Source organism: Trichosurus vulpecula, chromosome 2 (genome assembly GCF_011100635.1).
Source record: "Trichosurus vulpecula isolate mTriVul1 chromosome 2, mTriVul1.pri, whole genome shotgun sequence".
NCBI classification, from domain to species: Eukaryota; Metazoa; Chordata; class Mammalia; order Diprotodontia; family Phalangeridae; genus Trichosurus; species Trichosurus vulpecula.
Genome location: NC_050574.1, coordinates 243,691,124 through 243,763,212, shown reverse-complemented (window position 1 = coordinate 243,763,212; position 72,089 = coordinate 243,691,124). Strand labels below are relative to the sequence as shown.

Below are 72,089 nucleotides of genomic sequence, written 5' to 3'. Positions count from 1 at the left end.
ATATATATATATACATATATATATATATATATATACATATATATACACATACATATATACATACATACACATTCACTTATTATATATGCATATTCCCTTCAGCTACCCTAATACTGAGGTCTCATGAATCATACACATCATCTTTCCAAGTAGGAATGTAAACAAAACAGTTCAACTTTAGTTAAGTCCCTTGCAATTTCTTTTACTTGTTCTTTTTCTTAATTACTTTTTCATGCTTCTCTTGATTCTTGTGTTTGAAAGTCAAATTTTCTATTCTGCTCTGGTCTTTTCACTGAGAAAGCTTGAAAGTCCTCTATTTTATTGAAAATCCATATTTTGCCTTGGAGCATGATACTCAATTTTACTGGGTAGGTGATTCTAGGTTTTAATCCTAGCTCCATTGACCTCCGGAATATCGTATTCCGAGCCCTTCGATCTCTTAATGTAGAAGCTGCCAGATCTTGGATTATTCTGATTGTGTTTCCACAATACTCAAATTGTTTCTTTCTGGCTGCTTGTAATATTTTCTCCTTGATCTGGGAGCTCTGGAATTTGGCAACAATATTCCTAGGAGATTTCTTTTTGGGATCTATTTGAGGAGGTGATCGATGGATTCTTTCAATTTCTATTTTACCCTGTGGCTCTAGAATATCAGGGCAGTTCTCCTTGATTATTTCTTGAAAGATGATATCTAGGCTCTTTTTTTTCATAATGGCTTTCAGGTAGTCTCTCCTGGGTCTATTTTCCAGGTCAGTGGTTTTTCTAATGAGATATTTCACATTGTCTTCCATTTTTTCATTCCTTTGGTTCTGTTTTATAATATCTTGATTTCTCATAAAGTTGCTAGCTTCCACTTGCTCCAATCTAATTTTTAAGGTAGTATTTTCTTCAGTAGTCTGTTGGACCTCCTTTTCCATTTGGCTAATTCTGCCTTTCAGCGCATTCTTCTCCTCATTGGCTTTTTGGAGCTCTTTTGCCATTTGAGTTAGTCTATTTTTTAAGGTGTTATTTTCTTCAGTGTATTTTTCAGTATTTTTTAGAGTCTCCTTTAGCAAGTCATTGAATTGTTTTTCATGGTTTTCTCGCATCCTTCTCATTTCTCTTCCCAATTTTTCCTCTACTTCTCTAACCTGCTTTTCCAAATTCTTTTTGTGCTCTTCTATGGCCTGGGACCAGTTCATGTTTTTCTTGGAGGCTTTTGGTGTAGGCTTTTGCACTTGGCTGACTTCTTTAGGCTGTATGTTTTAGTCTTCTTTGTCACCAAAGAAAGAATCCAAAGTCTGAGACTGAATCTGGGTGTGTTTTCACTGCCTGGCCATATTCCCAGCCAACTAACTTGACCCTTGAGTTTTTCAGTGGGGTATGACTGCTTGTAGACTAACGAGTTCTATGTTCCATGTTTGGGGGGGAGGTGCCAGTTCTGCCACACCAGCACTACTACTTCCCCAAGAACCCCCAACCCGGACTGGGCTTAAATCTTCAGCAGGCTGTGCACTCCTGCTCTGATCTGCCACTTAATTCCTCCCACCAGTTGGGCCTGAGGCTGGAAGCAACTGCAGCTGTAGCTGCCCTGCCTCCACTGCCCCCAGGACCAGTACCCGAGCCGCCAACTCCTTCCACTCCCGCAGCTTTTCCCACTAACCTTCTCTGCTGTCTTTGGTGTTTGTGGGTTGAGAGGTCTGGTAACTGCCACAGCTCACTGTTTCAGGGTGCTAGGGCATGCTCCATCCGGCTCCTGATCTGATTAGTCCGCTCAGCTCACGCTGGGCTCTGCTCAGCTCCGTTCCCAGCTCCCAGCTCCCAGCTCCCAGCTCCAGGATAGACCTCACCCAGAGACCATCCAGGCTGTCCTGCCCTGGAGCCCTGCTTCCCTCTGCTGTTTTTGTTGGTTCTGCAGGTCTAGAATTGTTTCATAGTCATTCTTTATGGGTTTTTGGAGGGACTCAGCGGGGAGTTCATGCTAGTCTCTGGTTTCCTGATGCCATCTTGGCTCCGCCCCCTAAAGGGAACATTTCTTAAAATAAGAAGCAGTATGTGTCTAAAACCATCAGCAAACATTGTCTGTAATGGGAATGAACTAGAAACCTTCCCAAAAAGATAAGGGGTGAAGCAAGGATGCCCATTATCACCAGTATTATTCAATATAGTACTAGAGGTTCTCAATCTCTGAAGGTCAGACTCATTTTCTTTTTTACACCAATATAGTACTAGAAATGTTAGCTATAGCAAGAAGAAAAAGAAACCAAAGAAATTTAAAGAGAAAATGAAGACACATAATTATCACTCTTTGCAGATGACATGATGGTATATGTAGAGAAGCCTAGAGAATCAACTGAAAAATAAACTACTTGAAGTAATTAACATCTTCAGCAAAGTTGCAGGATATAAGATAAACCTACATAAATCATCAACATTTCTATATACTACCAACAAAATCCAGCAGCAAGAGATAGAAAGAGAAGTTCTGATTAAAATAACTGTAAACAATATGTCATTATTGGCAGTCAACCTACCAAGGCAAACCCAGGAACTATATGAACATAATTATAAAACAATTTTCACAAAAGTAAAGACATATCTAAACAATAGGGAAATATCTTTTGCTCATGCATAGGCTAAACTAATATAGAAAAAAATAACAATTCTGCCTAAACTAATTTACTTATTCAGTGCCATACCAATCAAACTACCAAAATATTATTTTATAGAGCTAGAAAAAATAATAGAAAAATTCACCTGGAAGAACAAAAGTTCAAGAATATCAAGGGAATTATTTTTAAAAAAAATACAAAAGAAGGTGGTTTAGCAATTCCAGATCTGAAACTACAATATATAAAGCAGTGATCATCAAGACTATCTGGTATTGGCTAAGAAATAGAGTGGTGGAGCAGTGGAATAGATGAGGCATATACGACACAATAGTCAATAAACATAGTAGCCTAGTGTTTGATAAATCCAGAGACAATAGCCTTTGGTCTACGTACTCACTATTTGACAAAAACTGCTGGGAAAATGGGAAAACAGGCGTTAGATCAACATCTCACACCATATAACAAGATAAAGTCAAAATGGGTACAAGCTTTAATCACAAAGGGTGATAACATAAGCCAATTAGAAGAGTAAGTCTACCTGTCTGATCTATGGATTCATGATCAAAGAAAAGATAGAGGGCATTATGAAATGTAAACCAGATAGTTTCGATTACATTAAAATAAAAACATAAAAAAAAAAAACTTTTGTACAAACAAAACCATTGCCACCAAAATTAGAAAAAAAGCAGAAACTTGGGGAACAATCTTATAGCAAGTACCTGATAAAAGCATCATTTCTCATATAGAGTAATGAGTCAAATTTTTAAAGAAGACTAGTCATTCTCCAATTGGTAAATGTTCAAAGTATATGAAAGGCCATTTTCAGATGATGAAATTAAAGCTATCTATAGTCACATGAAAAAATGTTCTAAATCACTATTGATAGAGAAATTCAAATTAAAACAACTCTCAGGTACTGCTTCACACCTATCAGATTGGCTAATATGACAATAAAGCAAAATTATAAATATTAGAGAAGATGTGGGAAAATTAGAACACCAATGCATTGTTGGTGGAGTTGTGAACTGGTCCAACCATTCTGGAGAACACTTTGGATCTATGCTGAAATGGCTACACTCTTTGACCCAGCAATAAAATTACTAGGTCTATATCCCAAAGAGATTATAAAAAAAGGAAACGGACCCACTTCTTAAAAAAAAAAATATATATATATATATATATATATATATAGTAGCCCTTTCAGTGGTGACAAAGAATTGGAAACTGCGGGGATGCCCACGAATTAGGGAATGGCTGAGTAAGTTGTGGTATATGAAGGTAATGGAATACCATTGTGCTCTAAGAGATGATCAGCAGGACAATTTCAGAAAGAAAAAAAAAACCTGGAAAGGCTTATATGAACTGATACCGAGTGAAGTGAGCAGAACCAGGAGGACACTGTATACAGTAACAGCAACATTGTGCAGTGAACAATTTTGATAGACTTAGTTCTTCTCAGCACTACAATGATCTAAGACAATTCCAAAAGACTCACTACGGAAAATGCTTATGACACCCAGAGAAAGAATTATGTAGCCTGAATGCAAATGGAAGCATTCTCTTTTCTCTCTTTTCTTTCTTTCTCACAGTTTTTCCCTTTTGTTATGATTCTTCTTTCCAGCATGACTAAGGTGGAAATATGTTTAATATGATTGTTCGTGTATAGCCTATATCAGATTGCTTGCCTTCTTGAAGAGTTGCGAGGGTAGAAAGGGATGGAGAAAAAATTTGGAACTCAAAATCTTATAAAAGTGAATGTTGAAAACTATCTTTACATGTAACTGGAAAAATAAAATACTACTAAGTGGGGGAGGGGGGGAAGAAATGATGATCAGGCAGATTTCAGAAAAAACAAAACAAAACATGGAAAGACTTGTCCGACCCAAAGCAATGTTAAATGAACAGAATGAGGAAAACATTGTACATAGTGTTAGCAACATTGTGTGATGATCAACTATGAATGACTCAGCTCTTCTCAGTAACTCAATGATCCAAGACAAGTACACAGGATTCACCAAGGAAAATGCTATCTACAACCAGATAGGGAACTGATGGATTCTGAATGCAGATCAAAGCATACTTTTTTCACTTTATTCTCTTTTTCCTTTTTTCTTTCCCTTTGATCCACTGCTTCTTTCACAACTGTGACTAATATGGAAATGTTTTACATGGTAGCACATGTTTATTCTATATTAATTTGCCTACCATTTTCAGAAGAGAGGAGAGGAGAAGGGACAGAGAAAAATTTGGAACTCAAAACCTTATAAAAAGTTATGCTAAAATTTGTCTTGACATGCAATTGGGAAAAATAAAATACTATTTAAAAAAAAAAGTAAATTAGCCCATACTTTTGTACTCAATGACTTCAGTTCAAAGACAGACATAGCTAGGGCTTTACATGTTTAATGCATAAGAAATGATAAAGGTGACTTGTAACCCTCAAATTGAACTTATCAAGGATATACATCATGAATACATTCTTGTAGAAAATAACCAGAAGGCATTCTACATGACAGGTACTAAATAATACCAACAAAATAAAATTCATTATATATTAATAGACAAGAAATTAAGCATAAATTATGTGGGAGACTTTCCTTAATTATATGTGTGTAATTAGATCATTAACTTCTTGGAGCAAAAAATGAATACAGTAGAATGAAGAATAAAATGGTGGGGAAAACTAAAGTATACAATTAAAATAATTTTAACCTGATCCATTAAAAAAGTAAGTGGCAAATTATTGGTTGTTGTTGTGGTGGTGGTGGTGGTTGAGTCATTTCATTTTTGTCTGACTCTTCACAATTCCATTTGGGCTCTTCTTGGCAAAGATACTTGAGTGGTTTGACATTTCCTTCTCCTGGTCCTTTCATAGATGAGGAAACTGAGGCAATCAGTGTCAAGTGGTTTGCCCAAGACACAGAGCTCATAAGTGTCTAAGGCTGGCTTTAAACTCAGATCTTCCTGACTCCAAGCCTGGCACTCTATCCACTGTATCACTTAGGTGTTGGAGAAAAGGATATTGGTTATAACAATTTCATCCAGAATTTTAATTGTCATAAATCAATTGCCATAACAAGGAGACTACAACGGCCTAAAAACCAGATTACCGAGTAAATGATTGATATAATTGACAAGTAGAAAATACAGACAAATATGTTGCACAAAGAAATACTGATTTAGAATATAAACTCATAAAGCCCCACAAGAAAATATCATGAAATAATAAGAAGCATTATCTCAGAAAAAAGTCTGAGAAGGATTGGAAATAATAAGTATTTTAAAGAAAACTGGATAAAAGATCTAAACAAGAAAAGTCATGAATAAGGCATTTAGAATTGAAACTGAAACAATGTTTGACAGGAAAAAAACATGGAAAAGGTGTTATTTTTATGGTAGATAACAAATTCTTGTCATCATCAAGGCAGTAGAATAAATCTATTTGGTCTCTACCATTATAATCCTAGATGGGGGCCATCTACTGTCATCTTGATCTATATCTTGCAACTGCAACCAGATGGCTCCAGAGGAGAAAGTTAAGCTGGTGACCTTGTACATCCCTCCCTTACTTAAATCCAATTCATTTGCAAGTAATGCCATCATCTTCCTAATGCCATTATCCTCTTTGAGAAGGAAGGACAAACAACAACAATGACAACAATATAATCCTGGATGTTCTTTGAGGACATAGAAATAGTAATGAACAAAACAAAGATGAGAAAAGAAGCTTGTAAATTTCTTAAAGAAAACTTTAAAGGGAAAGCAAAAGCTTAAAAGAGAAGTTAGAAACAACTACTAGATGATCAATGAGAACATACAAATTTAAATGTACAAAAATACTAGAATTCATTCAGAATACTGAGAAATCAAGGAAAGACATTATCTACTATTAAAAAAATTAACCTAAAATAGGACAAGATAAAGTAATTTAAGAAATTATGGTTTAAAAATCCCTGCATACCTAATTTCAATACATTATCCAGGAATGTATCTCTGCATATGTGTGTATTTATCCTCAATTTACAAATATATACATATGTAGCTATCAGAACACTCATCTTGTTCAATGGAGTTCAGATGAAATTACAACACGGGACAAGTCACTAAGTTATTATACTTTTATATATAATGTGCTTCTGATTATTATTATATTATATACAATTATATATTATATAATTTTATATATAATATTCTTTTTATTATTACAAAAATAGGCAAAATAAATATTCTTTTAGTTGTACAAACAATCTTATGTATACTTGGTGAAATAATCCTTGATATAACTTCAAAGGAAGAAAGTAAGATGCAAATGCTCCATGCTTCATCCTGTTTCCAAGTAATTTTGGTTTCTTCTTCCATTTCTCTTTATTTTGTATATTTCTCATCCCATGTAGTTCATAGATTATGGGTATTTGACATGGCAGTATATTTTAAGGACAATTCTTAACATTTTCATGGATCAATTTTATATCCAGGCAATTATAATCACTAGTTTGGCTGTGGTAATGGTTCTGTCCCAGCTCAGTTTGCACAGTAAGTTCTTAGGATATTTTTAACTCTGCATTCGTAGTATGTGCATTTGTCATCTGTCAGTCAGTGAAAGGCAGAAAATTTCTGATAAATAATTTTAGCCACTAGGTTATAGCTAGCTATATCTTCTAGGTGATAAGTTTTTAGAGCCTCCAGTAACATATTGCACTGTTCACCATTTCCTTGTATAAAATATTTTGATTACTAAGTCTGGACTCCTTAAGGGTAATTATTCTATAATTTCTTGTTTAGGTACCTGGTCCTGAATATCCAACATCTATCTTTCCATTACCATAAATAAATATATATGACTGAACCTTTTTTTATACTTGTTCCCTAACATTTTATTGCCTGTACTCATGTAGATGCTACCCAGGGAGGGCCTTTATGTTCCATTGTTGGACCTTGGTTATCATATAGATACTATTTAGAGGTCAAATTATTTAGCATATATAAAATGCTATGCAAAACTTAAAGCCCTATGTTCATGCTAGCTATTATTGTTATCATTATTAATGTAGCAAAGTTTTACTTGACAAATCCAAGTGCAGTAGTGAACCTGTTATCACCTTTCTTCATAAATTAAAGTGATATTTATTTTTTCCAAAAGTATTAATGTATGTTTTTCTTACCTATTTATTATGTGTTCAGATGACGTTTATCAATATTTTCACTTCCTTTTGGCAAAGAAATAATCATTCTATAGCTTCCTTTGAATGATGTGCTGTGGGTTTGTCATAATACTTTTTAAATACATTTTAGTTAATTATAAAGTTTCTCAAAATTTACATTCAGACTGGTGTTACATAATTATTAATTGTCTTAAAAAATTTTCTTCACATTAAGCTTAGATTTCTATATTAATATTCTACTACCAATACTCATATTACTACTAATAATACTATATTTTCTGATCAATCATGGTTTATAGCCCAGGGTGCTGCTTTTGTTGGGTGCTCCTAAAGTGACATTAAGTAGCTAATAGACAGATCCAAAATCATGAAAACTTAATTCTCTAAGCCCCATAGGCAACATTATTTTCATTTTATCATTCCAGGAACAATTTCACATTTTATAGGACATTGTAAAATTTTAAGTAACAAATTTCTACATTGCTTCCTCCAGACAGATTTTTTCCCTGAAATTTATAGAAATAAATAACTTGAAATGCAATTGCAATGTAGTTCTTGAGATAAGACATGTAAGTTTTATTTTTGTTTTATTTTGGCTCCCCTCCCCCACCCAATCCTGAACCTGAATCCTGAATCTTGTGATTGTATAAGTGTAGGGAATTCCATGTGATGAACATTCTTTACCAATATTTTCCTGTGGCCTTTGGGGTCCTGAAGGGCAGGAAGAAGGGAAATGATTTTCCCAGGGTCACAAGTTGTTATATAGCAGAAGTACTCAAACATAAGTGGTTTTTTTTAACCCAAGACCAGCTCTCTATCTGCTATTCCACAGTGAGTCTAAACTAATGTTTCCCATCTCAATTTAAGACAAAATAATTTCTTTTGGCTTCAGACCCTGTGTGGTTATTATTATAATGTTCTGCTTCCTAAAAGATAAGATGTGTAATGGATGACTGAAGTCAAATATAGAATGTAATGTGTCATAAGAGTGGTGCAAACAATGCATCAAGATTCCTAAGAAAGGACTCATGACATCTTCCTGGGGGAGTAGCAAACTCTTCACAGAGTGGAAGACATTTGAATTGAGCCTCAAAGAGTATATGCAGTAGCATCCTGATAAAGAGGAATTGTGTATGGATGGGGTAGGGAGAAGGATACAATCCAGGAAGTGAGAACTATAAAAGTGAAGATACAAAGAACAGTATAGGGCATTTTTGAGGTATAGTGAATATACAGTTTGGCTGGAACATAAGATGTATTCAGGGGTGCAGCGCAAGAGAAAATTATGCAAAGAGAGTGAACAAAGTAAAAGATCACTCTAGCATTTTGAGATTTGGTAATTTGGTAGGCATTATAATGGCACTAAGAGAAATAGGGAATCCCCAATAAATATTCCAATTTCCTACCTTCCACCCCAGAGAAGATGAAGAGTTGATAGTCTCATTTTGGAACATTTTGATTTTCAATGACTACTAAGATATCATGCCAAAATGTCCAGTTGGGCATTTAAAAAATGAGACTGGAACTTAGAGGGTGGTTGGAGTCAGTAAAATATGTTTGGAAGCAATTTATAGAGAAGTGATCAAGGAAGATATGGTTCCAATGGGAATAGAGAACAAGAAAGGTATAGTGAGTTAACATTGAAAAGTTCTTATGCTCAGAGTATAGGAGGAAGAAATGCAAGGAAAAAGAATAGTGGTTAGTATAGTACATAGAGTCTCTGAGATTGTAGAGAAGTTTAGTAGATTGAATACTGTGAGACTGCCATAAGTTTAGTCAAAAGCCTCTCTGGCATTATGGAGAACAGTTGCATTTTAGTGATTAATTCAGAATCCAAAATGCAAAGTGTTAAGCTGTGGAGAAGAGAGTGGGGGAGAAGTGGAGACACTATGTGAAAGAGAAATATATTTAAAGAAGATTGATGGTGAAAGGAAGGAGAGCAGTAGTATTTAATGGGGGATATTTTTCACTGATATTATGCTAAGCTTGTCTCATAGGATCCTTAAGATTCATAACCTGATTGCCTCTCCATCCTGTCCCAATCTCTTCTTATGTAGTATATAAATAGAAATGATGAGTTCAAATTACTATTCCTTATTTTATTCAGGAATTTCTCTCACTGCACCCCCCATCCTTTTGAGATTCCTGGCATAGAAGCACACAAAATTATATATCTGATAAGTGAAGTAAAAATGGCAAAAACAACAAGCCTAGAAAATCTCACCATTTCTTTGTCATTTAGCACTTGAAGTTAATGAAAACCAGCTCTTTAGTATAGGAATAGAAAAGATCCTTGACACAAAGAGAGATGCCATTGATTTCTACCTAATCAATAAACATTATTAGCTGTTACTTTAACATCAAGCAGTTGGCCAAAATGCTGATCACAAATCATTCTAGACAAAAAAGGAAAACAATCACTCATATTTTCAAAACTAACAAAAATGAATTCATATCATTTGGAGGCAATGATTTTCTATTCAACAAACTGAGAGGATAAAGCACCATTTCTCATCAAACTTCTAAGAGGTAGAAACCACCTAAAATGGATTCATCTTGTACTGAATTTCAAGAACAGCATAATGCAGAGTACCCATTAATACAATGTTCCTGGTGTAATGATGAAATTCTGCATTCCATAGGTATAGTATGTTTTAAATATGGTTTTATAAAAGTGATTTATATCAATAGGATTAAAGAGTTATACAATCTAGCTAAATCATGTCCCCTTCTCCACACCGAGTAGGAGACAATTAGACTCCAGCTAGGGTGAAAGATAGAACCATGAATGTATTTTGCCTACCCACACAATTCCACTGGTAGAGAAAATCCTATGTGTTTCCTTATCTAGCTGATCAAGATAAATATAGTGGAAAGGTGCCTAGGGTCTTTGAGTTCATTTGAAAAAAGGTTTCACCTCTTTTCAATTCAATTCAACTCAAATTGCATTTGCAAACCTCCTGCTGTCAGCAAGACACTGCTTTTATCCTTTAGAGTATAAAATGGTGCCAGTTAATTTCTGTTGTCCATTGGACTCTAGCTTGTAATTCTAAAGAGTGAAAACTGCTTAGAACTCATGTGCGCTGTTTTGTCTCTTCAGGATCAGAATAGACAGCTGAGGATTGGTTGTCTAGTCAACCTGATTGGCTCATATATTTCTTTTATCCTTTTTCTGCATACTTGTGATTCATATCAAAATGGCACACACACAGTGAGCACTTTATCACTCTTTCTCTTTCTTTGTCTCCCTACTGCCACCACTCCTCCACCTCTCTAAGAGTAAGTTTTAGGCCACTGTGTGACTGTGTTCTTCAGTCGTGGTCTTTATAGCTGGATATACATGCATATATGTATACATGCACTTAATGTGCATATGCATATATACACGCATGTATATATATATATTCATATACACACATATGTATTATATATGTGTTTACGTGTGTGTGTGTGTGTACACACACATGTATATTTCTGTAGTTATGATATTATGTTCTAGGATTGATGAACCTGGAGTCATGGGACATATGTTTCAATCTTGACTCTGACACTTACACTACTTGTGTTATTTAGTCGAAATCACAACCTCTCTGGGTCTTGGTTTCCTTATTTGTAAAATTAGGAAGTTGAATTAGATGGCTTCTGTGGCCCTTTCCAGCTCTAGATATTTGAATATGACTTAGAGTCAGGATAATTGACTTGACTTGTCCTTAGAACATACATGATAGATTTTCATTTCTCTTTTGTTTCGTTCCCCTTTTCTGACATACATCCCATATGAGGGAGACACTTAGCTAGGGGATAGGGTAGAAATCTGTGACTATGGAACAGATAGCTGAATTATACACATAAAGCTCACAACCCTGGTATCATTAGTAGCATTCTCTAACAAACTGAATTAAATTATCACTTATGGAGCTGGTATTTTTTAATTCCAACTCCAAACCATCTGACTTCTGTTAGGAAATTCTGTGAGTATGGTTAATATGTGAGCTAGGTGTTAAAACTGAGGTTCTTACCCTATTTTTGTGTCATGGATACATTTGGCTGTCTGATGAAGCCTATGGATCACTTCCAAAAACATTTTTAAATTCATAATTTCTTTTAAAAAAGCTTGAGTTTTATGTAGGAAACCAATTATATTGAAACAATTATCAAAATTACAAAAAAAGTTCATTATTTCCAGGGTAATAACCAAAAGGATGTGAGAGCATAGATGTATTGTAAAGTACTGTTCCTTTGACAACATAAGCTCTTGCATTCAAGTTATTGCTTTGTTATTGTCCCAACAGTATGTCATTTTGTTCTCTGCCTCTGCTCCCCCTGGGCACATGAGGATTTTGACCCACTGTATCATATGACCCTCTGGCTTGACTTCCTTCTACAAATATTTTTGTACATATGGGTCCTTTTTGCACTTGTGTGATCTATTTTGGATATGGCCCTAGAAGTGGTATTGCTGGGTCAAGGGGTATGAACATTTTTATAGCCTTTTGGGCATAGTTCCAAATTGCTCTCCAGTATGGCTACCTCAGTTCAGAACTCCACCAGCAATGTAACAATGTTCCAGTTTTCCCACATCCTCTCCAGCATTTATCATTTTCCTGTTTTGTTATTTTAGCCAATCTGACAGGAGACATGTAGTACTTATGAGTTCTTTTGAATGGCATTTCTCTAATCAGTAGTGATTTAGAGCATTTTCATATGTCTATCGATATCTTTAATTTCTTCCTCTGAAAACTGCCTGTTTATGTCCTTTGGCCATTTCTCAATTGGGGAATGACTTGTATTCCTATAAATTTGGCTATATTCTCTGCATGTTTTAGAGATGAAGCCTTTATCAGAGACACTAGTTGTAAAGATTTTCTCCCAATTTTCTGCTTCCCTACGAATCTTTGTTGCATTGGCTTTTTTAATACAAAAACATTTCAATTTAACATAAATCAAAATTATTTATTTTGCATTTTAAAATGCTCTCTATCTCTTGTTGTGTCATGAATATTTTGCATTTCCAGGGATAAATTTCCTTTTATGTCCCAGAAGATGTCAGGATGGGTTCAATTCAATTCTATTCTCTTGTGGCCTTTCTTTTCTCCTGCTCTTCTACATATTGCACCTTCATATTCTACCCTTCTTTGTGGTAGGATTATACATAAGTATTAATACAAGCCCAAGGCAATACAATGCTACATATCCTGCCTCTGGGGAAGAGGGTATGCTTTCTTTTTTCTTAGGATCAAAGATTCTGAGACATCATCTAGCTTACCATTCACCTAACACAATAATCTCACAGCCTTCCATAACAATCCTAAAGATGGACAGTGATCTAACCTCTACTGCAGCACCTCCTGTGATAAGACATAGAGTTCTGTTCAGTATGGATATTGTCCTTCCATTTTTGTATAGACTTGATTGCTAGAAGTTTTCCTTTATATATTGAATCAAATTTTACTTGCTTTGATCCCAACAGGTAGTTTTGATGACTGCTGCTCTATAGTACAGTTTAATATCTGGTATGGCTAGGCCACCTTCTCTAGCATTTCTTTTCATTAATACCCTAGATATTATAGACCTCTTGTTCTTCCAGATGAATTCTGGTATTATTTTATCCAGCTCTGTAAAATATTTTTTTTGCAGTTTGATTGGTATGGCACTGAATAGATAAATTAATTTAGGTAAAATTGTCATTTTTGTTATATTAGCTCAGCCTAACCATGAGCAACTGATATTTTTCCATTTATTTAGATCTGCCTTTCTCACATGAAAAGTGTTTCATAATTATATTCATATAGTCCCTGGGTTTGTCTTGGAAGATAGACTCCCAAATATATTATAGTGTCTACAATAATTTTGAATGGAATTTCTCTTTCTATCTCTTGCTGTTGGGCTTTGCTAGTACTGTATAGGAATGCTGAGGATTTGTGTAGGTTTATTTTATATCCTGCAAATTTCCTAAAGTTGTTTATTATTTCGAGTAGTTTTTTATTTGATTCTCTAGGATTCGCTAAGGAAATCATCATATCATCTGCAAAAACAATACTTTAGTTTCTTTGCCTATTCTAATTCCTTCAATTTCTTTTTCTTCTCTAATTGCTACAGCTAACATTTCTAGTACCAAATTGAATAGTAGGGGCAATAATGGACATCCTTTTTTCATTCCTGATCTTATTGGGAATGCATCTAGCTTACCCCCATTACAAATAATGCTTGTTGATGGTTTTAGGTAGATGCTATTCATAATTTTAAGGAAGGCTCCATTTATTCCTATGCTTGCTAGTGTTTTTCATAGAAATGGGTGTTGTATTTTGTCAAAAGCTTTTTCTGCTCTATTGAGATGATCACATGGTTTCTTCTAGTTTTGTTCTTGATATGATCAATTATGCTGATCGTTTTTCTAATATTGAACCAGCCTTGCTTTCCTGGAATAAAACCTACTGGTTCATAGTGTATTATTCTTGTAATAAGTTGCTGCAATCTTTTTGGTAAAATTTTATTTGAAATTTTTTCACCAATATTCATTAGGGAAATTGGTCTATAATTTTCTTTCTCTGTTTTGACTCTTCCTGGTTTAGGTTTTAGTACAATATTTGGGTAATAAAAAGATTTGGTAGGACTCCATCTTTACTTATTTTCCCAAATAGTCTATAAAGTATAGGAATTAATTGTCTTTTAATGTTTGAGAAAATTCACATGTAAAGCCATGTGGCCTTGGAGATTTTTTCCTAAGGAGTTCATTTATGGCTTGCTCAATTTCTTTTCTCTGTCATGGGGTTATTTAGGTATTTTACTTCCTCTTCTGTTAACCTGGGCAATTTATATTTTTGTAGATACTCGTCCATATCCTTATGGTTGTCAAATTTATGGGCATACAGTTGGGCAAAATAATTCCTAATTATTGTTTTCATTTCCTGTTCATTGGAGGTGAGTTCACCTTTTTCATTTTTGAAACTGGTAACTTGATTTTATTCTTTCTTTTTTTTTAATCAAGTTAGGCAAAGATTTATCAAGTTTATTGGTTTTTCTTAAAACCAGATCTTTGTTTTATTCATTAATTCAATAGTTTTCTTAATTTCAATTTTATTAATCTCTCCGTTGATTTTCAACATTTCTAATTTGGTATTTAATTGGGGATATTCAATTTGTTATTTTTCTATCTTTCTTAGTTGCATGCCCAATTCATTGATCTCCTTTTTTCTGTTTTATTCATGTAAGCATTTAGAGATATATATCTTCCCCTCAGAACTGTTTTTGTTGCATCCCATAAGTTTTTCTATGTCGTCTTATAATTGTCATTTTCTTGAATGAAATTATTAATTATTTCTCTGATTTGTTCTTTGGCCCACTCATTCTTTAAAATTAGATTATTTAGTTTCCAATTAATTTTTAGCTTATTTTTCCATGGTTCTTTATGACAAAGAATTTTTATTGCATCATGATCTGAAAAGGATGCTTTGAGTACTTCTGCCTTTCTGCACCGGATTGCGAGGTTTTTATGTCCTAGTACATGTTCAATTTTTGAGTATGTGCCATGTACCGATGAGAAAAATGTATATTCCTTTTTATGCCCATTCAGTTTTCTCCAGAGGTCTATCATATCTGCCTTTTCTAAAATTCTGTTCACCTCCTTAACTTCTTTCTTGTTTAGTTTAAGGTTAGATTTATCTAGTATGGAGAATGGGAGGTTGCGGTCTCCCATTATTATAGATTTGCTGTCTGTTTCTTCCTGTAACTTCTTTAACCTCTCCTCTAGGAATGTGCATGCCATACCACTTGGTGCGTATATGTTAAACAATGATGTTGCTTCATTGTTTATTGTGCCTTTTAGTAGGATGTAGTGTCCTTCCTTATCTCTTTTGATTAGATCTAGATTTACTTTTGCTTTGTCAGAGATTAGGATTGCTACTCCTGCTTTTTTACTTTAAATGAAGCACAGGAGGCGGAGCCAAGAGGGCGGCTGGTAAGCATGGAATAGCGTGAGCTCCATACCGAGTCTCTCCAAAAACCTATAAAAAATGGCTCTGAACCAATTCTAGAACGGCAGAACCCACAAAACAACAGAGGGAAGCAGGGCTCCAGCCCAGGACAGCCTGGATGGTCTCTGGGTGAGGTCTATCCCACATGGAGCTGAGAGCTGGGAGCTGGGAACGGAGTGGAGCAGAGCCCAGACTGAGCTGCGTGGACCATCCAGACCAGAAGCCGGGCAGAGCATGCCCTAGTGCCCTGATTCAGTGAGCTGTGGCAGTTACCAGACTTCTCAACCCACAAACACCAAAGACTGCGGAGAAGGTTAGTGGGAAAAGCTGCGGGAGTGGAAGGAGTTTGGGTTCGGCTTCCAGCCCCGGGGGCAGCAGAGGTGGGGCAGCTATGGCTGTTGCTGCTTCCGGCTCCCGGCCCACCTGGTGGGAGGAATTAAGTGGCAGATCAGAGCAGGGGTGCCCAGCCTACTGAAGATCTAAGCCCAGTTCAGGTTGGGGGTTCTTGTGGAAGGAGCAGTGCTGGTGTGGCAGAGCTGGCACCTCCCCCCCAAATGTGGAACGTAGAACTCTCTTGTCTACAAGCAGTCATACCGCACTGAAAAACTCAAAGGTCAAGTTAGTTGGCTGGGAATATGGCCAGGCAGCAAAAATGCACCGAGATTCAATCTCAGACTTTGCATTCTTTCTTTGCTGACAAAGAAGACCAAAACATACAGACAGAAGAAATTAATAAAGTCAAAGAGCCTACAGCAGAAACCTCCAAGAAAACCATGAACTGGTCCCAGGCCATGGAAGAGCTCAAAAAGGATTTGGAAAAGCAAGTTAGAGAAGTAGAGGAAAAATTTGGAAGAGAATTGAGAAGGGTGCAAGAAAATCATGAAAAACAAGTCAATGACTTGCTAAAGGAGACCCAAAAAAATACTGAAAAATGCACTGAAGAAAGCAACACCTTAAAAAACAGACTAACTCAAATGGCAAAAGAGCTCCACAAAGCCAATGAGAAGAAGAATGCCTTGAAAGACAGAATTAACCAAATGGAAAAGGAGTTCCAAAGACAACTGGAGAAAATACTACCTTAAAAATTAGATTGGAGCAAGAGAAAGGTAGTGACTTTATAAGAAATCAAGATATTATAAAACAGAACCAAAGGAATGAAAAAGTGGAAGACAATGTCAAATATCTCATTGCAAAAACCACTGAATTGGAAAATAGACCCAGGAGAGATAATTAGAAAATTATTGGACTACCTGAAAACCATGATCAAAAAAAGAGCCTAGATATCATCTTTCAAGAAGTTATCAAGGAGAACTGCCCTGATATTCTAGAGCCACAGGGCAAAATAGAAATTGAAAGAATCCATTGATCGCCTCCTAAAATAGATCCCAAAAAGAAATTTCCCAGGAATATTGTCGCCAAATTCCAGAGCTCCCAGATCAAAGAGAAAATACTGCAAGCAGCCAGAAAGAAACAATTTGGGTATTGTGGAAACCCAATCAGAATAACCCAAGATCTGACAGCTTCTACATTAAGAGATCGAAAGTCTTGGAACGCGATATTCCAGAGGTCAATGGAGCTAGGATTAAAACCTAGAATCACCTACCCAGCAAAACTGAGTATCATGCTCCAAGGAAAAATATGGATTTTCAATAAAATAGAGGACTTTCAAGCTTTCTCAGTGAAAAGACCAGAACTGAATAAAAAATTTGGCTTTCAAACACAAGAATCAAGAGAAGCATGAAAAGGTAATCAAAAAAAACAACAAGAAAAAGAAATTTAAGGAACTTACTAAAGGTGAACTGTTTTGTTGACATTCCTACATGGAAAGATGATGAGTATGATTCATGAGACCTCAGTATTAGGGTAGCTGAAGGGAATATGCATACATATATGTTTATGTATATATATGGGTGAATGTGTATGTACGTATATATCTATGTGTGTGTATATATATATGTATATATATGTATGTGTGTATATACATATATATACATATATATATATATATATATATATATATATATATATATATATATATATAGAGAGAGAGAGAGAGAGAGAGAGAGAGAGAGAGAGAGAGAGAGAGAGAAAGAGAGAGAGAGAGTGCAGACATGGTGAGTTGAAGATGAAGGGAAGATATCTAAAAGAAATAAAATCAAATTAAGGGATGAGAGAGGAACATACTGAGAGAGGGAGATAAGGAGAGATAGAATGGGGTGGATTATCTCGCATAAAGGAGGCAAGAGCAAGCAGTTCTGTGGGAGGAGGGGAGAGGGCAGATGAGGGGGGGAATGAGTGAACATTGCTCTCATCAGATTTGGCCTAAGGAGGGAATACCATACATACCCAATTGGGAATCTTACCCCACAGGAAAGAAGAGGGAAGAACATAAAAATAAATGGGGGGGGGATGATGGAGGGGAGGGCAGTTGGGGGTGGAGGTAATAAAAATGAAACACTTTCGAAAGGGGACAGGGTCAAGGGAGAAAATTCAATAAAGGGTGATGGGTTGGGAAGGAGCAAAATATAGTTAGTCTTTCTCAACATGAGTATTGTGGAAGGGTTATACATAATGATACACATGTGGCCTATGTTGAATTGCTTGACTTCTTAGGGAGGGTGGGTGGGAAGGGAAGAGGGGAGAGAATTTGGAACTCAAATTTTTAAAAACAGATGTTCAAAAACAAACAAAAATGTTTTTGCCTGCAACTAGAATATAAGATACACAGACAATGGGGTGTAGAAATTTATTTTGCCCTACAAGAAAGGAAGGGAAAAGGGGATGGGAGGGGAGTGGGGTTATAGAGGGGAGCGCTGACTGGGGAACAGGGCAACTAGAATATACACCATCTTGGAGTGGGAGGTAGGGTAGAAATGGGGAGAAAATTTATAATTCAAACTATTGTGAAAATCAGTGCTGAAAACTAAATATGTTAAATAAATATGTTAAAAAAATAAATTTAAAAATATGAGGCACAATAGATTTTATTCCAGCCTTTTACCTTTACCCTGTTTTTTTCTCCTGTTTTAAATATGTTTCTTGTAAACAGCATATTGTAGGATTATGGTTTTTAATCCATTCTGCTATCCACATCCACATCCATTTTATAGGAGAGTTTATCCCATTCACATTTGCAGTTATGATTACTATCTCTGTATTTTTCTGCATCTTATTTCCCTTGTTTATGCTTTTATTTCTCCTTTTCCCCTTCCACTCCTCAACAAATTTTTGCTTTTGACTACTGCCTTCCTCTGTTTACCCTCCCTCTTGATTCCCCTCCCCAAGTATTTTTGGTGTCTCCTTTAGCAAGTCATTGACTTGTTTTCATGGTTTTCTCACATCATTCTCATTTCTCTTCCCAATTTTTCCTCTACTTCTCTAACCTGCTTTTCCAAATCCTTTTTGAGCTCTCTTCCATGGCCATTTCATGTTTTTCTTGGAGGCTTTTGATGTAGGCTCCTTGACTTTGTTGACTTCTTCTGCCTGTATGTTTTGGTCTTCTTTGTCACCAAAAAAAATTCCAAAGTCTGAGTCTTAATCTGAGTCTGTTTTCATTGCCTGGCCATGTTCCCAGCCCACTACTTGACCCTTGAGTTTTTCATGAGGATATGACTCCTTGTAGAGTAGAGAGTACTTTGTTCCAAGCTTGAGGGGATGCACTGTTGTTTTCAGAACTATTTCTGTACTGCCAGCTCTGCCACACCAGCACTCCTCCTCCCCCAGGAACCACCAACCTTGACCTGACTCAGATCTTAAGAAGGCTCTGCACTCCCTCTCTGATTTGCCACTTAATTCCTCCTGCCACGTGGGCCTGTGTCCAGAAGCAACTGCAGCTGTAGTTCTGTAGCTGTGCCTCCCCCACTGCCCCTGGGGTGGTGGCTGATCCACGAACTCCTTTCACTCTGTCCCCACAGCTTTTCCCACTAACCTTCTCTGTTGTCTTTGGTGTCTGTGGGTTGAGAAGTCTGGTAACTGCCACAGCTCACTGATTCAGGGTGCTAGGACCTGTTCTGCCTGACTCCTGGTGTGGTTTGTCCTACTGCCACCCATGCTGAGTTCTGCTCTGCTCCACTCCCAGCTCTGTGTGCAATTGACATTACCCAGCAACCATCCAGGTTGTCCTGGGCTGCAGCCCTGCTTCCCTATGCTGTTTTGTGGGTTCTGCAGTTCTAGAATTAGTTCAGAGCCATTTTTATCAGTGTTTGGAAGGACCTGGGGGAGAGCCCTAGTAGGTCCCTGCTTTCCAGCTGCCATCCTAGCTCCCCTCTCCCGATCCTATTTCTTAGAGACTTGATTTCATCAGTGTTTTTTCCCTTTTTTCTTTTACCTCCCTAGTTGGGTTTTTAAATACTCCTTTAGCTCTTCCAGTAATGCTTGTTGGGCTTGAGACCAGTTTAAATTTGCTTTTGAAGTATCAGATGTGGTCATAGTGTCAATGCTATTCTCTTCCAAAGTGATATTCTGGTCATCCCAGTCTCCTTAAAATTAATCAATGGTCCTCAGTTTTTTTGTGTTCTTTTTCATGTTGGTTAGCTTTTTCTTTGCTTTACAATTCATTTCTGCTTTTGGGGCTCAGGGATCTCTTTCCCAAGTTTCTCATTCTTGGGGTTGTGAGTCTATTTACTGGCTTTGTGTATTATAGCCTTCACTTTCCTGAGGTGTGGGGGTCTTATCTGGCTGCTTGAATTCTCCTTTTCCTACTGGGGCTGCTCTCCAGCACTGTTGCCCTTCAGCAATGGTCTCAGCTGTTTGTTGACTATGCTGGTGTTTGTCACTTCCCCTGGCAATGCAAAGGTATGTCCGGGCTCCTGGTGTTGATACATCCTGGCTCTGCCCCTCTGGGACCAAAGAACTCCCACTGCTTGACCACTGAAGCCCCACTTCTGTCTCCTCTATTCCAGCATTATTCCCAAGGAATTCTCTGGGTCAAGTGGGGATGGATTAGATATGTTTACCTGGCCATTATGTGTCCTGGAAGTTCAAGAAGACGTGTTTCAATCCTTTGGGCTGCAAACCTCAGGAGTAGATGTCTCATGGCCAGAGGTGTTGCACTGCTGCCTCACAACACTTCTACAGACTCCCATCCTGTGTTGGGAAGCCTGTGGATCTCTGCCAGTTTTGGGCTCCCAGTTTTCTCCCAGCTTGTCTTGCTGGTTGGTTTCCACAGCTGCTTCTGTTTTGATGCTGTCTGGTGCAGCTCCACATGCAGAGCACTCTCTCAGCCTACAGATCCATTCCGTCAACCTTCTGGACTCTTCTGGCTTAGAAATGTGCCCCACTCAGACTGCTAGTGGCTTCTAACTCTGTCAAATCTGCTCAGATTCACTTTTTTAGGGGAATCTGATGGAACTTGTCCATCCTCATGTTTTTCAAGGCATTCCACTCTGTTTCTTTCACCCTGTCCCTGCTCATTGTCATCACTTAGATGTTTGCTGTTCCCACTGCCTCCTATGCAGAGAGTGGTGGTAGTAGTAGTTCTTGTGAGTATCCTGCTTTTATTTTGTTTTCTGTAAAACAGAGTGTTTGTTACTCAACTGTGTATAACCAGTGATGAGTATTCTTTAATTTATTTTACTTTTAATTTATAAAATAAAGCAAGCATTTTGATAACATAGTAGAACAAAAAAAAGATGAAGATGATTACCTATGAACCCAAGTATCTATTATATACACTTTGTTATTCCTCTCAAAAATATAACAAAGTTATCATATCATTCAACTATCTTTTTTTTCTTTTTTGCTTCTTTCTCCCATCCCCACCTTAGAGATGTCTACATTAGACACAAATGTGTGTGTGTGTAATCATTCTATGATATTTTTATTTGTCAGTTATTTCTCTGAATGCAGAGAGAACCTTCCTTCATGAGTCTTTTGAAGCTAATTTTGTATTTACAATAGTTAAAATGACTTATTCACTTAAAGGTGTTCTTAAGACATCATTTCTGTTACTCTATACATCATTGTCTTGGTTCTGCTCATTTCTCTCTTCATTATTTCATGCAAAACTATTCATATTTTTTTCCCTAAAATCAATGAAGTCATCATTACTTATTGTACAGTAGTATCCCAGTATGACCATATGCTATAATTTGTTCAGGCACTTCCCAATTGATTAGTATTTCTGTAATTTCTTTGCCACCAAAACAAACCTGCTTTAAATATTTTAGAACATATAGATTCATTTCCTTTTTTCCTTAATCATCTTTTGAAATAGAGCTAGTAGTGGAATTTCTGGGTCAAATGGCAAGTTAGATACAAAAATAGATACTAAAATAAAATTTGGAGAAAATGGACCATATTACCTATCACACTTATGGATAGACAAATAATTTATGACTAAACAAGAGATAGAGAGCAGTATGAAGTGTGAAGTGGATAACTTTGATTGCATTAAAGTAAGTAATGAGGTTTTATACAAATAAAACAAATGTAGAGAATATCAGAAGGAAAGCAGAAAATTGAGGAAAAAATATTATAGACAGTTTCTCAGATAAAGGTATCACATCTCAAATATATAAAGAACTTTGTAAAATCTGTAAGAATATGAGTCATTCCCCAATTGGTAAATGGTCAAAGGATATGAACATCAGTTTTCTGCTAACGAAACCACAACAGTCTATAGTCATATAAAAAAAAACTGTTCCACATCATTATTGATTAGAGAAGTGCAAATTACATTGCACTACAAGATTACATTTTATACCCCTTAGATTTGCTAAAATGATTGAAGAGGAAAGCAGCAAAGGTTGGAGGAGATGTGGAAAAATTGGGACACTAATTCACTGTTGGTGAGTCTGTGAACTTATCTAACCACTTTGGAGAGCAACCTGGAATTATGTCCAAAGAGTTATTGAAGTCGTGAGATTTTGGCCAAGATGGTGGCTGGAAAGCAGGGACTTGCGTGAGCTTCCTGCCAGGTCCCTCCAAAAACCTATAAAAATGGCTCTGAAAAATTCTACAGTTACAGAACCCATGAAATAGCAGAGGGAAACAGGTCTCCAGCACAGGAGAGCCTGGATGGGCTCCACGAATGGTCTATCATGCAGTGCTGAGAGCAGAGGGCAGCCTAGCGTGGGCCACACCTAGTCAGACCAGACCCAGAATCAGCCAGCTGGAACAGGCCTTGGGGGCCATAAAACAGTGAGCTGTGGCAGTTACCAGACTTCTCAACCAACAAATTGCAAAGAGCAGGTTAGTGGGAAACTGTGGAACTGAGTTAAGAGGTGTGTGATCACCAGCCCTGAGGGTGGCGGAGGTGGTGCAGGGGTATCGGTGGCAGCAGCAGGGAACTCCTGAGGTTGCTTCCAGAGAGCCAGTGTCAGTGGCTTCTTGAGTCCCTGGCTCATAAGGTGGGAGGATTCTAGCAGCAGATAAGAGCAGGAATGCAAAGAGCACTTTGTGGGCACAAAGGCACATTCTCTTGCTGTGCACTGCTTGGATCTGAATTGCAATACTGATTGGTGGTTCTTGGGGGTGGAGGAGTGCTGTGGTGAAAGAGCCTGGGGTGATGGTGGAGTAGAAGTAGCTCTGAAAACAGCAGTGCTTGGACCCTAAAGCTTGGGACAAAGTACTCTGTACTCTACAAGCAGTCATATCCTGATAAAAAGCTCAAGGGTAAAGTAGTTGGCTCTGAACATGACCAGCAATGAAAATGAACTCAGACTGAAATTCAGACTCAAACTGAAACTCTAGATTCCTTTTTTGGTAACAAAAAAAATCAAAACATACAGCCAGAAGAAATCAACAAAGTCAAAGAACCTACATCAAAAGCCTCCAAGAAAAATATGAATTAATCTCAGGCCATGGAAGAGGTCAAAAAGGCTTTGGAAAAGCAAGTAAGAGAAGTAGAGAAAAATTGGGAAGAGAAATGAGAGTGATGTGGGAAAACCATGAAAAACAAGTCAATGACTTGCTAAAGGACACCCAAAAAAATACTGAAGAAAATAACACCTTATAAAAATAAAGCTAAAACAATGTTTAAGAGAAAATTTATATAACTAGAAACATATTAAGAGGAAAAGGAGAGAATTAATGAACTGAATATTTTTAAACACAAACCTATGAGAAATGGGGAGCAGGCAAATTTCAGAAAAACCTGGAAAGATGCGCATACACTGATGCTGAGTGAAGTGAGCAAAACCAAGAGAACATTTTACATACACAGTAACAGCAACTCTATGTGATGATTAAATACAATAGACTTAGCTCTTCTCAGCAATGCAATGATCTGAGACAATTTCAAAACACTGATGATGGAAAATGCTATCCACATTCAGAGAAACAAAATTGGAGTCTGAATGCAGATTGAAGCACACTCTTTTCACTTTTCTTTTCTTTTGTTTTTATTTTCTTTCTCATGTTTTTTCCCTTTTGTTCTGATTTTTTTTCCCAGCATGACTAATGTGGAAATATGTTTAATATGCCTGTACATGTAAAACCTATATCAGATTTCTTGCTGTCTTAGGGAGGGGGTAGAGAGTGAGGGAGGAAGTAAAATTTGTAACTCAAAATCTTATAAAAGTGAACATTGAAAATTAACTTTACATGTAATTAGGAAAAATACTATTAAGTGGAGGAAAAAAAAGGAATGCAAAGTTGTACATAATAGATTTGCAATTCCATATACAATCATATTTTTATTATATTATGTTAAAGAAATGCTTGTTTTATTCCAACAAATAAATTTAAAATAAAAGAAATGTGAAAAATAGCCAACAACATATAAGCAAACCTAAAATATGCACACAACATGGGACATTAAAAGAGAGATGAGTAAACTTCAAATCAAAAATATCTAAAGAAATTATAAATAATCAAAATAATTAAAATTCTTTCCAAAACCTGACACAATTGGCAAACCAGTAATAATATAACTAAAGAGAGCAGAATAATCAAATCAACAAAACAGCATATGAACAGAGAAATTACAAAAAAAACCAGAAGAAATAAAAATTATGCAAATTTGAACATTATTGTTTTTGCTACTAAAGTTAACAGCATAAAGAAGAATAGCTTTGAAATTAAAAAAAATTTAGAAGACAAAATAGATATATTAAAAATCTTATCTCAGAAAAGAAACAGAACTAGATATAAAAGAAATTACAAAGGGTGAAAATATTAATCTGGATCTGATTGATTCCAAGAGAGGTTCTATTGTACTTTTAAAGAATAATTAACATTAGAACTAATAAAACTATTCTGAAAAATTGAGAAAGGTAGTACCCTTTTAGTTTCCTTTTATGAGATGAATATAGTTCTAATGCCTAATTAGGGAAGGACAACGCATAGAAGATACATATTTCATAAATGAACATTGGTTTTAAAATTTTAAATAAAATCTTTTTACCCAGACTACAGCTATTCACCCCAAAATTATTGATTATGACCAAATTGGATAAGTCAGAGATTCAGATATGATTTGATATTATGAAAACAATCAGCATAATTAATGTTTAAAAAACCCACATAATTAATAATTAAAACAAAAACATTCCAGACCACATTGCTATCTTAATAGATGCAGGAAAAGTCTTTGACAAATGATGTTCATTTATACAAAAAAAAACTCTACAAAGAATGGACACAGAGGGAACTTTTTTAATATCATAAAACAGTGTCTCTCTAAAGCCAAAAAACAAGCATCATGTGCAATGTGAATATATTAGAAACTTTCCCAGTAAATTCAGAAACAAAGCAAGAATGTTCATTTTAACCATAGTTATTTAAAGCTGTTTTTTTTTAAATGCTAGCAAATGAAAAAAAAGTGAAATGAGTTAAAAGAATAAGGACAGGTAAAGGAGAGTCAAAATTATCCTTATTTTCTGATAAATGATACTTTAATTAGAAAATCCTAAGGGAAGAACAAATATAATACTTTAGGTAATTCCCATTCAACTGAGTGAAAGTTACACAATAAACCTTCAACAATCAACAGCATTTCTATATATAAACAATAAAATCCAAGGTTTAAGCAATAAAAAGGAAAATTTTATTCCAAATAATTACAAATTCTTGAAATATTTGAGGATCAATGCATCAAAACACAAAGAATATTCATATAAATTCAATTTGAAAGTTTCTTAAATAATGAATAAAATAGCTGGAGCAATATTTGATGCTCATGACTGGACCATGTCAATATGTAAATAATAATTAATAGCTTTATTTTCATCTACGTCAAATTATCAAATGGATAGTTTAGAGAACCAAATAAATGTAACAAAACAGAGACTGAGATTTTACAAGGGAACAAAAGTGCTCAAGGATCATATCAAATATTTTATTACTTACAGACATGCAAACATGTGTCTTTCCAGACCTTCATTCTTAAGGGTAACCACAGGCAGTCTTGCAGGCAACAGACGCAGTGCATACTCCACAGCTCTGGGTCTTTGTTTTTATAATGCTATTGCTTGGTAGATTCATAGGTAGCAAATGGAAGGGAAAACTTAGGAGTAATCAGTAAGATTACTTGGGGAAGACAACCCTACTTAAGCCCCTTATCAATCATAAGTACACTTGGATTAAGAAAGTGTATTAACCTGATGATGCTTAGGAGAACTTTGTAATCACTGTATAAATGAAGCTGGTTTAAATCAGCTATTGGGTACATAGGAAATTTCTAGCAAATGTGTGCAACAATTAATCATCAAACATGAGAGTTAATTCTGTCAGCTAGGGCTTGCCTAGCAATAGGTTAATCTTCACAGTAAGATGATAGAGAAATTTAATATTAACAGAAATTTAAAAAGAGGTATAAAATAATGAGGACTAGGTCTTACAAATATAAAAAAGAAAAATCACGAGAGACAAAATGATCTGTAATTGATAACCAAAAGGGTCTTGTGGTTTCACTTCATACCTTGCAAATTGGCAAAGATAAGAAGAGATAGGAACAACATTGGATTGGTTGTGGAAGATACACATACTAATTCATTGTGATGGAACTCTGAATCATTATGACCACTTTTGAAAAAAAAATGGAATTACACAAATAAAGTTATTAGAATGTCTCTATCATTTGATTCAGAGATTACATTACTAGCTTCTATCTGAAGAAAGCCACTAATAGGAAGAAAGTACCCATAAAAAGCAAAATATTTATGCCTGCAATTATGCCTGTATATTAAATAGGTGAAAAATATTGTGGCACATAATTGTAATGGGACATTATTTTCCTCTATGAAGTTATGAATATGATGCATTCAGAGAACAATAGAAAGATCTCCATAATCTTATGTAGATTGTAGTAAGTAGAGTCAATGAAATAGTATATGTAATGAGAACACCAATATAAATACACACACACACACAATCAAAAGCACATGTTGCAAAATTTCAAAGAACAAAGAACAAACATGTCTCCAAAGAAAAGAAATAAGAAGAAACACTCTTTTCATAGTTTTGCAAAGGTACATAAGGTTCATGGGTATGGTGCATTATACATACATTCACTATTTTTTAATGTATTGATAAGTTCTGGTGATTTTTTCTCTCTTTGCTATTTTTTTTAGTACTTAAATATAACATTTGTTATATAAGATACATATACATATATATATATATATATATATATATATATATATATATATATATATATATATATATATATATATATTTCTGTTAAAGACTAGAACCAATTTTTGGAGAAATTTTGATTGTGAAGAAAAGCATTTACAATGTACTTTAAAAAGAGTCAATACATTCTACATTTTTCTCATTTTGGCAATACTTTCATTAATTTTTTATTTTTAGTTTTCAACATTCACTTCCACAAGATTTTGACTTTCAAATTTTCTCCCCACCTCTTTTTACCCCCTGCCCCAAGATGGGCATGCATTCTGATTACCTCTTCCCCCAATCTTTCAAACCCTACTCTTCTCTTATCCCCTTCCCTTCTATTTTCCAGTAGGGGAAGATAGATTTCTATACCCCATTGCCTATATATCTTATTCCCCAGTTGCATATAAAAAATTAACATTCATTTTGAAAATTTTGAGTTACAAAATCTCTCCCTTCCTCCCTCTAAGCTCACCCTCATTGAGAAGCCACGCAATTCTATACAGATTATACATGTGTAGTCATGCAAAACATGTGCATAATGTTCATGTTGTGAAACACTAACTTTATTTCCCTCTATCCTATCCCATCCCCCCATTTATTCTATTCTCTCTTTTGACTCTGTCAATCCTCAAAAGTGTTTGCTTCTGATTACCCCTCCTCCAATCTACCCTCCCTTCTATCATCCTCCCACCCCTTATGCACTTCCACTCTAATTTCATTTAGGGTTAGACAGATTTCTATACTCAATTGAGTGTATATGTTATTCCCTCCTTAAGCCAAATCCAATGAGAGTGAGGTTCACTCATTTCCTCACACTTCCCCACTCTGCCTACATTGTAAAAGCTTCATCTTGCCTCTTTTACATGAGATAATTTACCCCATTCTACCTCTTCCTTTCTCCTTTGCCCAGTACATTCCTCTCTCACCCCTTAATTTGATTTTATAGATATCATCCCTTCATATTCAATTCACTATGTGCCTTTTGTATGTGTGTTTATGTATGTGTGTGTGTGTGTGACACATGAATTACAAATATCATGTATCCATATAGGAATATAAACACTTCAACTTTAATAAGTCCCCTATGATTTCTTTTTTGTGTTTCCCTTTTCTTCCTTCTCTTGACACCTGTATTTGAAATTCCAATTTTCTGTCCAACTGTTCTCTTTATCAAGAATCCTTGAAAGTCCTCTATTTCATTGAATATCCAATTTTTTCCCCTGAAGGATTATACACAGTTCTCCTGGGTAGGTGATTCTTGCTTTTACTCCTAAAGCCTTTGACCTCTAGAATGTCATATCCCAAGCCCTCTGATCCCTTAATGTAAAAGCTGCTAAATCTTCTGTTATCCAGACTATGGTTCCACAATAATTGAATTGTTTCTTTCTCCCTGATTGCAATATTTTCTCCTTGACCTGGGAACTCTGGAATTTGGCTGCAATATTCCTAGGAGTTTTATTTTAGGGAATCTCTCTAGTGGATTCTTTTCATTTCTATTTTACCCCATTTTTCTAGAATATCAGAGCAGTTTTCCTTGACAATTTATTGAAAGATGATGGCTAGGCTCTTTTTTTTGGTCATGGCCTTCAGGTAGTTCAATAATTTTTGAATAATACTTCCTGGATCTATTTTCCAGGTCAGTTGTTTTCCCAATGAGATATTTCACATTGTCTTCTATATTTTTCATTCTTTTGGTTTTGTTTATAATTTCTTGATTTCTCAAGAAGTAATTAGCTTCCATTTGCTCCATTCTCATTTTCTAGGAATCATTTTCTTCAGTGAGGTTTTGGACCTATTTTGCTATTTGGCCAATTCTGCATTTTAGGGTATTCTTCTCCTCATTGGCTTTTTGGATCTCTTTTGCCTTTCGGTCTATTTTACTTTTTAAAGTGTTATTTGTTTCACTATTTTCTGGGAGGTTTCCTTTAGCAAGCTGTTGATTTGTTTTTGATGATTTTATTATACTACTCTCATTTCTTTTCCCAATTTTCCCTCTACTTCTCTCACTCGATTTTCAAATTCCTTTATAAGTTCTTCCATGGTCTGTGATCAATTCATATTTCTTTCTTGGAGGCTTTGGGTGAAGGAGCTTTGACTTTGTTGTCTTCTTCTGGTTGTATGTTTTGACCTCCTTTGGCACCAACATATGATTCTATAGTCTGTTTTTTTCCTGCTGTTTGTTCATTTTCCCAGTCAATTACTTGACTTTTTAACCCTGTGTTAGGTAGGACTCTGCTTCCAGTGTGCAGGGTGTTACTTTACCAAGCTTCAAGGGTTTTGTGTAGCCATTTTCAGAGATGCTTTTAAGGACCTCTAAATTTCCAGATCTTCCACGCTGGTGTGATCAATGGAGAGGTGTTTACTCCTCTCCTGGCCTGTGCTATCATGTGCGAGTGACTTAAGCACTCTTTTATGCCTTAGAACTGTGAGGAGGATTCCCTCTGGACTGATGCCACCAGTTGTACCACATCAGTATTCCTCCTTGCCCCAAGACCACCATCCAGGAACTGGTGCTCTACTCACTGTACCACCTAGCTGCCCAAAATAGTATAGTATCTTAAATTATAATAAGCTGGTGATTCTGATAAACATCTTTAATCAATCGTTTCTCACCTTTTAAAATATAGCCAATTTCATTTTTGTGATCATTTTCTGTGCTCAATCTCAAGGTCAATTTTTACTCTATTCTAGAAGAAAATATTCATTAAATATCAATGCAATATCATTAGATGTATACAAATCTTTTGTCTCTTTCATTTCTTAATTATAAAATATATTTCAAAAATTTTTGTTGTCTAATATTTTTGTTGTTCTAAATACTTTGTTGATATGTGGAGGTCATCAGTTATCAGGGTATTCACTGACTTGATTTTAAAAATATTGTCAAGGAAAAAATGTTTATTTTCCTTCATTCTTTGCAGCAGATGGTGGCACATAAATTAATTTATTCCTCATTGTAGTCTTTTATTTGTATTGTTCTCTTCATCAGTACTCCCGAGCTAAGTATGGTAGTCCACAAAAGCTTCAGGGGCCTATTAGGTTACCACTTCCCTTTTGTCCTTTTCTGTTCCAATACTAATCTTTGAATTGTACATCCTAGAATCTACTAGAGCAGCATATTCACTGATTAATCCCTGATAACTTCCTGCCTCTGACATCAGAGAAAGGGAACAAGTCACTCAAGCCTGAGAAAATTTGGCTCTCAACTTCATAAAATTCATAGACATTTGCCTAAGAAATATAGTTGGGGGAGGGGATGGTAGAGCAAATATGGCAGAGTAAAAGCAGGGACATGTCTGAGCTCTCTCACAAATTCTTTCGGATACTTCTTTAGAAGTGAATCTGAGCAGGTTTGAGATAGGTAGAATCTACTGGGAGACAGTGTGGCAGATTTCCAATTCAGGAGTGTCCAGAAGGAAGGGGATCTGTGGCACCAGGCTGGGAGAGCACTGGATGCGTGGAACCACACCCCACCATACCAGAGCACCATACCAGAATGGCAACAGGTCCAGCCAACCAGCTGTGGTGGCAATCCTCAGGCCTCTTGGCACCAGACAGGAAACTGTTGGTGTTAGGTGAGACAGAAGTGTAGAGCCTGAGGCAGCAGCAGCAGCTACTACTGGGGCTATCAGCTCACAGTCTAAAAGTTTGAAATTCACCTTCTTGAACTTTTGGGAGCCATGACCACCAAGTAAACTCCAAGAGCTTTCATCCCTCCTTTGAATAACCCAGAGCATACTGATCTAGGAGAAACCCTGGAACAGAACAGCCAGCAGTGAGGGTTCAGTGTTCTTTTGGCTTGGGAAGCTGGGGAGACCCCCTCTTATGGTGAAGGAAGGAGACCAGTGTAGTAGAAGAATTACAGAAAGTAACAGGAGAAAACAAATTCTTGAAAAGTAAAATTGGCCAAATGGAAACAGAGATACAGAAGCTAAATGAAGACAACAATTTGTTAAAAATTAGAATTGGGCAAGTAGAAGTTAATGACTTTATGAGGCATCAAGAATCAATCAAACAAAATCTAAAGAATGAAAAAATAAGGGGAAGCTAGGTGGCACAGTGAGGAGAGCACTGACTTTGGAATCATTAAGACCTGAGTTCAAATCCGGCCTCAGACACTTGACACACTTACTAGCTGTGTGACCTTGGGCAAGTCACTTAACCCCAATTGCCCTGCCTTCCCACAGCAAAAAAAAGCAAAAAAAAATGAAAAAATAGAAGACAACATAAAATGTCTCAATGGAAAAACAACAGATCTGCAAAATAGATTCAGGAGAGACAATTTAAGAATTATTGTTTTTCTGGAGAGCCATGATAATAAGAGCCTGGACATCATCAAGGAAATCTGCCCCAAGCTCCTAGAACAAGAGCGAACAATAGTCATCAAAAGAATCCAGTGATCACCTCCTGAAAAAGATCCCAAATTGAAAACTCCAGGGAGTACTGTAGCCAAATTCCAGAATTATCAGGCCAAGGAGAAAATACCTCAAGTAGTCAGAAAGAAACAAGTCAAATATTGTGGAACTTCAGGCAAGATCACACACTACCTTGCAATTTCTACATTAAAAGATTGGAGGAATTAAAATATGATATTCTGAAAGGCAAAGGAGCTTGGACTACAAACATGGATCAACTTTCCAGCAAAATTGAGCATATGCTTTCAGGCAAGGAGATGGACATTCAATGAAATAATAGGAATCCCACACCTTTCAGATGAAAAAACCAGAGCTCAATGGAAAATTTGATCATCAGACACAAGACTTAAGACAGGAATAAAAAGGAAAACAGGGAAAAAAGATAAAATAATAGCCATTGTTATTCAACAAGGGTTTAAATTAATTAAATTGAAATGAAATAACATCAGTTGTCATGGTTAGGCTGAGCTATTGTAATAAAAATGACAATTTTACCTAAATTAATTTACTTATTTAGTGCCATACCAATCAAACTACCCAAAAATTATTTTACAGAGCTGGATAAAATAATAACCAAATTCATCTAGAAGAACAAAAAGTCCAGAATATCAAGGGAAGTAATGAAAAGAAATGCTAGGGAAGGTGTCCTAGCCATGCAGGTGTCAAATTGTACTACAAAACAGCAGTCATCAAAACTACTTGGTACTGGTTAAGAAAGAGAGTGCTTCATCAGTGGAATACATTGGGTACACAAGATGCAGAAGTCACCGACCATAGCAAACTACTCTTTGATAAAACCAAAGAATCCAGCTTCTGGGTTCAGAATTCACTATTTCATAAAAAACTGCTGGGAAAATTGGAAAATACTATGGCAGAAACTGGGCATAGGCCCATATCTTACACCATATACCAAAATAAAGTCAAAATGGGTACATGATTAAGGAATAAAGGCTGATACTATAAGCAAATTGGGAGAGCAAGGAATAGTTTACCTGTCAGATATATGGGAAAGGGAAGAATTCATGACCCAAAAGGAGATAGGGAACATTATAAAATGAAAAGTGGATAATTTTGATTATGCTGAACTGAAAAGTTTTTGTACAAAGCCAATGCAATAGAGATTAGGAGAGTAGCAGAAAATTGGGAGAAAATTTTTACAGTCAATGTCTCTGATAAAGGCCTCATATCTAAAATATACAGGGAACTGAGCCAACTTTTTAGAAATAAAAGTCATTCCTCAATTGAGAAATGGTCTAAGGATATGAACAGGCAATTTTCAGAAGAAGAAATTTAAAAAAAATCTATAGGCATATGAAAAATGCTCTAAATCACTATTAATTAGAGAAATGCAAATCAAAACAACTCTTAGGTACCATATATCTCCTGTCAGATTGGCTAACATGACAAAACAGGAAAATGATAAATGGTAGAGAGGATGTGGGAAAATTGGAATATTAGTACATCATTGGTGGAGTTGTGAACTGATCCAGCAATTTTTGGAAAGCGATTTGAAACTATGCCCAAAGGGCTATAAAAATGTGCATACCCTTTGACCTAGCAAAACCACTCCTGAGACTGTATCCCACAGAGATCACACAAGTGGGAGAGGGACCTGTATGCACAAAAATATTTATAGCTGCTCTTTTTGTGGTGGCAAAGAATTGGAAATCAAGGGAATGCCCATCAATTGGCGAATGGCTGAACAAGTTGTGGTACATGAATGTAATGGAATACTATTGTTCTATATGAAATGGGGAAGATACAGACTTCACAATAACCCGGAAAGATCTATATGATCTGATGCTGAGTGAGAGGAGCAGAACCAGGAGAACATTATACACAACCACAGACATATTGATTCTGTGATGACTAACTTTGATAGACTTGCCTCTCCTCAGCAATGCAAGGCTCAAAGACAACTCCAAAGGACACATGATGGAAAAAGCTAGCTACACCCAGAGAAAGAACTGTGGAGTATGAATGCAAACTATTTGCTCTCTCTCTTTTTTCCTCTTTTTTTTTTGGTTTTGTTTCTTCTTTCTCATGATTCATTCCATTGGTCATAAATCTTCTTTGCAACTTGACTATTGTGTACATAACTTTAATGTGAAGGTTTATGTAGAATCTCTATCAGACTGCATACCATCTTGGAGGGGGGTAGGGAGGGGAGGAAAGGGAAGAAAATTTGAAACTCAAGAATATGTAAAACTAAGTGTTGTAAACTAAAAATAACAAAAATCTGATTTAAAAAAAGAACTGATTAGAAACTAAATAATCTAATCCTAAAAATGAGTGGGTCAAAAACAAATCTTAGAAGCAATTAATAACTTCGTTCAAGAGAATGACAATAATGACACAACATACTAAAACTAATGGGATGCATGGAAAGCAATTCTTAGGGGAAGTTTTATAGCTTTGAATACCTCCATGGATAAAATAGAGAAAAAGGAGATCAATGAACTGGGCATGAAACTGAAAAAGATAGAAAAAGAACAAATTGAAAATCCCCAATTAAATATCAAATTAGAAATACTCAAAACCAAAGGAGAGATTAAGAAAATTGAAATCAAGAAAACCATTAAACTAATAAACAAAACTCTAAGTGCTGGATTTATGAAAAAAAAATTGATTAAGATTTGATCAACTTACTTTTAATTAAAGAAAGAATAAAACCAAATTACCACTATCAGTAATGAAAAGGGTGAATTCACACCCAATGAAGAGGAAATTAAAACAATAATTACGTATTATTTTATCCAGTTATATGCCCATGAATTTGATAATCTTAGGGAAATGGATGAATATTTACAAAATATAAATTGCCCAGATTAACAGAAGAGGAAGTAAAACTCCTAAATAATACTATTGCAGAATAAGACATTGAGCAAGCCATCAATGAACTCCCTATGAAAAATATCTCTAGGGCCAGACAGAATTACAAACAAATTCTATCAAACATTTAAAGAACAATTAATTCCCATACTTTATAGTCTATTTGGGAAAATAAGCCAAGAAGGAGTCCTGCCAAATTCTTCTTATGACATGAATATGGTACTAGTACTTAAACCAGAAAGAGTCAAAAAAAAGAAAGAAAATTATAGACCAATTTCCCTCATGAAAATTTATGCAAAAATTTTAAATAAAATATTAGCAAAAAAAATTACAGTAACTTATCATGTGAATAATACACAATGACAAGTTAAGATTTATTCCAGGAATACAAGTCTGATTCAATATTATGAAAAATACCAGCATAAATGATCATATCAACAATGAAGCTATCAGAAAACACATGATTGTCTCAATAGATACAGAAAAAGTGTTTGACAAAAACACAAAACTCCTTCCTATTAAAAACAATAGAAAGCATAGGAATAAATAAAGTTTTCTATAAAACTAAAAGTAACAGGTACTTGAAAGCATCAGCAAGCAATATTTGTATTGGGGATAAGCTAGATGCATTCCCAATAAGGTCAGGGGTGAAACAAGGATGTACATCATCACAACTACTATTCAATTTGGTACTAGAAATGTTAGCTGTAGCAATAAGAGAAGGAAAAGAAATTGAAGGAATTAGAATAGGCAAAGAAGAAACTAAGTTATCACTCTTTGCAGATGACATGATGATTTACTGAGAGAATCCTAGAAAATCAAGTAAAAGACTACTTGAAATAATAAACAACTTTAGCAAAGTTGCAGGATATAAAATAAACCCACAAAAATCCTTGGCATTCCAATATATTACTAATAAAATCCAACAGCAAGAGATAGAAAAGAAATTCCATTTAAAGTTACTGTAGACACTATAAAATAGTGTCTTTGGGAGACTACCTGCCAAGAAAAACTCAGGGCCTGTATGAACACAACTACAAAACACCTTTCACACAAATAAAGTCACATCAAAAAAAATGGAAAAACATCAGTTGCTCATGGCTAGGATATAATAAAAATGACAATAATGAGTAAATTAATTTACATATTCAGTGCCATACCAATCAAACTACAAAAAAATATTTTACAGAGCTGGATACAATAAAAACAAAAGCCATCTGCAAGAACAAAATGTCCAGAATATGAAGGAAATTAATGAAAAGAAATGCAAAAGAAGATGGCCTAGCCATACCAGATACTAAACTGTATTACAAAGCAGCAGTCATCAAAACTACTTCATACTGGCTGAGAAATAGAGTGGTGGATCAGTAGGTTAGGTTAGATACACAAGACAGAGTAATCAAGGACTATAGTGATCTACTCTTTGATAAACTCAAAGAGTACAGATTCTGGGTTAATAATTCACTATTTCCACTGCAGAACCCAGGGAACAGCAAAGGGAAGCAGGGCTTTAGCCCAGGACAACCTGGATGGTCACTGGGTAAGGTCTATCCAACAGAGCTGGGATTGGAGGGGAGTAGAGCCCAGCATGGGCTGCACCCAGACCAACCAGACTGGGGGCTGGGAAGAACAGGCCCTAGTGCCCTAAATCAGTGAGCTTTAGCAGTTACCAGACTTCTCAACCCACTATCACCAAAGACAACAGAGAAGGTTAGTGGGAAAAGCTGTGGGGAGTGAAAGGAATTCGGGTTTAGCCACCACCCCTGGGGCAGTGGAAGAAGTACAGCTACAGAACTATAGGTGCAGTTGCTTCTGGCCACAGGCCCACCTGGTGGGAGCAAATAAGTGGTGTATCAGAGTGGGAGTGCAGAGCCTGCTTAAGATCTGAGTCTGGTCCAAGCTGGTGGTTCTTGGGAGAGGAGAAGCCCTTGTGCAGCAGAGTTTGCTGTGTAGAAATATCTCTGAAAACAACAGCACAATCCCTCAAGCTTGGGACAAGGTACACTCTATTCTACAAGCAGTCATACCCTGACAAAAAATTCAAGGGTTAAGTAGTTGGCAAGGCAGTGAAAACAGATTCAGATTCAGACTCAGACTTTGGAATCTTTCTTTGGTCACAAAGTAGACCAAAACAAATAGCCAGAAGAAGTCAACAAAGTCAAAGAGCCTACATCAAAAGCCTCCAAGAAAAACATGAACTGGCCTCAGGCCATGGAAGAACTCAAAAAGGATTTGGAAAAACAAGTTAGAGAAGTAGAGGAAAAATTGGGAAGACAAATGAGAGTGATGTGGGAAAAACATGAAAAACAAGTCAATGACTTGCTAAAGGACACCCAAAAAAATACTGAAGAAAATAACACCTTATTTAATAGACTAACTCAAATGGCAAAAGAGCTCCAAAAAGCCAATAAGGAGAAGAATGCCCTGAAAGGCCAAAGTAATCAAATGGAAAAGGAGATCCAAAAGACCACTGAAGAAAATACTACCTTAAAAATTAGATTGGAGAATGTGGAAGCTAGTGACTTTATGAGAAATCAAGATACTATAAAACAGAACCAAAAGAATGAAAAAATTGAAGATGATGTGAAATATCTCATTTGAAAAACCTCTGACCTGGAGAATAGATCCAGGAGAGATAATTTAAAAATTATTGGACTACCTGAAAGCCATGATCAAAAAAGAGCCTAGATATCATCTTTCAAGAAATTATCAAGGAGAACTGCCATGATATTCTAGAGTCAGAGGGTAAAATAGAAATTGAAAGAATTCACCAATCACCTCCTGAAAAAGATCCCAAAATGAAAACTCCTAGAAATATTGTCGTCAAATTCCAGAGCTCCCAGATCAAGGAGAATATAATGCAAGCAGCCAGAAAGAAACAATTTGAGTATTGTGGAAACACAATCAGAATAACCTAAGATCTAGCAGCTTCTACGTTAAGGGATAGAAGGGCTTGGAATATGATGTTTTGGAGGTCAATGGAGCTAGGATCAAAACCAAGAATCACCTACCCAGCAAAACTGAGTATCATGCTCCAAGGCAAAATACAGATTTTCAATAAAATAGAGGACTTTCAAGTTTTCTCAGTGAAAAGACCAGAGCTGAATAGGAAATATGAATTTGAAACACAACAATTAAAAGAAGCATGAAAAGGTAATCAAGAGAAAGAAATCAAATGGGATGAACTGTTTTCTTTACATTCCTACATGGAAAGGTGATGTGTATAATTCATGAGACTTCATATTGGGGTAGCTAAAGGGAACATAAATACATGTGTGTGTGTATGTATATATATATGTATGCATATATATACACATATATATGTATATATATATTTGTGTGTATATACATGTATGTATATATGTATATGTGTGTGTGTGTATAGAAAGAGGGCACAGGGTGAGTGGAAAATGAAGGGATGATATCTAAAAGAAATAAAATCAAATTAAGGGTTGAGACAGGAATATATTGAGAGAGGGAGAAAGGGAGATATAGAATGGGGTAAATTATCTCACATAAAAGTGGCAAGAAAAAGCAGTTCTTTTGCAAGTGAAGAGGGGGCAGGTGAGGGGTAATGAGTGAATCTTGCTCTCATCCGATTTGACCTGAGGAGGGAATAACATACGTACTTAATTGGGTATCTTACCCCACAGGAAAGAAGGATGAAGAGGATAAAAAAGGGGGGATGATAGAAGGGAGGGCAAATAGTGGGAGGAGGTAATCAAAAGCAAACACTTTTGAAAAGGGACAGGGTCAAAGGAGAAAATTGGATAAAGTGCGATAGGATAGGAAGGAGCAAAATATAGTTAGGCTTTCACAACATGAGTATTGTGGAAGGGTTTTGCATAATGAGACACATGTGGCCTATATTGATCTGCTTGTCTTCTTATGTAGGATGGGTGGGGAGGAAGAGGGGAGAGAATTTGGAACTCAAAGTTCAAAAAAAATTTTTCTCATGCAACTAGGAAGTAAGATGTACAGGCAATGGGGCATAAACATCTATCTTGCCTTACAAGAAAGTAAGGGAAAAGGGGATGGGGGAAGTGGGGTGACAGAGGGGAGGATTGACTGGGGAATGGGGCAATCAGAATATATGCCATCTTGGAGTGGCGGGATGGTAGAAATGGGGAGTAAATTTGTAATTGAACCACTTGTGAAAATCAATGCTGAAAACTAAAAATATTAAATACATAACAAGAAAAAAAGAATTCACTATTTCACAAAAACTGCTGGGAAAACTGGAAAATAATATGTCAGAAACTGGACATTCATCAGTATTTTACACTGTATACCAAAATAAAGTCAGAATGGCTTTATCATTTAGGTATAAAGGTTGATATTATAAGCAATTTGGTAGAGCAAGGAATTGTTTACCTGTCAGACTTATGAAGAAGGGAAGAATTTATGACCAAAAAAGTGATTGAGATTGGTACAAAATGAAACATGGATAATTTTAATAATGTTAAATTCAAAATTTTTTTGTACAAACAAAGTCAATGCAAAAAAGATTAGGAGGGAAGCAGAAAATTAGGAAAGAATTTTTGCAACCAGTGTCTCTGATAAAGTTCTAATCTGTAAAATATGGAGGAACTGAGTAAAATTCATAGTAATACAAGTTATTCCCCAATTCAGAAATGGTCAAAGGATATAAACAGACAGTTTTCAGAGGAAGAAATTAAAGATATCTGTATCCATATGAAAAAATGCTCTAAATCAATATTGATTAGAGAAATGCAAATCAAAACAACTCTTAGGTACCACATTTCTCATGTCAGATTGGCTATCATAGTAAAACAGGAAATTCATAAATGCTGGAGAAGAGGTGAGAAGATAGGAGCACTGTTACATTGTTGGTGGAGTTGTGAACTGATCCAGCCATTCTGAAGAGCAATTTGGAACTACGCCCAAAGGGCTATAAAAATGTGCATACCCTTTGACCCAGCAATACCATTTCTAGGGATGCATCCCAAAAAGATTACCCATGTGGGAAAAAGACCTCTATGTACAAAAATAATTATACCAGCTCTTTTTCAGTGGCAAAGATGGGAGATGTCCATCAATTGGGGAATGGCTAAACAAGTTGTGTTATATGGATGTAATGGAATACTATTGTGTTATAAGAAATGAAGAGCAGACAGACTTCATTATAACCTGGACAGACTTACATGGTCTGATGCTGAGTGAGGAGAGCAGAACCAGTAGAATATTGTACACAGTTGCAGGCACACAGTCTCTGGGATGACTAACTTCGATAGAGTTGGCTCTTCTCAGCAATACAAGGTTCAAAGGCAGCTTCAAAGAACTCATGATGGAAAAAGCTATCTACATCCAGAGAAAGAATTACAGAGTCTGAATGCAGATTGAGGCAAACTATTTGCTCTCTTTTCCCCCCTTTTTTTGGTTTTGTTTCTTCTTTCTCATGATTCATTCCATTGGTTATGTCTTCTTTACAACTTGACTATTGTATAAAGAAATTTAATGCAAAGGTATATGTAGAACCTATATCGGATTATATACAATCTTGGTGGGGGATGTGGGAAGAGAGGGAGGGGGAGAAAATTGGAAACTCAAAAACATATGGAGCTGAGTATTGTAAAATAAAAATAAAAAAATTAAATTAAAAAAGGAAAAGGATGTATGCTTGAAACAAAATAATGAAAAAAAGGAGGAAAATGGAGTTAGTGAAACAGAGGACTTTCGAGTTTATCTAATGGAAAGAACAAAGTAGAAACTTTGAGTAGAAACTTTGAAAAACAAATATGGAAATAAAGAAAGATATAAAAAGGTAAACATGACTAAGCAATCATAAGAGAACAAGTAAGCATAAAACTTTCACGTAAAATCATGTATATATATATACACATATAGGTATCATAACAAATCACATCATAAAGTACTTCATGCTCATCAAGAGACTGAGGGAGCCTAATTAAACAGAAATACTAACAGTTCTGTTATTTTCTGATAATCTTTCTTTTTCAAAAAGATTATATTATACTAGGGAAATAAGGGGGAAGAAATGAGAAAATTATCTCACTTAATTGAGGTGTTCAACATTTATTTTTGTTTTTCCAGTTCACAGGCACCTGGAGAACAAGTCATAAAAGGATCCACTGAACAGCTTATGGATATTTTATCCTAGAGAAAATAAAGGTAATTCAGATGTGTTTTTAGAATTGGATGTATATGGCTATAATCTGATAACTTTTTATAAGATATGAAGGAATACTTCAACCAAGATTGATGAAATTAGAGAGCAATTAAATACTTGACCAGCCAAAAGGTCAGTCAATCCCAAATGTTTCTGTAAAAAGCAAGACATTCTCTAAGCAGTCTATCAAGGCAGGAAGCAGCACTGAGGACTTTGATACTTGACAGTCAAAAAGGGAGTCACATATAGAAAAAAAAATTACAACAATAACAACAAAGAACTGTCCCTTATTCCAGGCAAAGGGAGGGAGATTTCTCCCTTTCCCCTCTCTGCAAATACATGGCACCTTCCATCCCCATGACTAATGCAGAAAGAGACATTAAATCTAGCAAAAAGTGAGTCAATGCAAAAGATGTATGCAATTTTGAGAGTCAAAAGAGAGTTAGCTGTAACCACTGGCAGTTGAAATGAGAATAACAGGTTAAGGCAGCTTAGCTGAGCAACTTGCTTAGCAGAGAAGTTACACTTGGCAAGGGTAGAATATAGTGAGGCCCTACAGTCCTGGAAGCAGGAGTCAGCCATCTTAAATCCCATCCCTAAATGTATTCCTCAATATTTATACACTATGAGTATGCCTATTATTTTCACTGAAGTTCTGTATTAATCAGAGTATAGCCTAGGTTTAAAGGGGAAATAATTTTTTATTATTGTTTTTTATTTGCTATTTTTAGTTTTAAGCATTGATTTCCACAAGATTTTGAATTACAAATTTTCTCCAAATTTCTACCTTCCCCAACACTCAAAGATGGCATAAATTCTGATTGTCCCTTTCACCAGTCAGCCCTCCCTTCTGTCTGTCACCCCACTCTCCCCCTCCATCCCCTTTTCCCTTACTTTCTTGTAGGGCAAGATAGATTTCTATGCCCTGTTGCCTATATATCTTATTTCCCAGTTGCATGTGAAAACAACATTTTTTTTAAACAACTGCTTTTAAAACTTTGAGTTCCAAATTCTCTCCCCTCTTGCCTCCCCACCCACTCTCCCTAAGAAAGCAAGCAATTCAACATAGGTCACACATGTATCATTATGTAAAACCCTTCCACACTACTCATGTTGTGAAACACTAGCTATATTTTGCTCTCTCCTATCCAGTCCCCTTTGTTCAGTTTTCTCCCTTGACCTTGCCCCTTTTCAAAAGTGTTTACTTTTGATTACCTCCTCCCCCTATCTGCTCTCTCTTCTGTCATCCCCACTCCCTTTTAATCCCCTTCCTCCCTCCTTCCTATTTGGTAAGATACCCAATTGAGTGTGTATGTTATTCCCTCCTCAAGTCAAATCTGATGAGAGGAAGATTCATTCATTCCCCCTCACCTGCCCCCTCTTCACTTGCAACAGAACTGCATTTCCTTGCCACTTTTATGTGAGATAATTTACTTCATTCTATCTCTCCCTTTCTCCCTCTCTCAATATATTCCTCTCTCATTCCTTAATTTGATTTTTTTTAGCTATCATCCCTTCATATTCAACTCACCCTGTGCCCTCTGTCTATATATATATATATATATATATATATATATATATATATATATATATTTCCTTCAATCACCTTAATTCTGAGGTCTTATGAATTACACACATCATCTTTCCATGTAGGAATGTAAACAAAACAGTTCACCTTTAGTAGGTCCCTTATGATTTCTCTTTCTTCTTTATGTTTTCATGCTTCTCTTGATTCTGGTTTTTGAAGGTCAAATTTTCTATTCAGCTCTGGTCTTTAAAATGAGAAATCTTGACAGTTCTCTATTTTATTGAAAATCCATATTTTTCCTTGGAGAATTATAATCAATTTTTCTGGGTAGCTGATTCTTGGTTTTAATCCTAGCTCCATTGACCTCTGGAACATCATATTCCAAGCCCTTTGATCCCTTCATATAAAAGCTGCTAGATCTCATGTTATCCTGATTGTGTTTCCACAATACTCAAATTGTTTCTTTCTGGCTGCTTTCAGTATTTTGTCCTTCGCCTGGAGGATCTGGAATTTGGCAACAATATTCCTAGGAGTTTTCTTTTTGGGATCTTTTTCTAGAGATGATCAGTGGATTCTTTCAATTTCTATTTTACCCTCTGGCTCTAGAATATCAGGGCAGTTCTCCTTCATAGTTTCTTGAAAGATGATGTCTAGGCTCTTTTTTTGATCGTGGCTTTCAGGTAGTCCAATAATTTTTAAATTATCTCTCCTGGATCTATTTTACAGGTCAATAGTTCTTCCATTTTTTCATTCCTTTGGTTCTGTTTCACAATATCTTGATTTCTCATAAAGTTGTTAGCTTCCACTTGCTCCAATCTAATTTTTAAGGTGGTATTTTCTTCAGTGGTCTTTTGTACCTCTTCCATTTTGCTAATTCTTCCTTTCAAGGTATTCTCCTCATTGGCTTTTTGGAGCCATTTGCCATTTGAGTTATTCTATTTTTTAAGGTATTATTTTCTTCAGTATTTTTTTTGTATCTCCTTTAGCAAATCATTGACTTGTTTTTCATGGTTTTCTCACATCACTCTCATTTCTCTTCCTAATTTTTCCTCTACTTCTCTAACTTGCTTTTCCAAATCCTTTTGGAGCTCTTGCATGGCCTGAGACCAGTTCATGTTTTTCTTAGAGGCTTTTGATGTAGGTTCTTTGACTTTGTTGACTTCTTCTGGCTGTATGCCTTGGTCTTCTTTGACAGAAAAAAAAATGATTCCAAAGTTTGTCTGAATCTGAGACTATTTTCACTTCCTGTTCATGTTCCCAGCCAACTACTTGACCCTTGAGCTTTTTGTGAGGGTATGGCTGCTCCTAGAGTAGAAAGTACTTTGTCCCGAGCTTGAGTGGCTGCACTGCTATTTGCAGAGCTACTTCTACACAGCAAGCTCTTCCACACCAGTATTCCTTCTCCCACAAGAGCACCAACCAGGACTGTGGCCCAGATCCAGGCAGGGCAAAGCAGGCTTTGCACTCCCGCTCTAATCTGCTGCTTAATTCCTCCCACCATGTGGGCCTGGGGCTGGAAGCAACTGTAGCTGTAGCTCTGGAAGCAGCCTCTGAGCTGCACCACCTCAGCCACCCACAGGGCAGTGGCCCACCATGGACTCCTTTCACTCTGTGTCCCAGCAGCTTTTCCGACTAAACTTCTCTATTGTCTTTAGTGTTTGTGGGTTGAGAAGTCTGGTAATTGCCACAGGTTATTGATTCGGGGCACTACGCCTGTTCCACCTGGTTCCTGGTCTGGTTGGTGCTGGCAGAGCCCAAACTGGGCTCTGCTCTGCTCCCAGCTCTGTGTGATAGATTCTTCTCAGAGACCAACCAGGCTGTCCTGGGCTTGAGCTCTGTTTCCCTTTGCTATTGTGTGGGTTCTGCAGCTCTAGAATTTGTTCAGAGCCATTTTCATAGGTGTTTGGAGCAACCTGGGAGGGAGCTTAAGCAAGTCTCTGATTTCTAGCTGCCATCTTTTTTTTTTTTTTTTTTACTAGTTGACATTTTATAACTTTATTTAAACGAAGTTCAATTTAGTTTTCATCCACATTGACTGTCTGTAAGCTTTTGAAAGTGGTGACAGGTACATAAGTAACCAAGGTATACAGCTTGTTAGGTGAATCTTCATCCTCATTGCGTTTCCTGGACAAACGCACTCGGATACGGTATGGGACATTCCTTATTCCTTTGGCCCAAACAGCTTTGTTGAGTCTGGTGTCAATGCGTACATCTGGAGTTCCCATTTCTTTCATGGCAAATTTGCGAATTTCCTTCAGAGCCCGGGGAGCTCGCTTTTTGAATCCTACTCCATGAATCCTCTTGTGAATGTTGATGGTATACTCCCTGGTCACCACCTCTTTGATGGCGGAACGTCCCTTTTTTTTCTCTCCACCTTTCTTCACGGGAGCCATCCTGCCTGGGACCAGGTCGGAAAGGAAGGGCCTCTAGCTGCCATCTTGACTCCACCTCCATGTTATTACTCTTACAATGCCATCTTATTAAATGCTTTTTTAAGCTAATTGTGCCAAAAGACTGACAATCACACACAAGTGGTGTCTCATGAGCTACAATTTTTGTACCCTAAATATCTTAAAGCTGGAGTTGCCACTCCCTTGGAGGATTCAATCAGCAAGTTCAAGTTAGGAGGCACAACACCAAAGGGCTGCACATTAAGAAAACTGATGATCAGAATAATGTGAATTGGATGACTCAGATTATCACAGAATTCTTTTGATTATTTCTCAGAGACCTCATTAACAGATGTTATTTCTTTTTATACTCAGGCAGTTTCCATGTCCCCTTTCCCTTAATTTTCAATTAGTATTCCACTCAAAAGCCATATTGCAAAATCATCCATAAATCAATCAATAAGCATTTATCAATTATCTATGTGACAGGCACTATGCTAAGTGTTTAGGATAAATGCACAAAAACAAATCAGCATCAGCCCTTTATTCTGTTGATGGAGAATGAACACAAACTAGTATGTGGAAAATAAATATAAGATAAATTGGGGTAGGGACACTAGCAGCTGGGATGATAAGAAAAGACTCAGTGAAGAAGGTGGCACTTAATCAGATGCTTGAAAGCTTCAAGGGATTGTAAGAATTAGAGCTCAGGAGGGAGAACTTTCCAGATATAGAGAACTGTTGATGAAGAGGTACAATGATGGGAAATAAAATATCTTTTTTTTTCTCTTTTGTGATTAGAATGAGTCCTCAGTCTCTGTCTCTCTCCATATATATGTTATATGTGTGTGTGTGTGTGAGTGTGTGTGTGTATGTGTATATATATGTATATATATGTATGTAGGCATGCATGTATATCTCCACATATATATGTATATATGTGTATATATATGTATACATACATGTGTGTATATGTGTATATACACACATACATGCATACACACAGATATGTAACAATATCTCCTTATGTTTCTTAGAAAAGCAAAGCATTTTGTTTACTGATTTCTGTTTTGTCTTATGACTTATTGTTTCCATTCAATGATGAACCCTTGTCCTAAATTTTTTAACATCCTGACTACTCTATTTGTTTCTGTTTCTGGCAGTTCTTTTGTGCATCCATTGACTAGATTGGTCTAGTCCTTTAAGTTCATTAAGCAGCCATGGTGGACACTCACCTGAATTTCTCCTTGATTGACATCTATAATGAAGATTTTTGAGTTCCGAGTTGGTTGTTTCCTTCACAACTGAAAACAGAAAACCCAGGAACATTTCAATTTTTAAAATTCCTCATCATCTTATCGCTTGATATATTATTAGTTTGGAAATATACTCTTCTGTCCAGGCTGGATTATAAACATTTAAACTTTATTTCACTTACAATGTGTTTCCTAGTAATGAGTACATTTCTGGCTACTTGTAAAGTCATAGTATATCTGTTTCTAAAGTATCAAACAGATTTGTGATTAGGAAAAATAAATTTATTAATCTCTAAATCAGCCATGTATCCTCAAATAAATTTAGCCATAAGATGGCAGTATTATGTTACCACTTCCTTAATTATATCTTGTACTGTCTACGTCCATGTTTATGAGCACATTCCTACTATATGCTATAAATATTGACTCATGCACACTTACAAATCTCTGCCTACATATGGAGGTTCACACCTACCTAAATGTCCTTGGCATTGTAATATTACTAGTAATAATTCACAACCATATAAGAACAAACATGGCTATATTTCATAGCTGTGATAAAGCTCCAAATTATGTTGCATTGTGAGATATCTGAATGATGAAACAAAGATATTAAAAGGATTGTCTTTGAAAAAACTAATTATAACTGAATTTGCACATTTCAACAATAACCCCAAAGACTCAGTCCTTAGAATTCTACATTTATTATCACTACTCCTTGATTCTCCATAATATCATTTTTTCAAAATTCTAAGAATGCCAATGAATCAGTAATATATTTTATTGAACAAAAAATTCTCCCAGAAGAGATCTCTTGGAAAAAAAAGGAAGCAAGTTACTTGTCATTGGTTTAGCTTTAAGAAACCATGAAGCTAATTGCAGAGTATACAGGCAGCGGACTTTCGTTAAGTATTTTTTCTGGATATATATTAATATATGATACTTCAATGGGTGTGTGTGTGTGTGTGTGTGTGTGTGTGTGTGTGTGTGTGTGTGTTTAGGCTGATAATTTATCATGGATAGACCTGTATTATGTCATATTCACTTTTCTTCTCAACTATTAAGCAATAGAGTATCAAAGTATCAGTATAGAGAAGGAAAAAAAGGAGTTTCCTCTACTTACATTAAATTCCATTTATACTCCTCTCTTCATACTTCAGAAATACCTATGAATCTTTTGGTATGGATTTAGATTTCAAACTGAGTGAGTATATATTTTTATTTTCTTGCAAGATTGTTAATGAATGCTTTATGCTTTTTAGACATGCCTTTGAGTGGGTGGGTTATAAAAGAAAAAATTTAAGAGTTGTGAGTTCTTTTATATTACTTGTATTGTACTCCCTCCTGCATCTAAGTACTGTGCTAACTTTTTTTCTGTTTTAAGGTTTTAAATTTATCACTTCAAAGTTCACCAGGGATGATGATATAGCTGCTATCCTTGGTGATAATGCAAAATATGTAAAGTTGGCTTTGCAGGAGATAATGTCCCTTGGGTCCCTTCTCCTGTCTTTTGGGTGTGATAATTCACATGTGCCAAACAACAGCTATATGGGGTTTGAGGAGCAGAGAAAGAAAAGTATTATGACCTAGAAATACCTCTACTGAAGTCAGAAGACATGGAGAAGCTCTCACACCATATTTTTTTTACAATGAACTATCTGCTATCTGAAGAGAGCCAACAGAAATGGGTAACTTAGAGAATGTTTGAGATCTTTGACACAAAAGACATTTATGTTGCAATCAAGTTTGTGCTGTCTCTTTATGATTTTGATAATACCACTCATATTGTAATGTACTTTTGTGATTGTATGACTCACACTGTGCCCACCTATCAAGGTATTATGGTTTTTCATGTCATCCTGTGTATGGATCTGGCTAGCTGTGACTTGAGAAGATCATGAAGATCTTGCTAACAGAAGTTGTAGCTCCCCTACTATGTCTGAGGGAAATAGTCTATAACATAAAAGAAAAACTATATAATGTTGACCTATACTTTGAACAGGAAATGATAACTGCTACATCCAGCTCTGATTTTGAAAAGAGATATAACTTTATCTGTTTGTCATGTTATCTCTGTGGGCAATGAGTGGTTCAAGTTCTCATAAGTTCTCTTAGAACCACTTTTTTTGGTATGGGATCCTAGAGTATCCATATTACAACCTTCTACTCAATTATGAAAGGTGGTATTGACATCTGCATCAGATTTGTATGCCCATTCAATTTTGCCTGTTTGTTCCACTTTTTGCCCATCCGTTGCTGAAAAGATGCAGGATGTAATAGTCCTAATCCCTTTCGCAATGAAAACCAAAGTCATTGCACCACTGTCGTGTTAATGTCATTAAAGATCTTCCCCATCCATCAAATAAGGCCTTACTTGCACCCTTTATTTACTAGGTACAAAGCCACAGGTCCATATCCTTTCACTAACTAGGCATGAGGCCCCAGGCCCACACACTTCTGCTACTTAGATCACAAGAGTTATGAAGTCCTCAGGGCCCAAAGGAGAGCTGCTAAGACCAGAGCCTATTGTATGTGCACTGAGTTCTAGCCAATCAGATGTCAGCTAGAACTGTATATAAAGAGAGCCCAGAGTGTGAGAGAAGCAGAATTGAGAAGCAGACATCAAGAAGACACTGAGGCAGCAGATATCAAGAAGATATTGAAGAGCTAACATTGAGAGACCAGACATTGAGAAAGAGAGCCAGTGTCAAGAGAGACTGCAGAGCAGAGAGTGCACACCAGAGAGTGCAGACCAGAGAGCTGTGGAGATCAAAAAGTTGAGAATTTATAGCATCAAGAGATTGGAGAACTGAGAATCCAGAGAATACAGGAGACTCCAAGGACTCTGAGAACTGCAAAGGCTTTCAGAACTTTGGGAGAGGATGCAGGCAAGCAGCAGTTAGGATCCATGAGTGAATGTTTATGGGAAAGCCCTAGCAGGTGGGATGGCTGCAGGATGACTTGGCTCCTTACTATAATACTGTGTTATAATTTCCTTGTTGCTACATTGAGGTGGGCTTTGGAATATAATTACTGCTATATCATATAGGAATGACTGGTCCTGGGATTGTATACTCTGGTGTCTAAATAAACGTTATATGTCCTCTGCCATCTATCCAGAGAGTTTTTCATACTTTGCGATTCTCAACCATACAGGCATGTTCACGGTCATCCTCGAGGTCATGAATCTTGCCTTACTGATACAACCACCTGAGAAAATCTTTCTGGACTGAAGTATCAAATCTGGCCTCTCTGTATACCTTCCAGCAGATATAGATAAGCAAGCAGGAATATGACAAATCTAGGCCTTCTATTGTCCATCACTATTATTTCTAATCTAATAATAAACAATTTGGGGGTTTGATTTGGTTTAGTCAAAGCATGTGAAATGATCATTGCTTCTATAAAAAGATGAAATTATCATGGAATTATATTTTATCTCTCTGCCTATCTATATATCTGTCTGTCTGTCTATCTATCTATCTATCCATGCCTGATTCATAATTTAAAAAGGTGAAAGTGAGTGATATTATAAGAATGTTGACATCTAATGTCCCCACAGTCCTACAAGGCATCTTTAGAATTCTGATTTGACAGTTTTATACTATTTCACATAGTTTATAATGCATTTTTACAAGTAATTTCTTGTAACTTTGTGGGCTGTCCTGCTCTAAAAATAAAGTGCTAATTATAAAAATCCAGACAACCAGGGGTAATATTCCTTATGTATAAAATATGTGGTCCTTTAAAATATTTTTGTATCTTCTGCTTTAATGCTTGTTTGTCTTTATTTATAAAGTCATAAACTACCTAGAATTTTTTCCTCCTTACCCCCTCATGTACATGTAAGAGAAAATTTTTTACAATTGCTTGGAAATTCAATGAGATTAGTGTCAGAACTTGGGGGAGGGGATGAGTTTTTCCTAAACATTGAATTAAGATCATTTTCAATTAAAGTTCACACATTAAGAAAAAAATAATTCTAGGGGTCAGAGCCAAGATGGCCATGTGAAAATAGTGTCTTAGTGGACCTTTCTCACAACTTCTGTCAGATTCCCCCAAAAAAGTGAATCTGAGCAGATTTGAGAGAGTTAGAAGTCACTAGCAGTCTGAGTGGGGCAAATTTCCAAGCCAGGAGATTCTGAAAGGTTGACAGGGATGGATTTGTTGGCTGGGGGAGCACTCAGCATGCAGAACTGCACCAGACAGCACCAAAGCGGGAACAGCTGCAGAAAGCAAACAGCTAGACAGTATGAGAGAAAGCTGGGGGCCTGAAACTGGCAGAGATCCCCAGGCCTCTGAATACAGGACAGGAGTCTGTCAAAGTGACAAGAGGCAGCAGTGCACCATAAACAATGAAGCAATATCATTGTTTAACATACATGCACTAAGTGGTATGGCATGCAAATTCCTAGAGGAGAGGTAGAGGGAGTAACAGGAAGAAATAGACAGCAAAACTCTAATAATTGGAGACCTCAACCTCCCACTCTCCAAGCTAGATAAATCTAAATTCAAAATAAACAAGAAAGAAGTTAAGGATGTGAACAGAATTTCAGAAAAGGAAGATACGATAGACCTCTGGAGAAAACTGTATGGGGACAAAAAGGAATATACTTTCTTCTTAGTGGTGCATGGCAACATACTCAAAAATTTAGTATGTACTAGGGTATAAAAACCTCAAAATCCAGTGCAGAAAGGCAGAAATAGTCAAAGCATCTTTTTCAGATCACCATGCAATAAGAATTATTTATTTCATAAAGAACCATGGAAAAAAATAAGCTAAAATCATTTGGAAACTAAATAATCTAATTCTAAAGAATGACTGGGTCAAAGAACAAATCATAGAAACAATTAATAACTTCATTCAAGAAAATGACAATAACAAGACAACATACCAAAACTTATGGGATGCAACAAAAACAGTTCTTAGGGGAAGTTTTATATCTCTAAATGCTTACATGAGTAAAATAGAGAAAAAGGAGATAAATGAATTTGGCACGAAACTGAAAAACCTAGAAAAAGAACAAATCACAAATCCCCAATTAAATACCAAATTATAGATACTGAAAATCGAAAGAGAGATTAACAAAATTGAAATCAAGAAAACTATTGAAATAAATAAAACAAAGTGCTGATTTTATGAAAAGAAATTGATAAACCTTTGCTCAATTTGATTAAAAAAAGAAAGAAGAAAATCAAATTATCATTGTAAAAAATGAAAAGGGTTAACTCACCTACAATGAAGAGGAAATTAAAATACTAATTAGGAATTATTTTGCCCAATTGTATGCCCACAAATTTGACAACCTCATGGATATGGACGAATAGCTACAAAAATATAAATTGCCCAGGTTAATAGAAGAGGAAACAAAATACCTAAATAACACCATCTCAGAAAAAGAAATTGTGCAAGCCATCAATGAACTCCCTAGGAAAAAATCTACAGGGTCAGATGGTTTTACATGTGAATTTTATCAAAAAGCTAAAGAACAATTAATTTCTATACTTTATATAAACTATTTGAGAAAATAGGTGAAGAAGGAATTCTAACAAATTCTTTTTATGACACAAATATGGTAATAATACCTAAAGCAGGAAGAGTCAAAACAGAGAAAGAAAATTATAGACCAATTTCCCTAAGGAATATTGATGCAAAAATTTTAAATAAAATTTTAGCAAAAAGATTGCAACAACTTATAAGAAGAATAATACACTATGACCAGGTAAAATTTATTCCAGGAACACAAGGCTTGTTCAATATTAGAAAAACTATCATCATAATTGATCATATCAACAACAAAAACTAGCAGAAAACATATGATCATCTCAATAGATGCAGAAAAAGGCTTTGACAAAATACAACACTCATTCCTATTAAAAACATTAGGAAGCATAGGAATAAATGAAGCCTTCTTTAAAATTGTAAATAGCATTTACTTAAAACTATCAACAAGCATTATTTATAATGGGGATAAGTTAGATTCATTCCCAATAAGATCAGGGGAGAAACAAGGATGTCCGGTATCACCCCTACTATTCAATTTGCTACTAAAAATGTTAGCTGTAGCAATAAGAGAAGAAAAAGAAATTGAAGGAATCAGTATAGGCAAAAAAGAAACTAAATTATCACTTTTTGCATATGATATGATGATTTATTTAGAGAATTCTAGAGAATCACGTAAAAAACTACTTGAAATAATAAATAACTTTAGCAAAGCTGCAGGATATAAAATAAAACCACCTAAATCCTCAGCATTCCTATACATTACTAACAAAGCCCAACAGCAAGAGATAGAAAGAGAAATCCCATTAAAAGTTATTGTAGACATTATAAAATATGTAGGAGTCTATCTGTCAAGACAAACTCAGGGCCTATATGAATGTAACTATGAAACACTTTTCATGCAAATAAAGTCAGATCCAAATAAATTCAAAAATATCAGTTGCTCATGGTTAGACTGAGCTAATATAATAAAAATGACAGTTTTACCTAAATTAATTTATCTATTCAGTGCCATACCAATCGAACTGCAAAAAAATTATTTTACAGAGCTGGATAAAATAATAACAAAATTCATCTGTAAGAACAAGAGGTCTAGAATATCTAGGGAATTAAAGAAAAGAAATGCTAGTGAAGGTGGCCTAGCCATAGTAGATATTAAACTGTACTACAAAGCAGCAGTCATCAAAACTACCTGTTAATGGCTAAGAAACAGAGTGGAGGATCAGTGGAATAGAATAGGTACACAAGACACAGTGGTCAATGACTATAGCATTCTACCCTTTGATAAACACAAAGAATCCAGCTTCTGGACTAAGAATTCACTATTTCACAAAAGCTGCTGGGAAAATTAAGAAATAGTAGGGCAGAAACTGGGCATAGACCAATACCTTATACCATATGCCAAAATAAAGTCAAAATGGGTTCATGATTTAGGAATAAAGGTTGATACTATAAGCAATTTGGGAGAGCAAGGAACAGTTTACCTATCAGATTTATGGAATGGGAAAGAATTCATGACACAACAAGAGACAAAGAGCATTAAAAATGCAAAATAGGTAATTTTGATTATGTCAAATTGAAATGTTCTTCTGTAAACAATGCCAATGCAACAAAGATTAGGAGAGAAGTAGAAAATTGGGAGAAAATCTTTACAATTAGTGTCTCTGATAAAGGCCTCATCTCTAAAAGACAGAGGAGATGCAGCCAAATGTATAGGAATACAAGTCAATCCCCAATTGAGAAATGGCCAAAGGCTATGAACAGGCAGTTTTCAGAGGAATAAATTAAAGACATCTATAGGAATATGAAAAAAAATGCTCGAAATCACAACTGATTAGAGAAATGCAAATCAAACCAACTCTTAGGTACCACATCTCTCCTGTCAGAGTGTCTAAAATGACAAAACGGAAAAATGATAAATGCTGGAGTGGAAGTGGTTAAATTGGAACATTGTTACATTGCTGGTGGAGTTGTGAACTGATCCAGTCATTCTGGAGATCAGTTTGGAACTATACCCAAAAGGCTATAAAAATCTGCATACCCTTTGACACAGCAATACACTTCTAGGGTTTTATCTCAAAGAGATCACACAAGTGGGGAAAGGATCCATATGTACAAAAATATTTATAGCTGCTCTTTTTGTGGTGGCAAAGAATTAGAAATCAAGGGGGTGCCCATCAATTAGGGAATGGTTGAACAAGTTGCGGTATGTGAAGGTAAGGGAATACTACTGTGCTATAAGAAATGGGGATGATACAGACTTCATAATAACCTGGAAAAACCTACATGATATAATACTGAGCGAGGGGAGCAGAACCAGGAGAACATTATACACAACCAGAGATATATGGATTCTTTGATGACTAACCCTGATAGACTTCGCTTGTCTCAGCAATACAAAGTGCAATGACAACTACAAAGGACTCATGATGGAGAGGGCTATCTACATCCAGAGAAAGAACTATGGAGTGCAGTACAATTGCAGATTAATGCATACTTTATGCTTGCCTTTCCCTCCCTGCCCCTCCTTTTTTCTCTTTTGTTTTTGTCTTTGTTTTTTTTTTTTGGTTGTGTGTCTTCTTTCTCATCATTCATTCCATTGATCATGATTCTTCCTTACAACTTGACTATTGTGTAAATAAGTTCAATGTGAAGTTATGTGTAGAAGATATATCAGATTCCATGCCTTCTTGGGGAGGGAGACGGGAAGGAGAGGGGGGAAAGAAAATCTGGAACTCAAAGTTATATGGAACTGAGTGTTGTGAACTAAAAATAAAAAAAAAACAACAAACCTCTTAATTGTAAATAAAGAAAAAAAATAATTCTAAATGGAATTTTATTTTTTACCTTTTATGAGAGGTCTTTCTTGATCTCCAGCTGCTACTACTTTCTCCCCTAGAATAACCATGTTTTGTTTTCATGTTTATTTAATATATGCTTATAAGTGCATATGTGCAGAGATTGTTTAAATTTTATATTTGTATCCACAAGAGCTACCACAATATCTACTGGGCACTTAATGCTTACTTATTGATTGATTGGTTTTAAAATGCCCAGGGCTTGGTTCTTTGCATTTAAGAGGCTGGGTCATAATTATTAGGTTGTTGAAGCTAAGAAAAGACCATTGAAACAATCACTGAAAGTCAAAATATTTTTCTTGTTTAAGTTATCTACATAAAGAATAGCTTTGTATATGTGCCTTATGCTAAAGTACTGGACCAAGAGATTTGTAAGTGAATACAAGTCTGAATTTAACTTTACCTACCAAAAGGCACACCTACCAACAGTCTCCCGTGACATATAAAGAAGCAAATTCTGGCAGAGGATAATGGATTCTACCTTGATCAAACTATAGACATTCTTGAGAAAGTTGATTCCATGGAAGGAGGAAGTCATAACGATACTTTCTGAAAAATTATGAACTGGGGCTGTGCAGGGGAATACTTCCTTTCTCATGTCTTCAAGTGTATGTCTTCAGCTCCCCCTGACCAGGGCAGTCCTACTGTTCAAGCATCAATTTCTTCTCTTTAAAAACATAATAAACAAAATGAAATTAACAAAACAAAAAATCCAAACCTCTCTGGGTTTGCTGTCTTCCAGATAGCTTATCCTTCTTTGCTACCTCTTGCCTTTCCTGTCTACACCTCAACATGCATTTCAATGAATCCAGAACTACTTTTCTTCAGGAATCTCTTTTAGTGACCTATCTAATTTGTTTCTTGTTCTTCCATAATGTTCCATACAATTAATAAGATCACAGAATCATAGAATTCAATTCAATCAATCAACAAGAATTTAATGAAGTTAGCTTCATTAATGAAAATGAAGTTAGACATTATGATAAACTGGTAGTTTTTATTTTTATTTAAAGTGTTGATTAAATATAAATTGCCCTCTCCTAAATTATTATATCAATCAATCCACAAGCGTTAATTAATCACATACTATTTCTAGCACTGGGCTAGAAGCTGGGATAAAATGACAAAAATAGACAGTCCTTTGCCCTCCGTGCTTTTCTATGCTATTATAGAGCATTGTTTATTTGATATGCTTGCTGTTGTTCTTTTCTGTTTAATATCCTTTATAAACTAGCTTCATCAAACATTTCCATTATTATTATATAGTCATCCCTTCTACAAATTCTATAGACTAGCCATATTGCATTCTTAATATTCTTCATATATGGCTTGACATCCTCCATTTCCGTGACCTTTGCCTTGGCTATTCCTCACATTTAGAAAATATTTCCTCCACACCTCTGTCTCTTTTAATCTTTCCTGAACTCCAAGGCTTTTTCTCCAGGAGGCCTTTCCAGCATTAGCATATTTAGCACTTTCTCTCCTCCAGGGACTATTATTCATCCATTTACTTATTACATACCTATATCTATCTATCCATGTATATACTTACATACACACATGTACACATACACCCATACATTTGTCTTATTTTACCCAATAGAATGTAAAATCCTTGATGCCAGGAAATGTTTCATTTTTGTCTTTGTATCCCCAGGACTAAGCACTGTGTCTAGTACACAGGAGGTAATTAAAACTTACTGCTTGATTGGATTGTGATGAATATCACAATATAGGTAGAGGCATTTCATATTCACTAAGCCTAAAATAAGCTGGCTAGTACACTCACTATTCAGATATTCTTTCTCCTGCATTTGCAACATCTAGATTAAACTCACCATTCCTTTCTTGAACACTGTCTAGTAGAAAAAAGAGAGAGATAATTTCATTACACATCAAGACTTATGTGTTGTGTGGTAAGAAATTAAAAGGAACTATGGCTATAGTAAGTGCTTTTGAAATTTCCTTTTTACACAGAGGTTAGAAAAAAGAGCCTTCTTTACTAAAATACATTACTGTTGGCAATAAATTTTTACAGTTTTTACCAAGATGCTTAGCAGGCTTTTAGAGGAAGAAAGAATTGAAGGAAGGAAGGAAGGAAAGAAGGAAGGAAAAAAGGAATGAAGGAAGCAGGGAAGGGGAAAGAAGGAAGGAAGGTGGGAGGGAGGAAAGATAAAAGGAAGGAAAGAGGAAAAGCAGAAAGGAAGAAAAAGGAAGATCTTCATTCATTGATTTTTATGTCTCCTGATTAGGCTTCTTTAATAAAAGCTAAACATTGAAATAATAAGTAAGTGAAATTTAAACTCATTAATTCATTAGCAAAAAATAAAATGCATTAAGTTTAAATTGCAGACTACTGACTCAATTGCAGCTATAGAGAAAATATGGGAGCATTACAAGACTTAGCTTTTGCTTGTTTCTGATGAACTCACTAATCCTTTGAAGTTGCACCTAACAAAGAGTGCTTGATTGTGAGTGGAATTCCCAGATAATAGTGTCCAGGGAATAGAAAAGTAAGTGAAGTGATTCTCTCTGTGGTACTTAAAGGGGATGTGTAAATACACTATTGGACAATGAAGAAAACCAATTTCCACACTGAGAGAAGAGTTTCATGACAACCTTTTCATCATGACCTGTGTAAAAATGAATTTTATTCTTACATTCAAATATCACAATATATCTATCATAAACCACATTGCAAGGCAACATGGTTTAGTGGCTGGAGAACTGGCCTTGGAACCAAGAAGTTCTAGGTTCAAATACATCTGACAGGACTTGAAGGCTTAATAAGAGGTCATTATATTAAATTGAGTTGAATTCAACACCTGCATCTTTGGAACCTCTTTTTTTCTTCTCCAATACATATCTATATGTTTATCTTCTTACATGTTATCTTCTCCCAGGACGGTATAACTTTTTTGAAGGCAGTTAAAGTTTTCTTTTGCTTTGTTTTGTTTTATTTTTCATTTTGTCCTTGTATTCTCTGCATATATCACAGTGCCTTGAACACAGTAAAGTCTTATTTAGTGCCAGCTGAATTGAATTACTATTGTTATTAATCTTAGAGATCCTTTTGACATATATGATGATCTTCACTGATGCTTTATCTCTTGATGAGAATTGGCAGAACCAATGGATGATAACAAAATAGAAAAGCAATAAGAGAATCATAAAAAGGGATATAGTTATATAACACAATGAAGCATAGCCTATATTCAGTTGCAGGTTACTAAAAGTCCAAGAAGAGTAAGTTGTTGGGAAGTTTTTGGAAGCAGTGATGATGAGAAGCACTTTCACCACAGGGGCAATGGAAATTAGAATAAAAACTTTCAAAAATGGGGTTTAGTGTTGTAGAAGCAAAGACATAAAAACTTCAAATAGTACCTAAATCAGAAATTGACAAACTGATGGCACGAAGTGGGGATTAAGCTCCATAACATAATGTTGGTAGATAAGTAAAGAAAACAGTAAAGAAAAATCTTGAACTCTTCTGACAATGTAACAAGAAGAAATTAAAGATATTTGTTTAGTGATTTTTCAATTCTTAAGATCTTACAGCTGAGTTTACTTGAGATTATAAATTATATCCTATCTTGTTTATACTACATTAGGGTCTTTGAGCTTGCTTCCTTTAGAAAAATGATTCTATCTTGATCAGCAACATTTTAATGTAAATGTTAACCCATATACAACTGTTGAGATCACTCTTGAACATGTCTTAAAGCAAGAGGCCTAGTGAAAATGGGGAAGTGAGACTTAGAATTTTTGCTCAGCTTACCCAACACATCTCCTCCACAACCTAGAAAACACTCCAGACTGAATTATGATTGGGAAAGCCAAACAAAATTCACAGTGAGTCATTTTTTTTCCAGCCTAGGGCAGCTAAGGAGTATAGACTAAGAAGTCAATAAGCAGGGGGACAGAGGCTGGCCAGAGGCACAGATTGGCAAAACAACAACAAAAGCAGCTGTGGCAGCAGTGGGGAATATTCTAACATGCAGGGATGATAAGGGGATTGACACTGAAAAGGAAGAATCAGGACAGAAAGATATCCCAGTGAATGCCTGACTCAGAACTGGGAACAAGAATAGGTGTCAGTTGGCAGTTCTGTTACCCATTACCCAGTTCTGGGTCACAGTTCCAGGTCAAGGGGACAAAACTTGTTAGGAAAACTGGAAAGTAGTCTGGCAGAAACCAGTTTCAGACCAACAGCTTTTAGCATATATTAAGATAAGCTCAAAATGGGTAGTATTTTGCCACAAAGAGTGATATCATAAGCAAATTAGTAGAACAGAGAAGAAATTTCCTGTTAGATCTATAGAAATTGAAAGAATTCATGACCAAATATGAGAAAGAGTAGTTCGCAGGATACAAAATGGATAATTTGGATTATATAATATTTAAGCTTCTGTATAAACAAAAGCAATGCAAATAAAAAAGAAGAAAAAAGGAAACCAGAGATGAGTTTTACAGCAAGTTTCTCTGATAAAAGTTTTACTTCTAAAATATGAGGGTCATTCTTCAATGGATAGTGAAAGGATATGAATGTGCAGTTTTTATAGGAAGAAATCAAAGCCATCATTAGTCATCTAAATCCCGAATTAGAGAAATGTAAATTAAAATAACTCAGTCATTCCATCTCACACCCATCTGTAGTATGAATGTGATCAAAGATCTTCCCCACCCATTCAATATGTGGGAAAGCTTGATTATATCTTTGTTTGTAAGTAGGCCTAAAGACTCTACTTACCAGGCACTAAGCAGATTTGGGTGTGAAGCCCTCAGGACCCCAAGGGGAGTTGCTAACACCAGAGTCAATGGTATGTACACTGAGTTCTAGTCAATCATGAATTCAGCCAATCAGAGACCTGAGATGCAGGCTAGGACTGTATATAAGGAGAGCCCACAGTGTGAGAGAACCACAATTGAAGAATGATAGAACTGAAGAGAAGCAAAACCGAAGGGAAGCAGAATTGAGAAGCAGACATCAAGAGGATTGAAGAGCAGATATTGAGAGAGCCAGTGTCAACTGAACTGCAGAAGAGAGTGCTGAGTGGGAAGTTAGGATTCCTGAGTGATTGTTTACAGGGAGACTCCAGCACAGGGGAAGGTTACAGGATGACTTGGTTCCTCACTATAATACTGTGTTATAAGTTCCTTGTTGCTACACTTGGGTGGGCTTATTTACTGCTATATCATATAGGAATTACTGGTCCTGGGATTGGATACTCTGGTATCTAAATAAATGTTATATTTCCTCTGCCTTCTACCTAGAGAGTTTTTCATAGTTTGCAATTCTGAACAGACACATTCATGTTCATCCTTGAGGTCATGAATCTTGCCTTACTGATACACCATCAGATTGACTAAGATGACAAAAAATGGAAAATAACAAATGGTGGAAGGGATGTTGGAAAACAGGCATAGTAGTGTACTGTTGGTGGAGTTGTGAACTAAGCCAACAATTCCGGGAAGAAATTTGGAACTATGCCCAAAAGGCTACTAAATTGTGCATGCCCTTGGAACCACTAGTGCAGGTTCTAGGGCTATACACCAAGGAAATCAAAGACAGAGGAAAAGGATCAATATGTACAAAACTATTTACAGCATTTGTGTGTGTGTGTATGTGTGGGTGCTGGCTGAGAATAAGAAACTAAAAGTATGCTCATCAATTGGGGAATGACTGAACAAGTTGTGGTATATAAATGTAATGGAATAGTATTGTGGTATAAAAATGATTATGAGAAAAACTTTAGAAAAACCTCAGGAAACTATATGAATTGATGCAAAGTGAAGTGAACAGAATCAAAGCAATCTGCACAGTTACAGTAGTATTATAAACATAATCTACTTAGAAAGACTTAGTAACTCCGGTCAAAAAATTAACCCACCACAATTCCAAAGAACTCATGATGAAACATGCTACCTACCTCTAGTTAGAGAAATAATGGACTTAGAATGCAGATAGAACAAATTTCCCTTCCCTTCCCTTCCCTTCCCTTCCCTTCCCTTCCCTTCCCTTCCCTTCCCTTCCCTTCCATTCCCTTCCCTCCCCTTCCCTTCCCTTCCATTCCCTTCCCTCCCCTTCCCTTCCCTCCCCTTCCCTTCCCTCCCCTTCCCGTCCCTCCCCTTCCCTTTCCGTCCTCCTTTCCTTTCCTTTCCTTTCCTTTCCTTTCCTTTCCTTTCCTTTCCTTTCCTTTCCTTTCCTTTCCTTTCCTTTCCTTGCCTTTCCTTTCCTTCCCTTCCCTTCCCTTCCTTCCCTTCCCGTTCCCATTCCCTTTCCTTTCCTTTCCTTTCTTCCCTTCCCTTCTCCCTTTCCCTTCCTTTCCTTCCCTTCCTTCCCTTCCCTCCCTTCTTCCCTTTCCTTTTTCCTTTTCCTTTTTTCTTTCTTTCCTTTCCTTTCTTCCTTTCTTCCTTTCCTTTCCTTTCCTTTCCTTTCCTTTCCTTCCTTTCCTTTCCTTTCCTTTCCTTTCCTTTCCTTTCCTTCCCTTTCCTTTCCTTTCCTTTCCTTTCCTTCCCTTTCCTTTCCTTCCCTTCCCTTTCCTTCCCTTCCCTTCCCTTTCCTTCCCTTCCCTTCCCTTCCCTTTCCTTCCCTTCCCTTTTCCCTTCCCTTCCCTTTTCCCTTCCCTTCCCTTCCCTTTCCCTTTCCTTTCCTTCCTTCTTTCCTTTCCTTTCCTTTCTTTTCCTTTCCTTTCCTTTTCTTTCCTTTCCTTCCCTTTCCTTCCCTTTCCTTTCCTTTCCTTTTCCTTTTCCTTTCCCTTCCCTTCCCTTCCCCTTCCCTTTCCCTTCCCTTCCCCTTCCCTTCCTTCCTTCCCTTCCCTTCCCTTCCCCTTCCTTCCCTTCCCTTCCCTTCCCTTTCCTTTCCTTCCCTTTCCTTCCCTTTCCTTTCCTTTCCTTCCCTTTCCTTCCCTTCCCTTCCCTTCCCTTCCCTTCCCTTCCCTTCCCTTCCCTTCCCTTCCCTTCCCTTCCCTTCCCTTCCCTTCCCTTCCCTTCCCTTTCCTTTCCTTCCCTTTCCTTCCCTTTCCTTTCCTTTCCTTTCCTTTCCTTCCCTTTCCTTCCCTTTCCTTTCCTTTCCTTTCCCTTTCCTTCCCTTTCCTTCCCTTTCCTTCCCTTTCCTTCCCTTTCCTTCCCTTCCCTTCCCTTCCCTTCCCTTCCCTTCCCTTCCCTTCCCTTCCCTTCCCTTCCCTTCCCTTCCCTTCCCTTCCCTTTCCTTTCCCTTCCCTTTCCTTCCCCTTTCCTTTCCTTTCCTTTCCTTTCCTTTCCTTTCCTTCCCTTTCCTTCCCTTTCCTTCCCTTTTCCTTCCCTTTCCTTCCCTTTCCTTCCCTTTCCATTCCTTTCCTTTCCTTTCCTTTCCTTTCCTTTCCTTTCCTTTCCTTTCCTTTCCTTTCCTTTCCTTTCCTTTCCTTTCCTTTCCTTTCCGTTCTTTTTTTTTCTTTTTCAAACACAGCTAATAAGAAAAATTTCTATTACGTGAATATAAATATTTATACTAGATTTTATTTTTCTTGCCTTCTTGTTTGGTACAGAAGAGATGGTGGGGAGAGAGGATTTGGGGGGAAAAGAATATAAAAGTATATGACCTTTGAAAAGAAAGTTTTATAAAGAAAAAATGAAGCTACCGGATCATGTCTGTTAATAACAATTCGGTCTTACTTTATCATATCCAGGAGATCAATTTCCTTACATTTGAAAGATTTATATGATAAAATTAGATTTTGATAGATCTCACCCTAAACAGAACACTGAGGCTTTTGTACACTTTTATTATTAAGAGCTCTAAGCAAATCAGCAATAAGTAGAAGGTACACTTCCATGTTCCCCTTTCACCGACTCATCTCCTTATTCTCCATCCTGATAGTATCACTGCAAGTCTAACTTCATTCCAATCTTGTTCCTCATTCATATTTGGTTATATCCTATACATTTAGCATATTATAGTTTGTATTACAATTATTTAGGGCATTTATATTTCTTGAATGTCAGCCATGTACAATATACTAGATGTTGGGAATACGAATGTAAAATGAAATAAATATTGCATATTTGAATCATATCTTGTATGTCATATGTTCCTTGAGGACATGAAGCCAGGGTTGCTTTTTCTCCCCCTTTTATGATCCTAGAACCTAACAACAAACACAAATTCAGAAGGTCTTCACTTTTTTGTGTGTCATAAACTTCTTCGGCAATCTGGAGAAACTATGGAGTCCTCACAATAATATAATTGAATGCACAAAATTAAATGGATGGGCTTATGTTTGGAAACCTAGTATATTAAAATATAGTTATTGAAACATTACTTTTAAAAGTTCCCAAACCCTAGGTTAAAATTTTCTGCACTAAGGCAATATTGTATCTTCTTTTGTATTTTTGTTACTAGCTCCTAGTATATGAATTTTATTCCTCCAACTAGATTATATTTTCTTTAAAGCAAGGCAAGAATTGTACCTTGATTTATTTTCATGCTTGTAGCACCTACAAGGAATTCAGGGATAGGTATATTGACTTGAGGTGTTTTTTGTTTGTTACTCTTTTTGATATAGAGACCTATTAAGTGAAAATACTCTCTCAAGGAAATTTGGGACCTTTTCTCCAAATTAGAATCTTAGAAAATTATGCAGAACATTGAGAGGGTAAGTAATTTTTCCAGGATTATAAAAACAGAATATATCGTAGTAAGGACTTGAACTGAAGGCTTCCTGACTTCAATGCCAACTCTCTAGTCAATACTCCAGACTGCCTTTAGAGTAGGAAAAAACAATCAAGTAACTATAATACAAGTTACAATATAAGTATATCAGAAAGATATAAATATGTATTTTTGAACAAAGTAGCTTAACATTCAATATTCAGTATTTGCATCTTATCTCTCTTCAAAGATTACCCCTCCCTGCCATGAGATTCTAACCTATTTGAAACAGGGAATTTATGTCATTTCATCATTTTGTTTTCAAATCCTAATGTTTTATGATAGGTGCCTAAAATGATTTTAATTGAATTCATATATGAATATGCTCTACAACTGTCAACAAGGCCCTAAAACATAAATGTTATATTAATTGGAAACTGTGCCTAGCCCCAAAAGTGACACGTCTTCTGTCATTCTCCAATTTTAGTCTTCATCCTAAAATGAAATAATAAAGATAAAAATAACTATTCACCCTTTACTTCTCTATAAAATTTTATTGTCATTGGAATTTCCCTTCTGACAAGGAAGACTATCTTTCTGAAAAAGAGATGTTTCAAAAAACAAGCTCAGAGAAAACCCAGAAAAAATGGTTTTTAAAAGAGTTACTTGTTATTCAGACAGTATTAATGTAAGTGCTATGGGACTCTGTGGTATGAAAGCTGTGAAACATTCACTGATGATCATATGAATAAAAACATCAGTCACTTCAAAACCAAAGGAAAGGCATCAGAAGAGAATGGAATAGGAAGGCCAAGCAAATTAGAAAGTAAAGAAAACCATCTAACTTGAGGAGTCTATTCTATTTAAACTTACTGACATCTGCCAAATCAGTTGCTTTTTTGCTAAAACTGCTCTGAAAAAAAAGTGTGGATGGTGACTCCTTAATAAAAGAAAAAAAAATCTGCAATTAGATTAAAACCCATTGCTTTACATAGATGCATATACTATTATAAAGCAAATTCCATAGTGTAATAAACACATAAATAGGTCTTCTAGGATATATAGACAGATATGATATGATAGACACATAAATGATTAAATAAGATATGTATAGACATGTATATACACACAAATATATGTAATAATGAGTGTCCCCATTTTAATAACTGATTTTGGCAGGAAATTTCCTTTTACATATTAAGTATACATTTAAAAAAATAAGTAAATCATTGTTTATTTTCTTCTATTTAGACTTAGTTTTCTTAGTATTGAAAAACTCCCAGGATAGGAAGATACTGGTACGGTAAATTTCATCCACAATGCAAATCAGCAACTCCTTTGAAATTCATAGTATTAGGTAATTTCTTGGAGCACCAAAAGATGAACTTGCCCAGGGATACACACTAGTGTATTTCAGAGAAAGGTCATGATTCCCAGACAAGTTGTCTATTCACTATGATGTGTTGCCTCTTCAGTGCTCAATAAATTGTTCATTGTTCTTGTTGAAGCTGATAATGCTTAGGGAATATTTAAAGAAGATAAAAAACTGTTGGTCAAATTTTTCATCATAATCACTGCATACCAAATGTGAAATGATTCTAGGCATTTTAAAATTGACTTTTTCTTAATGCTTCTTTCTCTCAAGGAGCCTAATGATGTGTAAAACACATTTTCTTAAACTCTGTGACTTATGTAGCCAATGTATTAAGGCAGACAAAATAGAATAAGGGAAATATGTGACTTGCACAATATTTTTTTGGATTCACAGTTTTGTGTAAGGTACAGGGGTTTGGCTAAGCAGTTACTTCATTCTCCTGAAATCATAAAAATAAATCAGTGATGCCAAGGCAAAGATTTGGTCCAAACCAGCAATGCCATAGTTAATGGTCCCTACATGATCCCTAAGAAACTTCTGGCCTGAAAAAAAGGTTGTTAAGCTCAGTGATTTGTATAATTCTGACCTTACATCTTCTGTGTAGAAACATTAGGCTCTATGATTTCCCAAAATATATGCCATATGTAGTTAGCATTTTTAAAGCACTGTATGCAGGGCACTGTGATAGGCACTGAGAATATATATTTAAACAAAACAAACAAATGAAAAAATCCACATCATTGAAGGAGCTTACATTCTAACAAGAAAAGGTAAAATGTATAAAGAAATGGGGGAGGTGTAACAACACTGTTACTAGCAGGTGCTGTGGAAGTGTAAGCCAACAACACCAGCACACAGGATGGCTGACAGCACAGGTTTTTTTGATCTGTTTTTCTAAGGAAAGCAACTTTAAGGGGGTTAACAATCTCACTTTAATCAAACATACATATGTCATTCATTTAGTTCAGGGGGGAAGGCCAGCACCCTGAATTTCAGAGCAAATACAAACAGAAATTACAAACAGAGAACATATAAACAGAGTAAATAACACAAATAAAAAGAAAGGGTTCTAGCTGTCTGACTAAAGCTATACATATAGCAGTGAGAGAGGCACTGTCATCTGGGTTTTCAAATCAGGGGGCCTCCTTAACAGCTACCCAGAGTCTCCTCTGGCCAAATCACAGGAATACTCTTCCAATGAGTGAGCCCCAAGCAAAACGCTAACCTCAGAGTGTATATACCCTTTTTCAGGGCCTGAGGGCTTCACATATCTTGAATGCTTCACACCTCTCATGACCTAATTAGCAAAAGTGTGTGGGCCTTCTTACAAACAAAGGGAAGGCTCAATCAAAGGCACTTGGTGGCTTTCCTGCTAAGAAGCACTACAAAAGAAAAAATATACAGCAATAAGTCTAACTTTGCTTACCATTACAGGAGGGGAGAAGGTTTCTGTTCAGGTTATGATGGAAAAAAGAAGTCTAGGAACTCCACAGTGAAGAACAGATGAAGAAAGGGGTGGCTATGTCTGACATGTGCCCTTCTTTTAAAAAGGAAGACCTGGGAGGAACTGACCAATAAGACTAAAGAGTAAGGAAGAATTTTCCACTCTAAAAAGGTTGCAGGAACAGAACAGATTTTATAGGGTGAAAAGGCTGCTGGAAAATGGTGAACAAATAATCCAAAGAATCAGGAATCAGGTGCACAGGAGAAAGGATTGAACAGTACCAGACAGGAGTGCAGGAGTAGATGTTATACAGCTTAAAAAAATAATTTTTTCACTGTCTGGGTGATTTCAATAAATTCTGTCTTTTTAGAAATGTAAATATACTACTACTTCTCACACCCCACAAGAAATGATGCATGACCAAGTGTAGGGCCAGAAGCTAATTTATCTGAATTCATATTCCTGATTATTCTTAATGGACCCCAATAAAGTGAGAAGGATTTAAAATGGAAAGAAGGCTGTTTTCACTGATCCTTGAAACATTTAAGTTATTTAGGTACTAAATGCCCCTTAGATTATCTATTATTAGATTATCTATTCTAAATGACTCATACCATAAATTACAAAAATGTGTCCCAGAGATGGGAAGTATTTCTCTCCCAGGGAGGAGAAAGAAGGAAAGCCAAGATTTGAACCTAGACATTTTACCTCCAAATCCAATTTGAGAAGCCAGGTTTATCTTTACTATTGACCTGGTGGTAGTAATACAAGGCAGAGGCTTGGCAGGGTAAGACTGATGAGAGTATAATGGGGCAAGCACTAAGAAGATTGTATAGTTCATCATGAAAAGGTCCATCAAGGGATCAAGATGAGGAAGAAAGGAGGGTGTAGCCAGTGCAGAGACGGTCTGAGGATGAACTGAGCGTTGCAGGGGGATGGAGGCCATGAGGAAAAAGAGCAGGTTTAGAGGATGAAAATTGTAGGGAGCGGTAGGATAACAACACATTATCAGATAAAAGGATTTCAGAATTCATGAATATGAGAGTGGCATGTTTAAGTGAGGTAGTGACTTAAAGTGTATGACCATCTCTATATATAGCTGAGGTGAGGTATTGTAGGTCATGGGAAAATAGTAAGTTGAGGAAATGGAGGGAATATGTGTGTTCTAGTCCCCTAATGGAAATGAGGAGAAAGGACTATTAGGCACTACAATAGTTGAATTCATTATACATATACACATGCACATATACAGAAATGTACAAAATACACAGACATGTTAATTTGAGAGGGAAGTCATGAGTAGTTGAGGGGATCAGAAATGATCTTGTGCAGAAGGTGGCACATTATCTTAAAGAAAGAGAGAGTCCATGAAACTGATGTAAGTAGGTAAGGCATTATAAGCATCAGGGACAGCCAGTGACAGTAGTGTGTTAGATAGATTGGAGTAGTGGGGAAATTAAGATGGAAATCAATTAGAGGGCTATTGTAATGATATGGCTGAGAGGTGATGGGAACTGAAGTAAGGTGATAGTTGCAGAGAGAAGGGGCTAGATGAGAGGTATCTTGTGAAGGTGGTAACAGCAAGACTTGGCAATTCATTGGACAGATGAGAATCTAAGTTGGCAAGATTTTGAATCCAAAAGACTAGAAAGATGATAGAGTTTTTATATAAACCGAAGATTAGAAAATGGTTAACTTTAGGAAAAAAACATAATTGCTTCAGTTTTAGATAGATTTAAAATATCTCTAATACATTTGATTTAAAATATAAAATAAACAATTGGTAATCTGGGCCTGAATTTTGAGAGAAATCTCAGGTTGATATGCAAAATCATATATTTAGAGATAATAGTTAGACCCATGGGAACAAGTGTGAAAGAGGCAAAAGAGAAAAGGGTTCCACTTAGAACTTTGAGGAACACCCGCATTTATGGAAAGAGATGTAAATTATAACCCAGCAAAGGACATTGAGGGTGATGTCATGAAAACCCAGAAGAGAGAAAACCAAGAGGATTACTATTTTAATGAGTCGTTGATGTTTGTTTGATCTACTCCTCTTTTCAGGGAGCCTATTACTTGAGTAAGATTTACTCAGTGTAATAAATGCTATTCCCTTCAAAACTTTTGAGGTTCAGAGAGCTAGATCTTCAGGGCCTTTTATGGCATCTCAGGTTGAGGTGCTAAGGATCTAAGGGTTCTGAGAAGTGTCCAAATTTGAGTGCTTCAATCTGATGGTTTTCTCCTGCTGCCTGCTGCCACTGTACAGTACTTCCAAGATTCCATTTTGAAATTTTCTTACTACCTTGGAGTTTCTTTGGAGACCCAGCTCTGTTCTTTCTACCTTTGGACATAGACTCTTGAAGACTACTTGTAGGTTATGGTAGTCTCTGGTGCCACTGGGATGATATTCTTGCTCTTATACTGTGAGGGATACCTCTAAACTATAACCCTTGAGCTTCTGGCTGATATTGCATGTAGCTCGAGGGTGAAAGACATAACTTACTAGTAGATTTGTAATCATTATTGTGAACTAGGAACTAGGAAGTCTGCCCACTCTTCGTAGAGCTCTTTTAGCTAAAAGTTATATTTAACAATAATATTCCATTACATTCATGTGCTGTAATTTGTTTTGTCATATTCCTGTTAATGGACTAAGTGGCACGGAGGATTGAGTGCTTGGTCTGGCATCAGGAAGACCTCAGTTTAAATCTGGTTTCAGACACTGGTTGTATGACCCTGGACATATCAGTGAACTCTGTTTGCCTTAGTTTTCTCATCTGTAAAATAAGCTAGAGAAGGAAATGGCAAAGCACTCCAGTATCTTTGCCAAGAAAATCCTAAATGGGGTGATGAAGAGTCAGATATGACTGAAATGACTGAACAACAATACTTTGTTAATAATTTTTAATATGTAGAAAAATAAAATAAGTTAATATGATTCTTTGGACTTGTTTCTGTCCCATTCCTAGCAGTGAAATCTCAGAATTAAAAGCTATGGACATTTTAGTTACCATTTCTCCCAGCAAAATTCTATATTGCATTACAGAAGAATTTTATAAATTCATGGCTACAACAATGGTGACTATTTCTATCTTTTATCATCTTTGCCACTTTGCAAAAAAGGTGTGAGGTGAAACACCAGAATTATTTTGATTTTTATTTTTCTTATTACAAATTCGTAACAAAATTTCATATATAGTTATTGCCAGCTGGAAATTATTCTTTTGGAAATGATTCGTTCACATTCTTCAATCACTGGTCCATTGATTAACGATTCTTGTCTTACATATTTGAATTGATACACTGTATATTTTGGCTATTGTATATTTATCAGATACATTTGATACAAAGGTTATTATTATTATTAGTATTATTATTTCTAATTGAGAGTTTTTTTTCATGCTGGTTACATTGATTTTGTTAATCAAAAAGCCTTTAAGTTTCATATTATCAAAATGATCTGTTTCATATTTTATGGTTCTCTTTATCATTTGATTTAGGCTTCTCTGTTTATCCGTAATTGTAAAAGAAAGGTACCTGATCTCTTTCTCCTCCATTTTCTCCCATATCTACTTTGAGTTTTCTGGGCAAAATGGCAAAGATATTGGTTTAAATCTAATTTCTTTCTAGTTGCTTAATGTTTTCTGGTTTTTCTAGAGTTCTTGCTAAGTAGAGACTTTGCTGAGGAGTTTAGATTGTCTGCATTATCTAAAATTAGGTTAATGAGTTTCTGTCATTGATCTATTATTCTCTTTTTTAAAACAATGCCAAACACTTTTTATGCTTATTGCTTTATAGTTTGTGGTCTGTTTTCTTACTTCATATCTATCTTATTTTGTTATTTCCTTTCAGATTTTATACTATTATTTAAAATGGATTTTTATCTAGGACTATAAATTGCCCCATTGTTATGATAACTTTAGCATTACATCTGTAAATTGATTTGAGTAATTGAATCATTTTAGATTTATAAACATAACTGTAACCTTAACGAAGAAAATATGTAGGATAATTTCTGGGAAAAGTACCTTGTATTCAATGTTAGTTGGCAATAGGCATTAAAAACAATGCAAGTGCCTGAAAATTAGATTTGCAGCCTCAATAAACATAGTAACCTTATTACAGATGAAGTATCAACAATATAATCATTCCATATAATATCATCATCAGAGAGTGCAATTTGTAAACATGATCATTGCTCCTGATTAAATTCATTAGTATGTTGGAGGCCATTAAAACATTTTAACGATACTTGTTTTAATTAATATTAGGTATTTAATACTGTTTGATGTCTTGCAAACTTCATTAATGGAGCTGTAATTTTTTTTTTGTTTTCCTTTTAAATCAAGCAATTATGTTGTCTAAATTACTAAAATGGCATACCTGGAGGTTTTTCAATTTGATAATAATTTAGGATCACATATTGAGAGCTGTTAGGGATTTTAAAGATCATCTAGTCCATGCCTTTTATAGCAGTCATGTGATGTGGCTGTCATGACAATGTAATACAGTATCACCCCACCCTCAGGGTAAGGTGACACCTACTCTCTCTCAGCCATAAATTGTTTATCCTTCGTATGATTACCCCCAACTTCTCCCCGAGTTCTATGGGCAACACTGCTGAAGGGAAATAGACCAACCCCACTCATCATTCTAACTCTTGAGCACCCAATAATATGTTTTTAATATACAATCAGATACTGTAATGTACCAAATTATATCAGGTTTTTTCAGATATAGACAACCTGCACACTAAATGTTACATTTAGATAAATAACTCACAAAAATGATACTAATAGAGCTTAAACATAAGCATTTACTTAGCAAGAAAGCAAAAAAAAGAATTAATAGCATGAGAGATTCTCATATTAAGCAAATGAATAAATAATTAAATACACCACAATGCACAAATAAACTTTGGTCATATTTTCTCACTTATACACTCAGCATCTGAGGATAAAGGTGTAAAACACTTATAGGAACCTGACAAGGAAGCATACATGGGAGGAAAATCCATGTGCAACTTGCAACTCTGGGCTATAAGCTTTGCTATCAGTGGCTCATTCAGGAATACATGTACAGTACTATACCACTTATCTACTAATTGCTGTTTGTTCCCTCCTCATAGCTAAATTCTCTTATCTATATACAAATATCAGTCATAATAATAATATTTACCTAGCCCCCACTATTTACCAAGCACTATGATAAACATTTTACCAATTTTAATTTATTTGATACTTCCAATAACCCTAGGAGGTATATGCTGTTATTATCCCTATTTTATAGTTGAAGAAATTGAGGCAAACAGGTTAAATGACTTGTGCAAGGTCACATAGCTAATAAGTTTCTGAGGCTGTATTTGAACATAGGTCTTCCTGACTGCAGACCCAGTACTCTATCCACTGAACCACCTAGCTGCCAAAAAATGATTTATAAACCTTTGAATGTAAGATTCTGAAAGAGGACATTCAGAAACTGTTATCTTTTAATGTGAAAAGCAGCTGACTTTAAGGCACAGGACAACAAAGATCTCCTGACTAGCTATCTCTGGGCTCTTCCAGCTCAATTGGTTATTCCCTCACTCAGATGCTGCTCCAATCATAATAGAGTTTACACTCAAAAGCTCAGACTTAGTATCTGGGCGAATAAGGCAAATGAGCATAGGCAGTTCCTTCTATGTTTTCCTGTCAAACTAGATACAAAGAAATAAGCTTCCCTGAAAGGTACCAACTGAAACTGCAGTCTTTGTTTAACCAATTAGTAATCACTTATCTGAAGCCTTCTGTCAACTGATTACTTTTGCTATTGATCTCCTCAGATAGTTCTGATTTAATGATTTTTGACCTCCCTACCGTATCTTTGATCTTCAGTTTTCAAATTTCTCTCTTTTCAGCTTCAGCCTCCTCTCTCCTATTCCTCCTATACCTTTCTCTTTCAAAGGTTTAAGTGAGAGCCTCCTGGTTCTCAGTAGCTCACCTGGCACTTAAAAGGCAAAAATTCCTTAAATTTTCCCTTTGAAATTGATAATCCTTTTAAAGTCAATCTTCAGTATTCAAATGTTTATATTAGATATTTTAAAAATACCTTAAAAGATACATGTAAATATGCTGAGGGATCATAATACTCTGAAACCCTAAATTTACAATATGATCCTCTAAGTCCTTTTCTTAAAACTGTTTCTTTATACTTCCTCCCCGCCCAGTTTGTAATGACTATTTTTTCTTTGTCTTTTTAAAATATCAAACTGTTTAGAAGCATGAAAGGCATTATCCTTAATTATTTGTAATGTGATTTGAGACTTTATCACAGTTCTTTTGGTTTTCAAAATTGATCATTAGATCTGAAAGCTATGTTTCTTTATACATATATATTAACAATTTTTAGAGTACATTTCCTTATGGAATCAAAATGCTTGTC

The 72,089-nt window shown here is 35.9% G+C and overlaps 1 protein-coding gene across 1 annotated transcript; it reads right to left on the bottom strand.

Annotated features, from left to right (window-relative positions):
- Nucleotides 1–44,193: 44,193 nt before the first annotated feature.
- On the bottom strand, nucleotides 44,194–44,631 carry LOC118838845 (60S ribosomal protein L31-like). The gene has a single exon (XM_036746220.1). It carries the CDS (start codon nucleotides 44,605–44,607, stop codon nucleotides 44,230–44,232), a length of 378 nt encoding a protein of 125 aa, XP_036602115.1. The 5' UTR covers nucleotides 44,608–44,631; the 3' UTR covers nucleotides 44,194–44,229.
- Nucleotides 44,632–72,089: the final 27,458 nt, after the last annotated feature.

What these genes read in the sequence shown, in the direction of transcription:
- LOC118838845 (XM_036746220.1), bottom strand. Translation starts at nt 44,607, where the DNA reads ATGGCTCCCGTGAAGAAAGGTGGAGAGAAAAAAAAGGGACGTTCCGCC.